General features: G+C 36.4%; 4 protein-coding genes across 4 annotated transcripts; 1 reads left to right on the top strand and 3 right to left on the bottom strand.

The window, feature by feature from the left end:
* Positions 1-21,892: 21,892 nt before the first annotated feature.
* On the top strand, positions 21,893-24,939 carry LOC127087004 (uncharacterized). The gene is made up of 5 exons (XM_051027838.1): positions 21,893-22,160; positions 22,264-22,515; positions 23,522-23,665; positions 23,749-24,438; positions 24,573-24,939. Exons 1-5 carry the CDS (start codon positions 22,059-22,061, stop codon positions 24,816-24,818), a joined length of 1,434 nt encoding a protein of 477 aa, XP_050883795.1. The 5' UTR covers positions 21,893-22,058; the 3' UTR covers positions 24,819-24,939.
* On the bottom strand, positions 24,919-29,893 carry LOC127087003 (protein NRT1/ PTR FAMILY 2.6). Its single transcript, XM_051027837.1, has 4 exons — positions 29,677-29,893; positions 29,330-29,547; positions 28,207-28,757; positions 24,919-25,781 (listed from the first exon to the last, which is right to left on the bottom strand). The coding sequence occupies exons 1-4, from the start codon at positions 29,765-29,767 to the stop codon at positions 24,995-24,997; spliced, it is 1,647 nt and encodes a 548-aa protein (XP_050883794.1). The 5' UTR covers positions 29,768-29,893; the 3' UTR covers positions 24,919-24,994.
* A 4,082-nt stretch (positions 29,894-33,975) lies between these two features.
* Positions 33,976-35,915, bottom strand: LOC127087002 (sucrose synthase 2-like). Its single transcript, XM_051027836.1, has 5 exons — positions 35,661-35,915; positions 34,740-35,061; positions 34,425-34,669; positions 34,215-34,353; positions 33,976-34,053 (listed from the first exon to the last, which is right to left on the bottom strand). Exons 1-5 carry the CDS (start codon positions 35,897-35,899, stop codon positions 34,015-34,017), a joined length of 984 nt encoding a protein of 327 aa, XP_050883793.1. The 5' UTR covers positions 35,900-35,915; the 3' UTR covers positions 33,976-34,014.
* Positions 35,916-35,925: 10 nt separating this feature from the next.
* Positions 35,926-37,272, bottom strand: LOC127082393 (probable fructokinase-6, chloroplastic). The gene is made up of 4 exons (XM_051022628.1): positions 37,035-37,272; positions 36,718-36,915; positions 36,465-36,602; positions 35,926-35,970 (listed from the first exon to the last, which is right to left on the bottom strand). Exons 1-4 carry the CDS (start codon positions 37,221-37,223, stop codon positions 35,926-35,928), a joined length of 570 nt encoding a protein of 189 aa, XP_050878585.1. The 5' UTR covers positions 37,224-37,272.
* Between the last annotated feature and the right edge of the window lie 34,817 nt (positions 37,273-72,089).

Raw genomic sequence — 72,089 nt, 5'->3', positions numbered from 1 at the left:
CACAGGGGACCAAGGTCATAATAGGGAGTAGACAGAAAGGAACACCAGGGATACCGAGGTCTATAATAGGTGACCGACAGAAACGTGAATTGGTACATATGCCAAGACACTCATCATCCGAAAGGAGGGCTTGAAAAAGCAAAATCGACTTACAGGATGGACATTCGAATCCACAACGGGAAAACGAATCTTACTCGACTGGGGACACAAACCCAAAGAGTGCATGAGATACCATATCCATTACCGGCAGACCGTGGATAGAATATTCGCATGAGACATATTATCTATTACCGTCAGAACGTAGATAATAAACTCGCATGGTAAGAAACACCAGAGATACCGAAGTATATAATAGGTGATCTACCGAAAACGTGAATTGGTATATATGCCAAAACACACATCCGAAACACAAACAGGTTAAAGGATGGATATTCGATTCTACAAAGAATACGAATCTTGCTCAGCTGGGGAAAATCAACAAAGGATTCCAACTAAAGAGCGCATGAGAAATATTATTCATTACCGGCAGACCGTGAATAATATACTCGAAAGGAAAAGACACCAGAGATACCGAAGTATATAATAGGTGACTAACCAAAAGGAGAGAGACAATCGATACCAAGCATCCGGGTAAACGAAAGACAACTCAAAGGGATAAATTGCAAGCATCCGGCAATCATCCAACAACAAAGAGTATTCGACTCCGCAAAGGGAAATAACGAATCTTACTCGACCAAGGAAACACAAAGGCTTCGACTGAAGAGTGCATGAGATATATTACCCATTACCGTCAGAACGTGGATAGTATACTCGCATGGAAGATTATCCACAACCGGTATAAGGGTTAATGAAGGATAAATCGTCCGAAAAGAGAGGCATCTGGATACCAGACAGGCATATAATGATGACCAATCAAAGGGAGTAACAACATTACCGACCAAAGGGTAAATGAAAGACTCACTGGGGATTAATTGCAAGCATCCGGCAATTATCCACAAAAGCTGGGAATGCATTGATATACAATCAATGATCCGGGGAACAAATCACTAACAACCGGTGAAAAGACCCACTGGCGACTTCAAAAGGATAACATTGCAAGCATCCGGCAATGATCCAGAAGACTGCTGGGAATACAAGTGCTTACTCAAGAGCAACTACCCAAAGCAGGGAGGAATATCAACATCGAATATTGAATGAAGATAACCATAAAGGAGAGATTAGGGTTTACATCTACCGAATACGGGGCAGAAGACCAAAAATCTGGCTGAGAAAACAAGGGGTTAACAATACCGACTACTGGGCAAGAAACCAAAAGACTCAGCTGAGGATAAAATTGCTAGCAACCGACAATTATCCATATGTATCATAAGATACCACTCCGCTGGAGAGAAAAATCACAGCGACATAGGATTTACAACTACCGAATACGGGGTAGAAAACCACAAACTCCACTGGGGATATAGATCACCACCGGGAACCAAACTCTGTTAGGGATAACACCACAACAACAGAAAATCCACCGTCAACCAGATCGAACCACAAAGGTTACCACTGCTAGGGGAAAAGAGATAGGACTTACGACTACCGGTATGAGGGCAGTAGCCATACTCTGGTGAGGATAACCACAAATTAGGGTTTACATCTACCGAATACGGGGTAGAAAACCAAAACTCTGCGTGGGGATAGAATAAATCACGAATCCGCACGAGAAACCAAAAATGAGGTTTATAACAGACCACAAACTCTGTTGGAGAGTAGGGGATTAGGATTTACGACTACCGACTATCAGGTAGAAAACCAACAACTCTGGCTGGGGATTAAAAGGTATATAACCACAAGTTCTGCCAAGAAAGCCAGGAAAGATAGGACTTATAACTACCGGTATAAGGGTAGAGGCCAGAAATCGACTCTTGCGGAGGAATAAAAGGTATATAACCGCAAATTCCGCCAAGAGGACAAGGAACAATAGGACTTACAACTACCGGTATAAGGGTAGAGGCCCGAAACTCCGCTGGGGATAAAAATCACCACAGGGAAGCACAAGAAACAGACGACAAACGACGATCCGGGAAAGATCCGAAAAGACAGACTGAATCAAGACACGTCCTAATGAGGATATAACTCAAATATGAACATCCACCCCAATATATGTGTTGGGAGGGAACGAAAAAACCGTCATCCACGAGGGAATATCTCAGTGGGGAACTGCAGAAGGAAAGACAGACACTTTCTGCTTATGGGCTGACTCTATATGGAGAGATTTAACACCCGACATCTGCTTAGGGAGATCTATAAAGATCTATATTACCATAGCAGGGAACAACAAACAAAGGATATATGGCAAAAATGCAACATGAATATCTGAATGTTTCATGAATATGCATGAATATGCGCGATTTATGTTTGATGAATGCTGACAAAACAGACATTTCTAACACAACAGGTCCAGGAATCAAACGTCCGGTATTATGCTTCCAGGGGAAAAACCAACTGGAAAGCCAATTCTGCTGGAGATCTACATGCCGTAAAGCAAAGATCTGCGGGTACTGCTGGGAAGCAGAAGCAAGAGAATCAGAGATATCTGGAGAACACCAAATCTCTGAGCAACGGATCAGCGATCACCCCAACTAGGGCACAGAAAGTCACAACAGGCAAAGAGCCACAAAGACAAATCCGTCGGGGAATGAGAGAATCTCAAAGTCCTGCAGGGGATCCTAGCAAACACTGCTATGGGAACGGATCCAACATAACTCCATTGGGGAACAACCCACTGAGGGAGCAAAGGTCACCCGGATAGAGTTTGGCTGCACAAGCAACTCTACTGGGGATATCATCAACTACTCTCTTGGGGAACAACCCACTGAGGAAGGAAAGCACCAAACAAGTAGATTCTACACCAAACCACTCTACTCGGGGCGAACACACATCTGATGGATCACATCAGCAGATTCTGCAACAAAATCCGCTCTACTGAGGATCGAAAAGTGATCAAGAAATCAATACGATCTCTGGATGACGGAGCTATCGACCGACCATACGGGGGATTGAAAGAGGTTCAACAGGCAATATTGCCACAACAACCGCTCTGCAGACAAATGCTGGAGAAAGATGGATGAAAATACTGGGATATCAACCCAATCAATCATGGAGTAGGAAAATAAATCCTGCTCTGCTGAGAATAACAACCATTCTGACGGAGAGAAAGCAACAAATCCACTGACGACTTCGCCGGGGAAAAGGTAAAGTACCGGGTATCAAACCACTGACTTACCGAGTCTTCCAAAAGGAAAGCGACCATGCTGAGAAAACAGACAAATCCGCTGGCAACTGCGCTGGGGAGAGTGACAACAACTCTGCTCGCGACTGCAATGGGGATATCAATAACTGTTCTACTGTGCCAAGGAGACCAATAAAGTCTGGGGATAGCAGTCCACTGGAGAAAGTGGCGAGGCACCAAGGTGGCAAACCATCAACCGCCGAATCTTCCACAAGGAAATCACCCATGCCGGGGAAAACTGCTGCTGGAGAAAACTGAGTCTTCAACAACACTCCGCTTGGGGAACAACCCCACCAACAACTCGACTTGTAATTATGCTGGCAACTCACTTGGGGAGAAATACGGGATACGGGGATATCAACCCACTAACCGCAAATTCTGAATACCTGAGCAATCAAGCCGGGGAGAGACTACTGCTGGAGAACAGACTGAGTCTTCAATACACAATTCTGCTTCGGAGAATCAAAATCCACAGAAGCTCCGCTTAGGGAACCACCCCAACAACAAATCTCTGCTTGGGGAACAACCCCAACAATCAAATCTGGAGAAGAAGGATACAAACCAAACCAGGAATATGAACAAATGTCTTACCTGTTGGAAACCATGCCACCCTTGGGAGAGCACTGAGAAATTCTTTGAGTATCCTTTTATCATTGTGAATGTTCACTTTGTTTAAAACAATACTTTTGAAAAATTTTGTTTTTAAAACAATGATATTTTTATCAATTAAAACATGCAAAACATTTGTTGAATTGAAACAAATAAGAGTGCGAATAATTGGATAAAAGCTCAAATTTATTTGATGGAATGGCAATCTGCAAATGGCAAGACTCCATGGATCTGTACAAATTTGAAATCAGTGATATATATTGGAAGGGGGCTACATTGAACATAATGATCCTTTCTCTACCAATTTGAATCTCGATGTATTCGAAGCTTCAGTTGACGACGAATCGAGAATCCTCTGACGAACAGACAGCTGGTGACCAGAAAGTCCCGTCAGGATGCAGTTACTGCCTGATCCCTAATTTTTGCCTAGATTGCCCCAGGGTGAGGTACTCAATCTAGCGGGATGCAAATATGCTTTTTTATCAAGTCTCTAATTTTTGCCTGGATTACCCTTGCGGGTTCTCCACCGAGACGCTCATTTTTGCCTAAGCCGCCCTTTCGGGTTTTCAACTTAGCAAGCTATTCTGTTTTTCATTTGCATATACTTTTTTTTTAGGCAAAGTATCTCTTAACTGCGTCTGAATTCACAGGACGAGTGAAATCCTCCCCATCCATTGTTGTAAGCATCAAAGCTCCGCCTGAAAAGGCTCTCTTAACAACATATGGACCCTCGTAGTTTGGAGTCCACTTGCCCCTGGAATCGGGCGCGAAAGACAAAACTTTTTTGAGCACGAGGTCACCTTCTCTGAACACGCGAGGCTTGACCTTCTCATCGAATGCTTTCTTCATTCTCTGCTGATATAACTGACCATGACACATGGCAGTTAATCGCTTCTCTTCAATCAAATTCAGTTGGTCATAACGACTCTGAGTTCATTCAGCATTAGTCAACTAGGGACTTTGAGGGTATCAGGCTTCTTTTATTCTTTTTTCTATTTGAAAAATTTTTCCTGATTTTTGCTTTTACTTTGATTTCTCACCCTCTTCTCTTTTTTTTTGTTTTTTTTTTTTTTTTTTTTTTTTTTTACATTGCATTTGTAATGCCCCAGTTTGACTGTTGCTGGGTTCTTGAGACGCAGCTGAATGATCTGCTTTTCATTGCTCAAGTGTTCGGGTAATCTCATCAGGAATCCCCTTTAACATCATCTTCCTCTGCTTCAAATACAAGGAATTCAAGATTGGGAGATGGCGTTGGATCATTATGTTCAATGGGTTTAGAAATCCCTGCATAATGATTCTGGATAATGAAAAGCTTTTAGCATTTAAACAAGCAAATCATTTATGCAGATGAAAAAGCTGTTTTCTTGTTTTTCAGGTTTTTTGTGATCACTGATTTCATGCAAAGCAAAAAGTGAAAACAAATGGAAAAAACAAATGTTTAACAATGCATTAATTGAATGAAAACATCATTGTATATATGAGCCAAACATGTCATCACTTCTCCTTTTGGCATGGGAGAAGGGTTTCAAATAAAGTGAGCATATTTACTCTGATCTATGGATAACTGTCGGAACATCCACAGCGACCCAATTGTGGCAGACACCACCAGGCATAACAAAATTGCTCATATCCTCTGCATCTTCTTCAATGATAACAGTGGCTTCCTCAGATTGATCATCAAACGCCCCAGAACAGTAGCCAATGCCAGCCCGGGATTTAATCCATCAAAAGCACTCGGTCGGGAATATTCCTCCTCTGAGTTCACAATTCTCTTGTTCAAACTGATCCATCAATCTCGAAGAATCGGCTCTGGTGTAGTACCGGCGATGTGCGTCTTCAAAATAAATGAAGATCGCAGGGTCAGACCACAGGATGGGAGACCGGAACAAAACACCCGCTTATGCACATGATGCATGAAGTGTTTATGCATATGCTTGTTTTTTATTTCAAAGGAACTCGAGGGTTTTATTTGCAGACTTTGAAATATTTAAGCATTTTGATCGTATATGAAAATATCTCATCAGATATATCAGGTGAAAAAATTTTCCGGTTTTTTCATGTTTGAAATTTTTTGCAAATAAACTCCTTTGAGTTCCTTGAAAATTTTCTTTTTATCTGATGATATGGATGCGGATGAATGTATGAATGCATGAATGCAACAATCAAACTCAAGGATCAAGCAAGGCACACCAAACAAAGGTCGTGGGAAAGCTCATTGTATCCTTAATATCAATCATCCATTTTGGTGGATTTAGGTTTTTCACCTTATCGACACCCAAGTTCCATTGATATTAACGGTACATGAACCGGCTCAAACATCCTTAATATCAACCAGCCGCTTTGGTGGATTTTAGGTTTTACACCTGATCCGGGATCCATTGATATTAACGATGTTTGAACGACTCAACCACGAATCACGGGTTTGCTGAGAGTCACGAGCATGGGGTCTCGGTTAAGAACCACCCAAAGGGAGTGTACTAGGGTTTAAACCTGCCAGACATGTTCTATCAGAGGTTCCCATAATCATCGTTCCATCTTTCGAATATTATCGGAGGAACGAATACTCGTATTCCAAGAATATTCTCAAGAGAAACTCTTATGAGTGTAGTATCGCGTGACAATCGCATCAGAACTTACATCTGAACGACCTCCGCACTACGTCCTAAAAATAGGCCAAGATGGGTTTGGTGAACTAAGGTCCTTGGCTTCTAAGGCACATGATTGAAAGAATAATGCCTAACCACAAATAACTTGTGTGACATTATTAATTCAACATGACCTCCACCAAGTGAATGGACTCGCAAGTCAACTGGCTAAGGACTACTCCACGCCAGTCAACAAGACTATGCCATTCTCCTATCCTAAGGTGCACTCGAGTTCGGGTATAGAACTCATCTCACAGAGATCACCAAAGCAAATAGCAATTGTATATCAAGCAATTCAAACATTACAATCAATACAGTTATCCCAAATTGTACAAAAATATGTCAAATAACAAATGATAATATATCACACAACAAAGGTGAAAAGTTGGCAATACCACCAAGGATTATTTGATCCCCAGCAGAGTCGCCACTTTTCTGTAGCGGTGTATTCGTTACTATATGATCTATTGGTTAAATCATAAGCAAAGCATACAATAACATAGAGTCGCCACCGCACTTTTATTTATCCTAAGGACTGGTTAAAAAGCGAACAAAAACCTAAGAAGTTTTACACGTAGAAAACTAATGAAAAAGATCAGAGATCGGGGTAAGGGGTAAATTACGCAAAGGGAAGGTGTTAGGCACCCAATGCGTCCTAGGTACTCCTAGGGAGCCCTTTTCACACTTTGTTGTTTGAAAATTATTATTTGTCATGACATAAGTGATGTGCAAACACGATTGGGATGATGAGGAAAGAATGTACAAATTAATTATTGGGTTTGAACGGATGAACCCGCTGCCTACGTACCTTCCATCAAAGGTAAGGATCAAAACGCCGTAGTTCGGCTAAAATTTTTCCAAAAGTTAGTGGATTCAATTTTAAAACACAAGCTTAAAGGTCTTACGTTACCCACGGGAGAAAACTCAACCTTGTATAACAACTAGTCCACCATGTGAGAAAAGCTTCAACTTGCCAGAGAGGGGTTAACCCTATAATAGGCAAGGAAGGCTTACAATTCATCTACTAAGGACAAATAGGTGAGATTAACATCAACCAACTAGGGTAAATCAAACCTATAGCTAATGTATGAAGACTTAACAAACATGGACAAAGCCACAAAATCACTTGAATGGGTGAAGTTATTTGGATTATTTACAAAAGGTCAAAGTATGATTAAAGTCAATTCAAAATGAAGTATTTACAAAAATGAAGTTTGGAAAATCGTGGACTTAAGGTCCAAGTTTCTAATTTGGAAAGAGTGAGAATGTTTGCACAACACTTATCTCAGGTTTTAAAACATGTGTGAAAAGGTAGGACATAATGGGATGAATGGATAATGGTGGAATGTAAAACTTCTTAGAAGGGTCCGCCTCTTGAAGTCATATAGAAGATGACTCAAGTGCGTCCTTAGGAATAGGCTACAAATGAGCAATAAACATGGTAACAGATGAAGGTAAATAAAAGCGGATACTGGATGCCACTCAATGGTCTTATACCTGTCTCCTAAAACAAGCAAGGATATCAGAAGCCACTCTATGGACTTACACTAATCTCCATCAGAATAAAACAGAAACAAAACAGGGAAATCAACTGCCAATCCATCTGGACTTATGTTAACCTCCACAGTATGATCCTAGGAAAACAAATGCCACATCACAGGGACTTACAATGAATCCTCACATACACAAGTAAATGCACTAGGCAATGGGTATGAGTGACCAATGAGGTCTTACACTCTACCCCTTCCATGTCATGGGAACAGATGCCAACTCACAGGGACTTATAACTGGTTCCTCAATGGGAAAACATCAATGTCACAAGGACAAGAGAAGTGATCATGCACTAATGGCAAACAAAGATGATAAATGCCCAATGGCAATCAATGATAGTAAATGCACAATGGCAATCAAGTAATCATGTATAAATGAATCAAGTAATCAATCACATAAATTCAAGTAGCACACTCTATAACCATTCAATGAGGCTCAAGCAAAAGGGTTTGACTATGAAAGTCCACTGTAAGAGGTAAGTGTCGCTCTTAACCTGGCCATTGAGGGGCTCAGGTGAAGCAGATGAAAGGATATGAGGGGTGTGCCTCATTGCTTCTATCTCATGTCCGAGAGAGCATGTAAATATAAGAATGTGGGGGAGTTCAGAAAGATGGAACTCTTTCCCCAATATATAGACTCGATAGATCTTGGGTTGGGATCTCGATGCTACAACCATGTAATGGGAGCAATGAGAAGACTCACTGAATAGTGGGAGATAGGCTACTTATCTCTACCTTCCACCAATTGCCTCGAATGAGGACTTTTCCTGCTTGGGACAAATATAAACATACACAATCAATGCCTCTTAAGGAGGACTTCAGACAATTTGCCCGGCCAAATAACGGACCGGGTCTCCAGACTACATGAAGAAGAAGGTTATATACCTCAATGCAATTTGCTATTTAAGCAAAGCAAAGCAAGTTCTTAAGAGAACTGAGCGACTAAAGGGTACCTGGAAACAATCCAATAAAATCAGCATCCCATTCATAAGCAGATAACAACATAAGAATCAATTAACAATGTTCAATCATACAATAATATGCATAGCACAAGGCTCACATGAACCAAACATCCTACAAAACAAATAGGTTAGTCATATGTGTCAAGTAACACAATCCCAAATATGAAATAATTTCTTTGATCCTTAACTTCTTAACCTGAAAAGGCACAATCAACTTCAAATGTAAGTAACATGACCACTAGGACTAGCCTAGGGTCAAAAAGATGGAAAAATCTTAAAACAGCAGCCAATTCATGATCAAATTCAAGTAATATCAATAACAAAGGGATCCCAATTGGTCCCATATTCAAACTATGCTCCTATTTCTATTTTATGCAACATGGAAGGCAAAAGGTGCAATGTGGAGCCTCATACAAGCAACCAGCAAGATCACATTCAAATAAATGCCAAAATGGCACCAAAAAATCCACAAAAATTCTATCCTAACCAGAAGGCATTCAGCAAGTCACATATTAAATTTCAAGTCATTTGGACTAATAGATCAATAGGAATTAATTAAACATGGTACAGCATGCAAAAACTACATCAAATGAAGTCAAAAATTATACACCAACTTCCATCTAATGGCAAACAGCAATTGTTACATTCAAAATTCATGGGACCAAAGCCAAAAGCTACCTTAACATGTTAAGAACTATCCTACAAAGTTTCATGTCCATTGGATTAATTATGAGGATATGGCAATATAGATGCTAAAGGTTACACCAATGGAATTCTAACATGCTAGGCAGCAAGAAAAAATATGAATCAAATCGAAAATGGATTGCAAAAATCCACAAAAATTAACAGTGGTAGTAAACATGTCAAATAAACTTCCTGCAAAAAATTAGGGCCATTGGCCAATGGGAAGCATAGGAAAATATTTGGGGAATTCAGCATACCAAACTATGTCACATACATACATGTCCAACTTCAATAATTCATATATAATAGACCATAGGCTAAAAAATTCCCAAACCTATGTCAAAAAATCCAGCAGGATGTCAAGAATCAATGTCTCAATTTTCAATTAATTTGAGTATAGTATGTGGTTTCTAGAATTAAAATGGCAAAGTATATGGAAATAATACACATTAATAACATCTCTAGGTCCATTAATATTTTTCCCAAGCACTATTTCCTTTTTGATTTTTATAAAATAATAGGGAAAAAATTATGATTAACAAAAAAATGAATGGTATTTTTGGATCATTTTTGAATATTATATGAATTTTCTAAGATTCTAAATATTTATTTAATAATTATTTTGAATTAAATTGGATTTATTTGGATTTATTAAATTATTATGGTGACAGTGGCACGTTTGTAATTCTTAAAGTCCAGCTTAAAACGCCACCGTTTCAATTAGATGAGGTGAACGGCTGGGATTGCATCTGGCAATGAAAAACACGGAAATGCAAAGGCAATGCGGACGGAACGGATCTATCGCTGGAAATTTTCCAGAAAATGATGAACTTCATCATGTTCATCGCCTGCGTTCATCAGTTCTTCGCCTGGGAATCTAGGTCACGCGCAAACGGCGACGGAAATTGACGAATCGCATACCGGTCGAACCGGTTTCTTATCAGGAACACAAATATGTAACCAATTTCACCTATAGATTGCTGTACAAGACGAATCGAAGGAAAAAAGAAAACGCTTCGAAAACCTAAAATTGGCAATAATTCAACCGATTTCCAACAATTTCTAATGCTACAATTTGATATACACTCTACACAGCATAATCTGACACATCCCTAACTCAATTTAAGCTATCTTGAAATTCGATTCCCAACCTTTTCTTGAAACCGTGACGGCAATGATGGATTCGCGCGAATTCGAGCTCGAAGGTATGAAACAGATGGTGCAAAGTGTCGTGGGAGATGCGTGATGATGCGATTTCAGCTCGACGATGCTTCGATCAACACGAATCACCGGCTGTCATGGAAGCGAAGGATTTCGCAGCAGTTCAATCTTGATGATTCTTGCCACAAGTAGCTGGAACAGAAACGCAAATTCACCTGCAAATCATGATTCCAACCAAAAAATTCCAGAAAGAGAGAAAGGTTATTGATGAATTATCAAAAAATGTGAAGAAGAAAAATTGTGAGGTTTTTTGAGAGAATTGGGATTTTTGCTCTTGGATCTTGTGAAATCGTGATTTGGAAAATGTGATTAGCTCCAATTCTGTTAGAGATTAACGTTATATATGGATTACTAATACCAAGCATAATCATAATTAGTGAAAAATGGATTAGTGCAAAAATGGTTTTTGTGAAATTTGGAGTTAAGCTCTTTTGAATGGTTAGAAGCACATTCAGCAGAATTTTTCACTTGACACAAGTCAAAAATATCCATTGGGAGCTAGTTGCATTGACCTTGTTTCCAAATTCTCAATATTTCCAAAAATGGACCATTTTGCCCCTCTCCTTAAATTGATTCACTTCAAAAATGGCATTTTGCACGGAGCCTTTTCCAAAAAATCCAATTATGCAACTTTGAAGTATACATTAAATGGAGTTTGTGCATATAAAGAACTTGCATTTTGGATAAACCATGCGGTAGTTATGCCCTCCCGATTACGGGTCTTTTTTGAAATTCATCTGACCATATCTTGCAAACCACACATTGGATTTTTGAGTTCTTGGACTTTTTGGAAAGGTGAGATCAAGATCCTCAATTTTCATGTTGGACAAATTTTGATTTGAAGCTTGTATCATGAAGTTATTTTGAGGGGGAAAAACCTTCCATTTTGGGCAGCTGAAATTACAGGTCCACTTGCCATTTTGGGAAACTGTCTGTCTGACTTCAATTCCTTCAACCTTGACCTTTGAAATGCCAAATGAAGTTTATATAGACATGAATGAGACCTTTCCAACCAATTCCAATCATCAAATCACTGATTAAATGCACAGTTGACCACAGTCGACTTTTGTTGACTGGGCCATGTTCTGATGAATTTCAAGCCTCTTTCACGTGAGATCTTGATCCCAAATAATGTCACAAGTTATATGAACTCTTAATGACTGATCATGGTGTCCAAATTCTTCAAGAATGGTCACCATCAATTGCTCAAGGCCTGATTTGACTGATTAACTGATGATTGCTTCAGCTGCAAGAAACATGGTTAAATGACAATATTTTTGTACTTTTGGCTAGTAAACATATGAAAAGCAAAGACATACAAATGCAATACATGCTTGGTGATCAAGAACCACACTCACAAGGTATCCCACCCACTAGGAGGGCAACTAGGGTATGCAATGATCCTTAAGGCCATGATATGATATGATATGGGCCATGAGGGATCTTAGGGCCAAAATTGGGGTCTTACAGATGTCAATACATGTCAATACATATCAATACATACTCCTCCTAAAAAAATGAATAAAAAGAGAAAGGAGAAGAGAAAACAATTGCTATAGAGTTGTTCAAGTGAATGAAATATTTTGTAAATTCAACTCCAGCAGTTTCTTTCAAGTGTCTTTTATCTCTTTGAATTTTAGCATAGTCCCTTAGGATTTATCTCACGGACCTTGGCCACGTTACAACCAAATAAAAGTCCTTTTGATCTTTGTGTGCATGTATTTCAATTGTGGATGCTAGAGTTTTTTCAAGCTTATGGTAGTACGAAATTTCATGTTGTGCTTTGAGTGTAAACAGTTAACCTAACACTTGAGAGTTGAGTGAATTTTATCCTGTGAGGATCTTACTGCTTTTGATGTACTCTTTGGCAATCTATTTTCCTATCCGCTTTGAATGTCACAAAAGTTTTCTCACTAACACCACATTCTTGAAGCTTAGATTTAGAATTCTGCCTGTACCTTGTATTTGGAAAACTTTTGAAAGTACATGCTCTATTTTTTCCTTTTATTTTAAAAATATAATTTTGCTCGGAGTGCAAAAGTTCAAGTGTGAGGGAATTTGATCAGTGCATTTTGATGCACATTCTTCTACTATTGTACTTAGACAAATCTATAGTTTATTATATTATTTTTACTATTTTAGTGTGTTTTTACATTTAAGGTTATTTTTGCATTTATTTTATTTTTCGTACTTTATTTTCATCATAAACAATTATTTGATACCTTATCACTATGCCGATCATAACTTGAGCTATAGAAGTCGGATTAACACATTCTGATATGCGTTGGAAAGCTAAGAAGAAAAGCTAAAAGTTTCATGTTGAAGTCAAAAGCATATTCGGAGTGAAGAATGGACAAATAATTCGTTGAAATTTCAGACTTAATTAAAATAGTTAGTTTGAGCCGATTTTTGTAATTTTCGGGTTGGATCCCATAAGGGCCCGAATTTTCCTTTTATTATATTAGGTCTTTCACTGCTACATGAATCCTATTTATAAATTTTGACGAGACAATATTGCTTAGAAGATTTCATGGAGAGCTAATTCCCAAAGAGCTGATATGTTGTATTCGAATTCCACTTTGAGGTTTTTATTAATTTCAATTTCTTTTCAATTCTTCCTATAAACTCGTTTGCTTAATTCGATTACTTTTATTTGCTTAATTCGATTGTTTCTTATAGGATATATTTGATTAAATTGGATTGTTTGTATGATCCTTAACTATAATCACGTTAGCGTAGCTTTTTCGTTATCGTGTTTGATTAAGTCGCGTTTGCTTAATTCGCGTCTGCTTAAATCCGTTTGCTTAATTCGGAAATTAGGAACATACATCATATAATACCAATTTGCGCTTGTCAGTGAGTATTGTAATTGAATGGGATTGAATCCGCTAGGGAGTTGAAATTATAAGAATCGATGATAAGTCGAAAATCGATACAATAGATTAGCTTATTTATCAATTTTGCTTTTACCTTTAATCATCTTCGATTTAAGTTTTGAACCTTGAAAAACCCTTTTCTTTTCATTTTTTTGGTTATAACATTCAAGAGTCCTTGTGATACGATATTCGAGTGTCGCTTCCGTTTTACTACACTTTTAAACTCGTTTTTGACCCGTGTGCGACAGCGAATCAACAAGTTAAATGTCCTGAAAATAAAGGTGGAAGCAGAAGTACATTTTTGCAAGAAGTTAACTTTTTTCTCTCAAACACTTGATACTTCAAGTGTATTCCTATTGCAATGTTAAAATGCCACATTTTGAAATAAAAATTACATCTACTTAAATAGTAATAAGAAATAACTGCTAGGAGGTTATGACCCATTCACAATGTGCCACGTGTCGGAGCCTGTCACCCACGTTGCTGGTAACTTCTCACTTTCGGATTCCCATGATCAGTTCCCATCATGGTAAGCTGACCTTCGACTTCTACGGACTCACCTTATTCGTTGACCCAACTCTCTTGGTTTCCCCCTTCGTCGATCCTACTTCCGACCTCCTATTGGTCGACATGGCTTCATGCTATTCAGGTCGAAACTTGCCAACTAACAAAACTCTATGTTGTTCAACGTCTCTTCATAACACTACCTAATGACTTTCTATTTAGAGTCTCCTTCTAAATTTGAGAACCTAGTCACTTTCTTCTCTGCCACATTCCTAGTGACAGGGGAAAACAACCATTAAACCATAGTGATAAACTTTAATCTTCACAAGATAACGAATATTGAAAGTTACAACTCAACTAGATAAACCTTCTATGCCAAGATACTTAAACATAGAGGTGTACAAAAACTATGTCGATTACAACCCAACTAGACAAGCTTTCTATGACAATCACCAATCCACAATAAAACTGAGAAAATAAATCTCCTATTTAGATCTTGACTTGTATACAACACACTTGCCAAACTCTTCCACATAATATTTACACGAATGATGTTTCTTGAATATTCCAATATCACTAATTCTGCTCAAAGCTTTCGTGTGTACCTATCAACCTCTTGATCCTACCGATTCCTTGAGCGGTGAAATTGTCCGAAGATCTTAGAAGAACTATGCCTTATCTGTAGCCTTCCACATAATTACTACTAAGACAATTCTGGAGAGAAGAACCTACTTCTTTTCAATAGAATTTTTCACCATCATTGATAATCATATCAATCTTGCTAACAACCTGAAAAACTCAACAAGATCTCCAAGAACGATTAGTTTCAAGGACATGCCTCCTTCAATAAATTACAGAGCTCTCGTTATCAAGATCTGAACATAATTGAAGTTGAAGATGCAAGAATTTCGTTGCAAGACTTTGAACACTCAAAATAGAGGAAATTGGTTTTTCACTAAAAATCACACTGAAAATTATGATCAGAATGATAGATTTTTTTATGAGAAATGATGACAAAAAGCTTTTATATGTGCTTGAGATTAAGCAGCCAAAATGGTTGAAAAAATAAGTTAGATTCGAAGAAATCTATGATTTGAATCAAATGAACAAATGAAGTGGAATAAAAGAATAACTAAAAATTGAAAAATATGTCAGTTGATTCTTATCAGGGAAAAGATTTTTTGAATCAAGAGCCACATGCTTCAAATCATGTGCAAAAATTAATTCGAATCAAACGCCACAACCTTGACAGAGAATTTATTGAAAAAGTGAATGATATAAATCATGTACAAAGTTTGATTTAAAATCAAATCAAACAGAATTGGCCACCGTGAAAATGATTCAGATCAAATACAAAAATTGATTCGAATCAAATGACTAGGTTTAGCTTCTGTCCAATTTAATCAGAATCCAAAATTGTGTGTAAACTCATTGATTCAAATCAAACATGTAAAATCTCAATTTTTTAAAATTTTAAAGGCACTTTGAGATTTTACTTTTAATAAAACTTAAACCAAAAACATAAAATGTTTTCATTCCACTTACACATGTAATTGATTAAAGAACATCATGATCAAGATCAAATCTAACCAAAGTTTTATGCATGCTAAAAAAGAATTTTTTCAAACTTGATTCCGAGAAGAGCAATCATGAAGGAGACTCAACAGTCAAAAATTGTCTCAAATTATTCCGATTATTTTTCTATTAACTAGGAAAAAATCAAGGATCAAAAGCCTCTATTTAGGGACTAAATTGTGGAAGCCGTTCTAAAAATCTAAAATTCCTTATTTTTCTATTTTTTATGATTTATTTTCTGTTTTGATAGTTTCAGGAAATTCCAAAAAAAATCTCAAAATTTTTACTTGACTTTATTAGATTAGTTTTTATGTTTTTGTATTTTTTTTCCTTTTATTTTAATAGTTTTCTTTTCGTATTTCAATTGTTTTTTCTTAATAGGGATATTGTCGGTATTTTCCTATTTGTTGTTGCATTGCTGAATTAATTGTGTTTTCTCATTGTTTTTTTTTCTTTTCTATTGAGTTTAACATGGCTGACCAAAGAACTCTAAGAGAACTTATTGCCCCTGATGTTGATTATAATGCTTTGTGTATTGAATATCATGTTGCTGCCAAATCCTTGATTGGGAATATGTCACTTAACTCCCAACAGTTCACAACAATGGATAATTTTATGGTCCAAGTAAAAGGTATGATGAGATTCAGGTTTCTTCTTCCAACAAGGCTCTAGAAACCAGAATTGATGAACTTACCTCTTTAGTGAAATAATTGATGTTACCCATTCCACCACCACCACCACCACCATATAACCCTCCACAAGTAACCACCTCTTCACCTTCTGAACCTTCACTTGAGGATCTTGTCAAGCAAATGGCTGTAAATAATCTTCAGTTTCAACAATGAACAAATTCTAGTATTCAGACTTTACAAACACAAATTGGACAGCTTGCCACTTCAATGAATGTCATGCAGCAAGCTCGAGGATCGAACCAACTACCTGCCCAAACAGTAGTGAATCCAAAATGTCTCAATGTGAGTGCAATTTTCTTGAGATCCGGAAAAGTTGCAGAACCATCCCCAAAAAAAATGAAAAAATTGTTAGCGTAACACCTGAAAATAAACCTGAACCTTCTATTGTTGTTGAGGTTGAAAAAAAATATGTATCACCAATCTCTTTCCCATAAAGAGTACTGAAAAATAAGAAGATTGACGAGGAAGATCATTCTGTTTTTCAAATAGAGTTGCTTTCTGAAGTTGTTGATGAAACTTACTCTGATTTGTTTTCAGCCGATTTTCCAACTTTATCTAGTTTTGATGATATTTACTCATGTGATGATTGTACTAACACTAACCTTTGTGCTGTTTGTGCTGAGATTGACGCTGCCTTGTAGGGTAATAGTGTAAACGAAGTTGTTTATGTAGTTGACGCTTTTGACATCCCAGCTGCCCCAAATATATCATCCATTGAACAACCATATTCTGTAGAGCCTAAACTACTTCCTAATGATTCATATTATTCATCAAAGCTTCAACTTAAGCAGAAACATAAGAAGAGAATTAAATGGACCTTGGCTGACACTCGTGATATTAGCCCATCCATATGTATGCATAGGATCTCACTTAAAGATGAAATAAAAGTAGTGACTCAGCCCCGTAATTCTTTGATTCTTGATATTGTGAAAAATGAGATCACTTTCACGTTCCCATTCAACACTTTTACTTATCGAAGATTCTTCTTTGATCCTGGAATACAAGACAAATGCACTAATCAAAATTTCAAGGTCAATGGACACTACCCAAAGCTACTCCATGAGAACCCGACTTTGGAAGAAGAATCTGTAGAAGAGCTCTCTTTGGGAAAGGCTGCTTATGCAATCATTTATCCGCCTTGACTCCTCGGGTGTGTTCTTTCCTTTCTCTCACTCTTATTTTATATTTATGCTCTTTCATTGAGGACAATGTATGTGTTAAGTGTGGGGGAGGGAACTATTTATTTATTTTGTTTTCAGTTTTTCTCTGTTTTGGCTTTTGTTTGCTTTCTTAAAAAAATTTGCATGTTTTTTCCTTTGTTTTTTGAGTTACAATTATGAGTATTTTTCTTAGTTCTCTGAACTAAAGTCTTGTGGTGTGATGTGAAAAATTTGCTGTGCATTTTTAGTATGATAGGTAGAACTAAACTCTAAATTGTACATCATTTGTGGTAGATCAATTAACCTTGTGAGATTTTGAGCCTTATATGGATAACATACAAAAATTCATCTCTTTCTTTCTTGTGTGATTCACTCATGTCTGTTAGTCTCTAGAACTTGAATTGACTCTTGTTGATGTTGTTGTTTACTTGTGCACACTGATATGATAAATGCATATTTTTTTGTTTTTTTAGCCAGTTAGCCAAAAAGTCAACCCTGAAATAATTTCATCCCTTCTTTGAAACTCCCTTGAGCCTATTATCCTTTTTTTTTGTTTAAAACTCATTACAAGCCGAGAAGTGAAAAACAATGTTATCACCCTATTCAAAGGGTTGAAAGAGTCCTGTTTGGAGTTGTGTGGGGTTGAATAATTATGTTTGTAATATTTCTGAAGTTGGCATAAAAGGAAAAGAAAAATAGCAAAAGAAAATAGAAAAGAAAAAAATGAATGAAAAAAATAGAAGGATGTCAATACATGTCAATACATATCAATACATACTCCTCCTAAAAAAAAATTGCATGTTTTTTTCTTTGATTTTTGAGTTACAATTATGAGTATTTTTCTTAGTTCTCTGGACTAAAGTCTTGTGGTGTGATGTGAAAAATTTTCTGTGCATTTTTAGTATGATAGGTAGAACTAAACTCTAAATTGTACATCATTTGTGGTAGATCAATTAACCTTGTGAGATTTTGAGCTTTATATGGATAACATACAAAAATTCAGCTCTTTCTTTCTTGTGTGATTCACTCATGTCTATTAGTCTCTAGAACTTGAATTGACTCTTGTTGATGCTGTTGTTTACTTGTGCACACTGATATGATAAATGCAGTTTTTTGTTTTTTTTGCCAGTTAGCCAAAAAGTCAACCCTGAAATAATTTCATCCCTTCTTTGAAACTTCCTTGAGCCTATTATCCTTTTTTTTTGTTTAAAACTCATTACAAGCCGAGAAGTGAAAAACAATGTTATCACCCTATTCAAAGGGTTGAAAGAGTCCTGTTTGGAGTTGTGTGGGGTTGAATAATTATGTTTGTAATATTTCTGAAGTTTGCATAAAAGGAAAAGAAAAATAGCAAAAGAACATAGAAAAGAAAAAAATGAATGAAAAAAATAGAAGGATGTCAATACATATCAATACATACTCCTCCTAAAAAAAAATTGCATGTTTTTTTCTTTGATTTTTGAGTTACAATTATGAGTATTTTTCTTAGTTCTATGGACTAAAGTCTTGTAGTGTGATGTGAAAAATTTGCTGTGCATTTTTAGTATGATAGGTAGGACTAAACTCTAAATTGTACATCATTTGTGGTAGATCAATTAACCTTGTGAGATTTTGAGCCTTATATGGATAACATACAAAAATTCATCTCTTTCTTTCTTGTGTGATTCACTCATGTCTGTTAGTCTCTAGAACTTGAATTGACTCTTGTTGATGCTGTTGTTTACTTGTGCACACTGATATGATAAATGCAGTTTTTTGTTTTTTTTTGCCAGTTAGCCAAAAAGTCAACCCTGAAATAATTTCATCCGTTCTTTGAAACTCCCTTGAGCCTATTATCCTTTTTTTTGTTTAAAACTCATTAAAAGCCGAGAAGTGAAAAACAATGTTATCACCCTATTCAAAGGGTTGAAAGAGTCCTGTTTGGAGTTGTGTGGGGTTGAATAATTATGTTTGTAATATTTCTGAAGTTGGCATAAAAGGAAAAGAAAAATAGCAAAAGAAAATAGAAAAGAAAAAAATGAATGAAAAAAATAGAAAGATGTCAATACATGTCAATACATATCAATACATACTCCTTCTAAAAAAAAATTGCATGTTTTTTTCTTTGATTTTTGAGTTACAATTATGAGTATTTTTCTTAGTTCTCTGGACTAAAGTCTTGTGGTGTGATGTGAAAAATTTGCTGTGCATTTTTAGTATGATAGGTAGAACTAAACTCTAAATTGTACATCATTTGTGGTAGATCAATTAACCTTGTGAGATTTTGAGCCTTATATGGATAACATACAAAAATTCATCTCTTTCTTTCTTGTGTGATTCACTCATGTCTGTTAGTCTCTAGAACTTGAATTGACTCTTGTTGATGCTGTTGTTTACTTGTGCACACTGATATGATAAATGCAGTTTTTTGTTTTTTTTGCCAGTTAGCCAAAAAGTCAACCCTGAAATAATTTCATCCCTTCTTTGAAACTCCATTGAGCCTATTATCCTTTTTTTTGTTTAAAACTCATTACAAGCCGAGAAGTGAAAAACAATGTTATCACCCTATTCAAAGGGTTGAAAGAGTCCTGTTTGGAGTTGTGTGGGGTTGAATAATTATGTTTGTAATATTTCTGAAGTTGGCATAAAAGGAAAAGAAAAATAGCAAAAGAAAATAGAAAAGAAAAAAATGAATGAAAAAAATAGAAGGATGTCAATACATGTCAATACATATCAATACATACTCCTCCTAAAAAAAAATTGCATGTTTTTTTCTTTGATTTTTGAGTTACAATTATGAGTATTTTTCTTAGTTCTCTGGACTAAAGTCTTGTGGTGTGATGTGAAAAATTTGCTGTACATTTTTAGTATGATAGGTAGGACTAAACTCTAAATTGTACATCATTTGTGGTAGATCAATTAACCTTGTGAGATTTTGAGCCTTATATGGATAACATACAAAAATTCATCTCTTTCTTTCTTGTGTGATTCACTCATGTCTGTTAGTCTCTAGAACTTGAATTGACTCTTGTTGATGCTGTTGTTTACTTGTGCACACTGATATGATAAATGCAGTTTTTTGTTTTTTTTGCCAGTTAGCCAAAAAGTCAACCCTGAAATAATTTCATCCCTTCTTTGAAACTCCCTTGAGCCTATTATCCTTTTTTTTGTTTAAAACTCATTACAAACCGAGAAGTGAAAAACAATGTTATCACCCTATTCAAAGGGTTGAAAGAGTCCTGTTTGGAGTTGTGTGGGGTTGAATAATTATGTTTGTAATATTTCTGAAGTTGGCATAAAAGGAAAAGAAAAATAGCAAAAGAAAATAGAAAAGAAAAAAATGAATGAAAAAAATAGAAGGATGTCAATACATGTCAATACATATCAATACATACTCCTCCTAAAAAAATGAATAAAAAGAGAAAGGAGAAGAGAAAACAATTGCTATAGAGTTGTTTAAGTGAATGAAATATTTTGTAAATTCAACTCCCGCAGTTTCTTTCAAGTGTCTTTTATCTCTTTGAATTTTAGCATAGTCCCTTAGGATTTATCTCACGGACCTTGGCCACGTTACAACCAAATAAAAGTCCTTTTGATCTTTGTGTGCATAATCAGTGACATAGTTGTGTGTGACATACTCACACAGTCATATATTAATTTAGGAATAGTATTATTGTTTCTAATTTATTTTGATTGTATCATGTATTTAAGATTGATTTATTTATATATGGCTTTTTCATTTTATTTGATAAATATATGATTTAATTTATAATTTTTTTACTATGATAGTATAGTTATACTATATAGAATATTATATTGATGTGTTTCTAATAAAATATAAAAAATTATTGTCAAAGATGAATGCTTAAGTGTATATCCATCCATATTCTGTTACGGATGAAGAATCTCCAAATTAATTTATATCAAAATAAAAGTGTTTCAATTAAAATTAAAATATATGTGTTTCATATAACGTAAATACAAAAATGCATCTCAATTTTTTCATATAAAAAGAGAGGTATAACTCATTTACACATATATTATATTTTATTTGATGTGAAATAAGTACTTCAAAAATGCACTTTCAAATTTATATGAGATTTTTAAATTTCTTTAGGTGATTCTCTCACACTAACAAAAATGAGAAATTAAAAGGATTCTATTTGCTATTGCTATATAAAGGTAATTCCGAACAAAAATACCAAAGACAAAGGTAGCGTAGCATCTTTCACTCTTCAGTTATAACTCGTTTATTCCAGAACCAAGCTTCCACCACCTCTACAACTGCAACTAAAACACAGACTCTGAAAATTCATCTAACAAAATGCATAATCTCCATAAACATTGCTTTTCAAACAACATTATCAACCGAGAGTTGGGTTTCTCTCATCCATCCTCTTTCACCCATCGCTTTTACGCCTCTCAGGTTTTCCCAATCCTCTCTCTTAATATGTTTTTCTTTTGGAAGAGTTATTATTATGAATATGTAGAAGAACTGATTAGGTTTATTTATTTATTTATAATTGCAGGTTCTTGTAAAGAACTTGAATTTATATGCAAAATTAGAGGGTCATGAAGGATGTGTTAATGCAGTGGAGTTTAACTCCACTGGTGATGTTATTGTATCAGGTTCTGATGATAGACAAGTTATGTTTTGGAATTGGGAATCAAAAAGTAAGCTTTTTGATTATCATTCTGGTCATCAAGATAACATTTTTCAGACTAAAATCATGCCGTTTACCGATGATAGTCGGATTGTAACTTCGGCTGGTGATGGTCAGGTGAATTGTCTTTTCATGTGTTCGTTGAATGTTACGGTATCGTAACGCCTTAGTCATATACTTAATCACATGCATTGTTATTCTAAAGATCTTTTACATTGTATCATTGGATCATTAAAAATGTTTGATTTTGGTTAAGATTATTTGAAAGGCGCGTAGACGATGGATTGTGTTTGCTTGAGGAGTAAAAAGTCTTACATTGACAATGTATCCATATTAAACATGTTCGGTTGAGAATTAGAAATAGAAGACGAGGTGGTGGAGTTGTATTTCACTACTTTGACCAGCAAGGTTAACACTTCAATGTTCAAGTCTGTGAAAGAATGAGAAGTAATGTGAGAGTGAGGATGGATTTGAATATCTGAAATGACGTGCTTTCCCTTTATATATCAAGAGCGGTTGAAACCGTTCGCTTGTGATGCGGCGTGCTCAGCCGTTTGATTGAATTGGAAAGGGATTGATGCATTGGAGGGCAGGATTGTCTGCTTCTAGTCAGCGTGAAGGCCTACCTGCTCCTTTCTTCTTGGAGTTTACTCTTGGGCCTTTTGCCATGGGTCATGCAGACGGCTCAGAACAAAACTCTTAAAATTAAGTCATTGATCCGGTTGATTTTAATTGTCGGATATGATGCTCTTTTACTTGACGTGTTTCCAATCTTTAGAACTAGAACGAAAATTGGATTACTGGTTTATTTTATTTTTTTGGTTTAAATATATTTGGTGGAAGAAGAATTTGTTATCAAGCTTCACCTTGTATCTGTTGTTGTGAACACAGCTTCATTTCTTTCAAAGTAGCCAATAATGCTAGAAGTTACAAAATGCTGTCAAATAATGTGCATAGAATACTGTTGTTTTGTAATTAAGCATAACCAGTTAAAGTTGTTTGTACGAGTTACGTCTTTCTCTTGATTAATTTTATCAAGATATGGTGCATCTGACTCATCATCCAAATAATGTAAGAAAGAAGACATGTTAGTCAAGTATTGAAACTAATCTTTCCTTTGCAGGTAAGGCTTGGCCTTCTCCAGGAGGATGGTAGAGTTATCACCACAATGTTGGGGAAGCACGATGGTTCTGTATACAAGCTTGCTGTGGAGCCAGGAAGTCCCCACATACTTTATAGTTGTGGTGAAGATGGATTTATTCAACATGTTAGTCAAGTATTACCGCAAGTTGCATGTTGAAGCTCCCCTTTATGCGCCCCCCAAAGTTATATGTTTTGTTTCTTTTGCAGTTTGATTTGCGAAGTAGTTCAGCTACAAAACTTTTCTGTTGTTCCTCGTCCATAGGGAACAAAAAACAGCCTCCAAGAAAAATAGGGTTGAACTCCATCGTGATTGACTCTAGAATTCCGTATTACTTTGCAGTAGGTGGATCAGATGAATACGCACGTGTTTATGACATAAGAAAATGCCAGTGGGATGCTGCAAAAGATTCAGATCAACCTGTTAACACGTTTTGCCCCCGTCACCTAATCGGATCAAGTAATGTCCATATCACAGGATTGGCCTACTCAAAGTCAAGTGAACTCCTTGTCTCTTATAACGACGAGCTCATCTATCTGTTTGAGAAGAATGCAGGCTTTGATTCTTTGCCTTCATGTGCTGCATCTGAAGATCCGAAGAATCTTCAAGAGACACGAGTTTACTCTGGCCATAGAAATGCACAGACGGTTAAAGGAGTTAATTTTTTCGGCCCTAATGATGAGTATGTGTTGAGTGGCTCAGATTGTGGCCATATATTCATCTGGAAGAAGAAAGATGCTAAGCTGGTGAGGTTAATGGCCGGTGATCAACATGTTGTAAACCAACTTGAGCCACATCCTCACATACCCTTTTTAGCTACTTGTGGCATAGAAAAAAATGTGAAAATTTGGGCTCCTCTAGGGAGTGATGCTCCTCCACTTCCTTCAAACGCGAAAGAGGTACCATCTGCTTTGTCTACTCTCGAAGGATATGGTTAAATCCATATGTTAAGTGCTTAGTATGCTATTTATATTTGTAAAACCTGGTTTGCTTTATTGATCTCAACTTTCTGGTTGTTAATTCGCGCGAACAGATAATTGAGGCAAACAGACAGGGAAGGGAAGATCGGTCACGGGTCACTCTTACTCCTGATGTTATAATGCACGTTCTTCGTCTGCAGAGGCGGCAGACATTGGCGTACATTGAAAGAAGTCATAATAGCACGGATATTGTGAGTGACGACGAAGATGAAGAAAAGTATCTTTTAGGATTGCTAGACGGTGATCTATCTTCCGAAGAGGATTCTTCTGCAAATTCCAGGGATTGCAACATTAGCTAAAGCTTAAAGAAACAGTTCTTGTTTTTGTTGGCTGATCAATTCCTCGTAACGCTCTGTATATTATTGTCGATATAAACTTAACATTGTCATATTATATGTATGAGAGAAGAACTTATGATCACCATTACTTATTCCAACCATAACAGTGATAACATTTATCATAACATCACATTCTCCTAAACATTTTCATATTCATACTTGTAAGAAATAGAGCATATTAAGTAATACACAAAGTTGATACCTCCAAACAGAACACACATCCAGTACACATTATCTACCTTCCCATGATTTATGTCATCAGGTAACCATTCGGTACAGCGACGAACTTGGTCGATTAAAGCAGTGCTCAGGTAAAAAGCAATCCCTATAAGCGTCGAAATCATCGCCGTTGACGTGCTTCTAAGTGATTGTGGAAATTGTTGGTAATAGAATGTAACTTGTCCAGGAAAATGAAAAGCTTCTCCAACACCAACCAGCACTAACTGCGGAAACAACCATAACACAGACATGGAAACATGCTCATGTCCTAATTTGAGTCTCTTTGATTCAACAAGAGCAGAGACAACCATGCCAAGAACATTCAACACATGCCCGACTCCTATTCGTTGCAGCGGCGTAGGCGATTTTCCAGTAACCTTATGCCAACCTGGCAGTATTACTCTGTCGAGAAAAGTGAGGAAAATGGCTGTTGATATCAAGATTATAACAGAAACAGAACCAGCCGGGATTTTGAAATGCGATCCTAAAGAACGATCCATGACTAAAGCTTGAAGTACTGTCAAGCTGCTTTGGATTGCTATTGGAGTTGCTAGGAATATGCTTGAAGTCCATAGCGGTAAGATTCCAATTATTTTCTTGAAATCTTCCACTTGTTGAACTGTGCATAGCCTCCATGATGATTTCTTAATTGTGTTATCTGAGTTTAAGTCTGCATCAGTTATCAGAGCAGCACGGTTGAAGAACCTGCATTTGCTTATACATCAGAACAATGCAATCCAATTTCTTAATTGAGTGTTTATAGCTTAACACTTATAAGCATTTTTGAGATTAAAATAAAGTCAAATTGTTTTCAGATTAACTATTTTGTATGCTTTCAATTAGCCTTTTTGAGAATTTATAGAAATTAGTTGAAAATATCTTATCGACATGTTATAAGCTATTTTTATAAGCACTTATAAACAGTCTTACAAGTGATTATGTTTATAGATAAACTCAAAAAAGTCAATTCATCCAAACCTTTGTTGTCGGTAAATTTAGTCAAACATTAGATTAATAGCTTAGAAAGATTCTGCTATGCAATCTTTAACTATCTTTACTTTAGTTTATCATGCACTCAACTGTCATAAATCAAGGGTTTGAACAAGTGCTCATGCAGTTGGATATCTCTCCACAACTAACAATTGAATTGATTTAATTAGATAATTATAATATTTTTAATGGTAAATAATTCTAAATAAATCAAATAAAGAAAAAACTAGGGGTGGCAATTGGATCTATTTAGAGAAAATCCACCCAATCCATCAACTATATAAAAAATTAAGTTAATGGATCGACCCAATCCATCCATTTATAAGCATGGATTGATCCAATCCATCCAACACATTTTAATGATCCAATGGATTTTTTTATCTAATTTTAAAAAAATATTTTTTTTTGAAAAATAAAAAATAACTTCTTTTTTCGAAAAAAAATATTTTTTTTTGAAAATACAAAAAGTCGTTTTTTTTCCAAAAATTTAAAAATAATTTTGAAAAATACCAAATTTTGATTTTATTTTCGAAAAATTTATTTTTTTACAAATATAAAAAAAATATTTTTTTTCGAAAAAAAACAATTTTTAAATTATGTTTTTCAAAAATACAAAAATATATTTTTTTTGAAAAAAAATGATTTTTCTCGAAAAAAGTTGATATTGTTTTATTAAAAAAAATAAAAAATAAAAAATTCAAAAAAATAAGTGATTTTTTTCAAAAAAGAAATGGATGGATGGATATCCATCCACTAAAAATATGATATTGGATGGATTGGATTAATTTTTATTCTTAATGGATGGATTGGATTGAATATTTTTAAAAAACTTTTAGTGGATTGTTAATGGATAATGGATTGTTTTGATCCATCCATTAACGATCCAATTCATATCCATCCAATCTATCCATTTTGCCACTCCTAAAAAAAACTCATTTACTTTTACATAAGTTGGGTCCAAGGGTTAATCTTAGGTAATTTCTTTTCCCACCTTTATACATTCTTTTAAATCTTTAGCGAAAAGTAAAAAATCTCCCAAATTTTTAGAGATGTATCTCCAGACATATTAGTATGGGGTGTATCCGAAAATACAGACCTAATAGTCATGCATCAGTGATGCAACAAATATATAAATACCATCAATGTTTCTATTGAAAAAAACTATTAAAATAAAATTATAAAAATCTTAAAATACAATTAAAAATTAAATAAAATCAAAATTACGGTCTTTGTAATTTTTTTTTGGATATTTTCAAAAGTATGAAAACAAAAAATAAATAAAATAAAATAGAAAAATAAGGAATTTAGAGTCGATTTTTCAGAAAACCAATTTTTTACGTTAGATCGCGTAAAGTTCAGAAACGCAGGAACGTAAGGGACATAACGCGAGGATACAATTCCTATGACTCTAATATTGGTTAAAATCAACAGAGAGTTCTCGAAAACGACGTCAATTTCAATAAAAACTCTTGTGTAAGTGACTTAAGGGGTATTCTCGGAGATGCATCTCTGAATTCATCCTAAAAAATTTCAGAGATGCATTTCCAAATCAATTTTTAATAAAAATGAAGTAACCGCTTGATTTACACAGATGAGGAAATTTAAGGTGCGTCTAAAGATGCACTCCGAAAATAAGATATTCAAATTTTCAAAGATAAAAAGCACACCATGATGTGGGAAAAGAAATTGCCCTAATCTTAACTACTACATCTATGGACAATTGTGGCCATTACTAAAAGTTGCCCACTCCACTATTCTATATTAACATCTACAACCATGACAAAATTTTGACCACTATTATTTACATGATTACCCACCACCACTACCCTATGACATGTGTTATAGTCATGGTGCTCAAATTTCAATCCATCATTGCAATAATTTTCCACTACAAGACTATTTCAAATAGTTATATGCAAGTTCATGTGCCTATCTAATACAGGATATTCCATAATAAAGCAGCACTCCACTATCTGTGACAAAAATTCACAACATTGATGCTTTCTGTTTCCTATTGAAACAGAAATATTAAAAGAAAATCATCACGACATTGATTAACATTTGACTTGCAACAGTGAAACACACTAATGATTCAGACTCAAATGTGTAAAATTATAATATCTTAAACTATTCATAGTACCTTAATCTTTTTCCTGGTTTTGTCGGAGGCAGAATTTGAACGATATCATCATAACCAGTAGCACCAGTATAGTAATCTTCCATTATCGACGAGTTCTTCCACTTCCTTTTTCTTAAACTAGCAACAAAAACGCGTCCCAAATCCAAAACAGCGCTTCCATTAGGCTTATCATTTCGATAAAATCCATAACCAGACAAGAAAACAACCACGCCGAGAAAAGTAGCAACAGCGCAAACTCCAAATCCTAACGCCCAACCGAAATTATCCTCAATGTAAATAACACCGGTTAATGCAACACAAGAAGCAACATAGAATGCGAAAAAGAACCAGTTGAAAAATATTCCTTGATGTTCTGGTTTATCGAACTGGTTTGCACCTAGCGACGCTGACGTGAAACGCGAGCCTCCGAAACCTATTGATATTAGGACTATGCTTATGTATAGAACTGTGTATTGGATTTTTGTTGGTGGTTTGCATGTGGAAGAAGAATCGTTGCATGGATGAGGCTTTAGTGAATTGATTGTTGCTGTCAAAAATAAAGTAACTGTTCCCTGCATTATCAAAGATGAGAATTTTAAGAATCTCAATAGATTCCATTGAGTAAAATAACTTTTTTACTAGTAACATGTTTTGAAATCTCATCGGAAATAATTAATAATGGAAATGGTTGAAAGATTATTATTTTTATAATGTATCCTTACCAGATACAAAAGACTTTTGGTTAATCATTGATGTTTAGGTTTATGATTAAGTTAGTATTACAATTATTTCATCATGATTGAACTTATATATAAATTAATAATAGTTGGTGGATTAAAAATTAATTTCATATTTTTAAATTTATAAAATTCTATTCTTAATTTAATCTTGAGATAAGCTATTTTAACACACATTTTGTAGGCATCTAAACAACACCATAATACAACTATCCCTTCTAGTTTTTATTCTAAACAAATTTATTTTTCAAATTCATTGAAAATAATTAAATATGTGATCTATAAATTAGATATATTAATTATTTAATAAATTTTTAGGCATGAATATTTTTCTTTCATAGTTCATATTCATATACTTCAAAAATATAATTCTTAGGCATTTAGATATAGATGTAGTAGTAGTTTACCAGCAAAGAAACACATGAAGAAGCAAAGGCAACAGAGAAAGAGCCAAAGAAAGAATCAGCAACAACTGCAGTAACTAATGGAACTAGATTCGAGCTTCCGACGACGACGTTTACAATCTGCGCAGCGTCGATGCTCTTTATGTTGAATTCTTTTATAAGATAAACAATCAAATTTCCAACTATTCCTGCACTTGCAAGCGATAGCCCCGCAACCGTACCTATATCAAAAGGAATAACAGTTTTATATAATTAACATGATGATACTTTGTTCGCGAAAAAGTCTTGATTTGTAAAAGAGAGTGAATGATGATGATGTTGTGTTAAGTGATTATAGAAGAAAGAGAGACCAATGAAGAAGGGGAAAGTTCTCCAACCACCATGCTTTTTTCCATTACTCAAACTTTGTGGTTCTTTTGGAGATGTTAGCTTATCATCCATTGTTGCACCTAACTTCTTGTGATGATTTAGAAACAGTGTGCGTGGTGTTGTTGTTTTTATTTGCACTTTCTAGGATTTTTATAGTTTTTTGCCTTGATATTGTTATGCTTATAAATTGTCGAAACGTGGAGAATTAATTAACTTTTGTTGAAAAGAATGTATAATTTGTCTAAACAAAAATGAACAAAGTGTGATCTAGTGGATGAGATTTTTTTGAGAATAATTGTTTTTTTTAATTTAAAGCTGGAAATTCATTTTTGGAAATGCAATATAGCCGTTCATATTGTTCTACCTAATTTGATGAATGGTTTTGTAATATCTTCAAAATTATTTTGGCAAATAATATCTTTAAAGTTTAAAATTCGAGACTTTGAGACTACACTTACTCTAGTGTAAAAGTTAGATAGTTAGTCTTAGTAACTAAAGCATCTTAAAACAATTATGTAATTGATAGACTCCAAATCAAAAGCATTATTAAAATAATAAAGAAAACTATGTTGAAATTTGGAATAATGATAGAGAAAATTAGAGTGTGGAGAGGGAAAGAGGAAATTGAGAGAAAGATAATTGAGGGTGAGAAGATTAATTACATTCATGTTAATCAACTAAGACGAGGATGACTCCAAAACATTTATACAAATGTTATAACGTGATTGAGACTCAAAATATGCAATTACATAATTGAAAAATACAAAAACTTGGATCTGTAACCGATTACACTAAATCGGCAATTGATTACACTTGACATGAAAATAAATCTCCTTTCGGTGGTAACCGGTTACATGTATATGTTCACTGGTTACAACTTCGATATTTTTCCTGTATCTTCAGTTCAGAAGTGAAATTGCTCTTACTGTAATCGGTTACACCCTCGTGTTAACCAGTTACAACACTTGAATAACTAAAAATGATTTTAACACACCACCTTAATTCAAGTGCTCCAAGTCTTCCATGTCCATGTTCATATTCAACTTCTTGAACACATCATTTGTGACTCCCTTAGTCAACAAATCAGCCACGTTGTCTTCACTTTTACAATATCATAATCTTAACTTTCATTCACTAACAAGTTCCCTCAAGTAATGAAACCTCGTCTCGATATGCTTGCTTCTCCCATGTACAATTGGGTTCTTAGCAAGATTAATCGCGGAAACATTGTCAACCAGGAGTGTAATAGCCTCACCCTCATTGCTGCCCAACTCCTCCAATAGATTCATAAGCCACACGACTTGGAACACACATAACAAAGTGACAATGTACTCGGCCTCATAACATAAAAGTATAACTACCGATTCCTTCTTCGAACACCATGAAATTGGTATTCCATCGAACATAAATATGTATCCAGTTGTAGACTTTCGATCATTTTTATCTCCACAATTTTGACCCTAAGATCTCTCGTGCTATCTCATCATATGCATTGGCTTTGGGATCACATCTTGGCATCCTCCTTACCCCCCCATTCATTGGATTGGCATTGAGAGAGGTCACCAAGCATATTTGATTGTATCATACTTTTTTTTCATTATTTACTAAGCAAAATACCAAAAATATATCAATGTATAGTTTACTTCTTTTGTAGGTAGTGTGTGCATCCACCTATGCTTCATCAAGCTCATATCTAGGGTTTGAGATCCTCAATGCAAGGATACTAATTAAGAGATAGTTCACATTTACTCTAGACATCATATATGGATCCCCTTGATCTTCACTTATCATTTTGATTAAAAAAATCATCAAGAATTTGAAGTTTGTTTGCCTTGGAAGCTCTAATTCATTTGGGTATCTTGTGTGACTTCCTCAGCAAGTTTCTTCATTATTTGATCAAATATTTCAAGGGATGCTTTATATTACATCATATTATACATATATTATCCTCCATGTGTCCAATAGATCAAGATGATTTCAAGTTTGCAAGTTGGTTCATGATGGTTGACCAGAGAAAGTCAACTGGTAAAAACTAGGGTTCCCTAGACCCTATCTCCTACAATTTTTATCATATGAAAATGATTCCAAGCGAAAAGTTACTCCTTATTACATTCCAAACAACTTTGATGTTGAGGTCAAGAGCTAGTTTTGCTTGGAAAGTTATTTTTTATGGTGAAAGATTATAGGTCATTTTGTCTGAACCCTAGTTAGGAGGTCAACTTCCAAGGACCATAACTTGCTCAATTCATATGATATCAAAGTCATTCAAGTTTCTTGAACAAATTTAAGATTTACTATCCAACTTTTATTCTTGGAAGAAATTCAAATTCGAATTGAAAATGCATGTGCCAAGAGAAAACATTATAGGTCATTTTGGGCCATTACCATTGAACAAGTGATTTTCCTCAACTTCTAAAATGCATAACTCCTTCATTCCAAATCCAAATGAGGTCAAATTTGGTGACTAAATTGAAGATATTTGAAATATATAGAACTTTGATGAAGAGACTTTTTCCATTTGAAACCCATAGCAAAAGTTATTCAAGGTGGAAGAAGTGAACGTTTGACTTGGTACTTAGAAAATTTTCAAATATGTTTGATTTCCCAAACTTCCACCTCAAATTTCATAATGATCCAAGCTTCAAATGGAAAAGTGTTCAACATGAAAGTTGTTCCATTTGATCTCACCTTTCCAAAAGTCCCAAATCATATCATTTGGTCAAGAATTGAAGGACTTGTGCATGGTTTCTCTTCAAGGGTTCATTTGGATGAAATTCATGATCATCTTCCAATTACCATTGCATGATCACATGACATGCTTTCAGCAATGTGTCGCATTACGCGAAAAACCGGCGGGAAACAAGAACAGCAGAGCCGCCACCGTGCGTTATTTATCCCAAAAGAGGGAAAGGAAACGCTCAGAGTAAACCTGGGAAAAAGCATGGTCTCGCGACCAAAGAGAGTGGGATCGGGAGTCGGTTATGCGAAGGGAAGGTATTAGCACCCCTACGCATCCGTCGTACTCGACGGGATCCACGCACAATAGGAAGGAAAAAAGGTTGCTAAGAATACTGCTCACACACACACACTGGCTGAAAGAGACACAAGAAAACAAACGAGACTGAAACTGACTCGGCATGATATCGCATCCTGGGCCTACTTAGTCTATCAGGCATAAACATCAGAGTCGAAGTAGTTCGGACCGGGGAAACGACACATGCTCGCTAGGATGTCGCATCCTATGCATACGTATCTCCTTGGACGAAGGAGAATCAGAGCATTCGTAGCTCGGCTGACACGCACACAAACAAACACAGGCAAAGGCAAACGTGGAGCCCGAAAGCCAATCACTGGACTTACATCAGCATCCGAACCAACAAACACACACGGGAAACCAACTGCCAATCGCTGGACTTACGTCGGACTCCAACCAGAAAAGGATAAACAACTCACACAAACAAAACAAAAGGGCGCCCGGAGAGATCAGCTCATCTCCTGCCTACGTACCTCATTTGGTATGAGGATCAGGGCGACGTAGTTCCCCTACGGAGGGACAAAGGACTAGCCTAACCAGATAACAGAGGGAGACACAACTAGGGAGACTACGACTCGAGCCTAGATGTTATCATGCAAAATCATCCCTAAGTCAAGGTTTCTAGCTAACTTGCACAGGAAGCACTACAACAAACAAGACCTTAGACAGCGCTTTTTTTAGCCTTAGACAGCGCTTTAAAGCGCTGTCTAAACCTCCGCTGCTAAAGGTTTAGACAGCGCTTTTTTAAATCTTAAAAGCGCTGTCTAAGCCCCCCCTTAGACAGCGCTTTGGCCAAAAGCGCTTTATAAGACCCTCTTATTTTAAATTTTTTAGGTATACCTTAGACAGCGCTTTTGAAAAGCGTTGTCTAAGCCCCACCCCCTTAGACAGCGCTTTGGCCAAAAGCGCTTTCTAAGACCCTCCTATTTTAATTTTTTTAGGTATACCTTAGACAGCGCTTTTCAAAAAGCGCTGTCTAAGCCCCCCCCTTAGACAGCGCTTTTGCCTAAAGCGCTTTCTAATCCCCCCCTTAGACAGCGTTTTTTACAAAAGCGCTGTCTAAGGTATACGAAATATATATACCAATTTTTGACAACTGCTATCAGCATTTCTGATATAATAAAAGCTAACATAGGCATGCTTCCATGAACTCCTAAGTCTTCAGAAACATATTAATTTACAACACAAGAAGCAGACTTTTATATACATACAAGACTCTTATTTCTTATTGTCTGCTATCAAACTTTGATAAAAACATAAAGCAGCCATGCCCCAGCAGGACAGGTTAATTTGCATCATCCTTTGCTATTGGAACAGAATTTGCCTGGAAAAAAAAGTTGAAAACCACAAATTTGAGATCAATGCTAGTACAACTATCATTTGTTTCTACTACACTTGATAATCTGAAATATCGGTACTGCATATAGATATGATAAAATTTAGCATCCCAACAGGGGAGTAGATGTAAATTGTAATATCACTTACCAAATCACGGAACTTAAGAATGTAGAACATCTCAAGATATCGCCGAGTTTCGCGTCTCTCTAGTTTGGAAACATATTTCCAGAAACTATAAACTCCAGCCAAGGTCATAAGCCTTTCAGAATAAATCTTCCATGTGTACCTGATTATTATTTTCTTAGCATTTTAGTATCAATATCAAAAGCAATCAACTTTTATAAAAAAGTAACTGACCTTTCGTATATTCTTTGAAGGCCACCATCGGATACTTTATTCCAGTGATTTGGGTCCTCCTTACATCGTTGGAAAAAATCAACCAATAGCTCTGATGCTTGGTCGGGATGATAAGGATCAATATGGAATCCCGATACACCATGCTCGATGATCTCAGCAGGACCACCATGGTTAGTAGCAAACGTAGGGAGTCCACAAGTCATGGCCTCCACAACTGTAAGTCCAAAAGCTTCATAGAAAGCAGGCTGCAGCAAGAGATGAGAGTTACAAATGATGCTTGAATGATGGATCAAACAGTAATCGTTCGCATAATACCTGAACGAAAGCGCCTTTTGTATCTGCTATGTAGCGATACAGCTCCCCGTTACGTGCTCTATTTGTTTGGGCAGTAATCCATCGAAACTCGCCATTCAAATTGTATTGCTTCATGAGATCATGCATCTTCTCAATCTCTTCAATTTCTTCTCTGTCACTGGACTTTTTGACATCAATATAACCAGCTACTACCACAAGGTTGACAAGTTCCCTCAATTTGCTGTTCTTAGCATAGCTTTCTACCAAACCAGTTATGTTTTTAACTCTGTCTAGCCTTGCCATGGAGAAAATTATAGGCTTTGACCGGTCTGTCAGTGAACCGCTGCCACATAGAGACAAAGATAAACTCATTAACTGTTATAATCACATTTTGCGTAGTTAGCCATTTTAGTCCTTAATGTGTCAGACATTGTCACTATAGTCTCTTAATGTATCAAAATTACAAAACATTTCCAAGTGTCTTTTGTTAGTAATATTATGGATCAAATTGACTATCACAAGATGCATTGGATGACCAAACTATCAAACAAAAGACACATAGGAGGACCATATTGACTAACGAAAGATGCATTTGGGTATGTTTTTGCAATTTTGATACATTACAGGACTACAGTGACAACGCCGCACATATTTAAGAACCAAAATGATTGCTTACTGTCACAATGATATCTGAAAAATGTGGCATGCTTCTCAACAGTTCTTACCAACAACTTTAGATATTATATCCCTTGTGATAAATAAACACGTGAAGATCATGGTGTGATTTTAAACATGGCATTGGTACTGAATAATGAGCAAGGACTGTAAAGTGGAAGCTAATAGACCATACATTTTTAGCATGATGCATAACAGATAACATAATGGATTGTTATAGGCATAAATAACCTAAATTAAATATTTCTGCAACTGCAATTGACTCACATGTACTCATCGGTCTGCTCGGTACCGTATAATAGCTTTTCAATTGAACTGTGTAGGGCCGTGAGTCTTTTCTCCTTATCAGAGTATGGAAAATATATTGTCATATCTGCTCCAGGAGAGACAATGTTGAACTTGGGATCAAAAACATCAATGCCGTGGACAACTCTATACAGTCCCGGAAGAGTAAAAGCAGTGTGACTCTCATACTGGCCAATAGTATTCTTCCTGGAACACAACATACGTTAAGAAAATGAAATGAGAAACATTATTCTAATAGAAAGCGAAAAAACATATATGAAGACTTGTAGAACTAGAAAAAAAAAACTTAAATGTTAATTAGCATAAGGGATAAGAAATCTATAGACAGATTAGAAGCAAAATGGATAGGCGTCTTTAGTGTCATAACTTGGTGGACTTTAATTATGTCATTACTACCCAACAAATTGTGCTACCCCAACAAAGAAGGCCAAGTTTCTCAGCAGAATCACCAGATGTCTACACACACAATGCCAAATGGGATGCAAGGTTCCATAAAAACAAGCAAATCATATTTGAAATACAACATGGAATCTTCTATTTAGGAGCATATAGTTGCAAAACAACATGCAATCATTTGTATTGCAGCTTTATCTCCAAAGTATAAATAGCTCACGAGCTTATAAAAGAGATGGAAAAAATGTTGCATAATAGATTATATTAACAAGCCGAACAATTTATAAAAGGGAGAGCAGTATAAAACAGACTAACAAGAAGTGATTTATCAAATGCAATGGCCGGAAGGAGTAGGGTTTTTGGAAGGCATACCTTGGTGTAATATCTGCAGCCTTCTGAACCTTCAGTAACAAGCAGTAGCTTGAGGTTTGGATGGAAAAGTTTTCGTACAACGGCGTCATCGTATGGATTTTCACCATTTGTAAGAAATGAAATCTCTTCTTCACTTATCTGAAAATACAATTATCAGATTGGTTTTGTTAGAGAAGGTATTGACATAACCCTGTAATTCGTATTCTAAACAATGGAACGGAACAAGAAAATGGAAACTAAAGAATAAAAGAACCTTGATGATATCTGCAGTCTCCCATATACTCAGAATCCCTTCTCTAGCACTATCTGCAGAAGGCCATAAAGGAAGCCGCAGGTTAGGGTCATAAGACAGAAATACGCCGGCATCTTTTGCTGCCTTTGCAGCAGCTATATGTGCCGATTTGCATGATTCTGTTATAAGACTGATCGACCCGTAATGAAAGATCTTGGCCTGCCAGAAATAAATAACAGAAGAATTTTACAACAATAATATATGAATTAGGTAGAGTTAAAGTGGAAAACGTTGGAAGAACATAGACTCGACCAATGTTTTGAAGTTTTAATTTTCACCTTTCTGATTAAGTCCAAGTCTAGTTCATCTTCTTGGAGCAGCATATCAGCACTGGGATTACGATAAAACATGAACTCTCGCTCTCCGTCACTCCTCAGTGTAACAAATGCTAAGGCAGTACGTGCACCAGGGTCAAAACGCATCCCTTGGTTGTTTACATTATTTTCCTTGAGTATATCAGCAAGCATATATCCAAATTCATCCTCACCAACCTATTTATGTTGAAAATGAGTTTGGAAGAGAACTTTAAGATTTCTGATTCATGAAACTAAAATACAGTAATGCCAAACAACGAAAATTACTTACTTAGGGGCACCGTCGAAGATTGGTTGTAACCAAAACCAAATATTTACTTACGATTAAATAACACAAAATATCATTGGTGCCAATTTAATTGATTATAAAATAATCAGAAAAAAAAGAGAATGAAGTTGATTGAGAAAGTACCGGCGAAACTCAAAGTAGCTAGGGTTTTCTTGTAGGAGAGAGGACAGTATAAACAGCCATAGACCATAGGACCAAGAACGGGACCTCTTCCGGCTTCGTCGATTCCCATTATGCAAGGCTCCGATGCCCATTCTGGAACCATAGCTTCGGATCCCATTTTCGAACATATAATGGGGTTTAGGGGAAGAATCTTTCACACAGGATAAACAAGCTCTGATTGAGGGTTGGAAGAAGGGGGAGTGGATTTGGGAGAAAGAGAAGCAAGCTCTGATTGAGGGTTTGGGAGAAGAATGTAGGATTTTTAGGATTTGGGAGGGAATAACTTTTTTTTCGTGACATGGAGGGAATAAAGACTTTAGACAGCGCTTTTGGTTTTAATTTGTTTTTTAATTTAAAGACTTTAGACAGCGCTTTATCAAAAGCGCTGACTAAGGTCTATATTTAAAAGCGCTTTCATTATTTTTTTGGAACATTTTCCGTGTTTTATTTTAATTTTAACCTTAGACAGTGCTTTCTTTTAAAAGCGCTGTCTAAGATGCGCTGTTAAAAGTCATTTTTGGCGTAGTGAAGCAAGCCTATCCTAAACATGACTTGCACAGGAAGCAAGCCACACCTAACCTAACTTGCACAGGAAGCAAGCTAAGGCAAACCTATCTTGCACAGGAAGCAAGTCAAACAAACACACAAACACAAGTAGCACACACTATATGCAAGCAATGGGCTCAAACAAGGTTAGGTTTTAGTCGAGGGGTCATATCAACCTCAACAAACAAACCACTGTAATTGGGTAGTGTTAGCTCTTAACCTTGCCATTGAGGGGCTAAGGTGAAGCAGATGAAGGGTAAGTGAAGATAAGACTTCACAGCTCTTATCCCTGGCCTGGGAGAGCTTAAGACAAGAATGTGTGGGTTCAGAAAGTAGGAACCCTTCTACACATTTGATACTGACTCAACTGTACAATTATACAAGATCTTGGGTTTGTATCTGCAATGCATCAACACAGTGGTGTGAGCAAAGCAGATGACACACAGAATAGCAGGGGATAGATTGCATATCCCTTGGGTTCTGCCAATTGCCTCTTCACTTAGGAGGTCTTTGACTCTATACAAGGACAAATGTAAACAGTCACAAACATTGCCTCTTAAGGAGGACTTCAGACAGTTGCCTGGCCAAGTAACAGGCCAGGTCTTCCAGACTACATGATGATAAGAAGTTATACCTCAATGCAAATGGCTATTAAGCAAAGCAAAGCAAAGTTCTTAAATAACTATAAGCAACTAAAGGTACCTGAAACCAGTCAGACAACATCAGTATACAATTCAAAGTTAAATCAAAATGAGATAGAGATCAACAGTCAACACAGTCAATTAAATGTGAAATACACAAGGCTCAAAGCATGTGAGCCAAGCAACCTACAAAACAAACAAGTTAGTCATGACAATCAAGCAAGCTCAATCAATTTGTATTGATCTCTTTGGGTATTTGTTGCTTAACCTGAAACAACAAACTTAAACATGAGCAACATGACCACTAGGACAAGCCTAGGGTCAAAAAGAGATAAAAAGTCAAAACAGCAAATGACAAGTGTCCAAAATCAAGTTCAAACAATCAAGAAACAAACTCAATTGGTTTCATGTTCATATCAATCATCATCATCATTTCATAAGCAAATTAGGTCAAAGCATGGCATATGGAAGCTCATAGAAGTCAACAGCAAGACTCAACTCAAAACCAATCATAAACAATTCAATAAATTCTCAAATAATTCATGATCAAACATCATCCATTACATGATAAGCACACCAAATTTCAGCTCAATTGGATCATGGGAAGTAGGGAAATGAAAATCAGAAAGGCAGGGCAAGTTCAAACATGCTCAAAGAAGTCAACCAAACATGCACCAACTTCAATAAATCATAAATCAGTGACAACATATGAGAAATGAATGGGATTAAAACCATGATAAACCTTAAGATGTCTACTAATTACATGTCAAATTTCATGTCCATCCAATAATGTATGAGAATTTCACAAAACAAATGGCATCAAGTGTCACAAAAGTCAACATTTTGGTCAAACAGGGAAAAAAATTCCAAACAATTAGGAAATGCATTTCAAAATTCCAGAAAAATTCATACATATTCTCAACATCTAGAATCATGTTCATGCAAAAAGCCATACCAAATTGAGTTCATTAGGAAAGGTAAATAAAATCATGAAGTTGGACATCAATGGTGTGACACAAATTGTCACACCCTAATTCAAAAAATCATAACTCACAAACCAGCAATGATAAATTCAGAAACTCTACACCAAAATCACCATGAGTCTGTCTAGTTTAAGCACAAAAAATTTGGGAGCCATTGGATAAAGCATCATCATTTCACAATTGATTTGGCAAAGTGTACAAAAAATGGACACATGAACAAAACTCTAGCACAATTAAAAATCCATCCATGCCAAAAATCTGGAAAATATATGATAAAAAACTAGAGATTATGATGAACATTTGGCAAAAAATCCCATAAATTTTGGATCAAAATTGGTTGCTCTATGATTTTTCAAAGATTGGTCACAAAATGAAATAAATATTGAGAATTAAAATGATTAAAATGAAATTAATAGGAACCGGTGGCAATTTGGTAATATTGGTGGTCACTAAGTGAAACTCTGCGTTTCACTTAGTGACGTGTTAGCCTGGGATTCGTTTCATGGCTATGTAACAGTGTTAGCATGCAAAACAGAAGAAACAAAAGGGCCAAACACGATTTTCTGGAAATGGCATTAGGGTTCTTGCAGCTACAGTTCAAATGCTCATCTTCTTCAACCATCGTGAAAATTATTTTTCCAGAAAATGAAATCAAATACACCATTCGACTCAGCAAGCAACATACATTCATAATCCAACAATCATTTTCAATAATTCGAGCTAAGCATCATGAATCAAACAAAAACATATTAGAACACCAAGTTTCATTTCAGCATAACTTCCTAATTACTCAACCATTTTCAGTGTTTCAAAGCTTAAAATGATCATGGCAAAGAGATCTATAAGAAGCATATCATGGTTTTGCAAATGGTCATGGTCGAAAACTCACCAAATCTGAAGAACAGTTGTGATGTAGTGGTTCTTTGGCTTCAATCAGCTGAAACAGATGCTCCTAGCTGCTTTAGATGATGAATGGATGAAGGGTTTTGGCTCAGCAATGTTTGGAAAAGCTTAAATCGAAAGTTGCCATGGAAATGCTTGAATGGTACAGAGCTGTATTCTTTGCTTACAGTTGGAAAACCAGGCTTGCAATGACTTCCAAAAAGATACTGGATGATGGCACAAGGCACAGTAGTACGAGTTCTATGAAGGTTTTCAGAAAAAAATTTAAGTGAAGGAAATGAGTGTTCTTGAGAAAAATGGAATTTGGTCTGTTTTAGAAAGTTGTGGCTAGGGTTTTCCAACAGAAAATGGAGAATATATATGCTGTTTAAGGTTTGCATTAGCTGGTTAATGGAAAAATAATCACAATTTGCACAAAAGAGGTGTTTTGCCTAATTGGTGGATTTCACTCAAATGGCAAGGTGTGTGTGCACAGCTGCGAAAATGGGCCTTGCACACACTCCAAACATGTTTTCTGATCATTTTCAATTGGTAGGAGGTGTTGGAATTGGTTATTTTGCAAAGTCAATTTTTTACCTCACTTGAAATAATTCAAGTCACTTCAAAAAGTGCCATTTTGATTGGTGAGTTTTTGGTAAATTGTGATGGAAGATTTGGAAAGAGGGCATCAAATATGACTTGTAGCAAAAAACCCCACCCAATTTGGTCAAATGGTTTGGAAGATATGCCACTTTGAAGTTCACAAATTTCTGAAAATGATTTGATCATAACTTGCCAACCATAAATGGGAATTGAGTGTTCTTGGACTTTTTGGAAAGGCAAGAACAAGATCTTCAACTTTCATGTTGGGTAAAAATTCATTTGAAGCTTGTATCATGATGTAATTTTGAGGATCAAGACTTTCCATTTTTGGCAAATTCCAATTACAGGTCAACTTTCTATTTTTGGAAATTTCTTGTTTGACTTCAAATTCTTCAATGTGGATGCTTGACATGATATATGAGGCTTATATGGATATGAATGAGGCCTCTCAAACCAATTCCCACCATCCAATCACTGATTAAATGCACAGTTGACCAACAGTTGACTTTCTAGGGTTTCTGGTGGACTGCACACTGACTGATGACTTCTGAGCAATCAAACTTTGACCAAATCACTTCCAAAAGACCCCTAGGTCATGTGAACATGTTGAACCAACCCTAGGGCCTTGTCTCAATGGAAATTGCACTGGCTTGCTTGACTGACTGATCTCCTGACCAGTTTGGCCTAATTCTTCTGAATGGCTTGCACTTGGGCAAAGGGACAATGCAATGTTATGCAGTGGACCATGTTAATGCTATGACCTAATATGAGAATGTATGTACAAAAGGTAGGTGCAAATTTGAGGTGCTACACAATGCACATGAGGAATTTTGGACCTGATTGCATCATTTCATGGGCCTATCTCACGCCCATGTAAGCATGCAAGGTGAATTGCTATTTTTGGCCAATTTTGGAAATGTGTAGAAAGCAATTTCCTTGCCTATAAATAAGACCTTCATTGCTCAGAATTAAGGACACCTGGCCTAAGCTTTGAATCTACGATCCAAACCCTCACCATTAGAGGGTAATCTTGAAGATTTTCATTTGAAAATCGAGTTTCAAATCTCCTTCTGTTTTGAGATTGAAACTCCAAGAATCCAAGCCTTTCCTTGATCCAATTCAACTTCTGCAAGCTTCTGAAGTCAAGCCAAGGCCAATTGGAATCAAGATCAAGCAAGTTTCAAGCTCTCTCGAAGGTGATTTTCCAGAATTTTCATCTCTTCGATTCTCTCTCAATTCTTCGCCATTATTTGTGATTTTTGGTTGGCTGAAGTCCTACCAATGTAGGCAACAAGATTTAGTTGCTTTGAGGTTAAATCGAAGCAACTCAGTTCATGATCCTCAAAATTCAAATCCCTGTATCTTTTTATATACTTGGAATTCAAAGTTGAGGCCAGATTATGATCCTGAGCATTTTCTCTTTGAAATAGTGTCCTTGTTTTTCATTTTTCATTAAGATGAAGTTGTGTTAGAACAAGATTCTAAGTTCCCAATTCATCTCTAAGTTTTGATGATAACAAAGGATGAAACATATTGGTACCCTAACAAATTTATCTAAGTATGCAGGACTCTAACAGAAAAAAGATATGATAAACAATATCTGACATCACATAATTTTAAGAAGAAATAACATAGAATCAAATGAAGCAGTCGCTCTGACTCTGGGGAAAAGGAAGCTCACAGAGTCTGAAGGTTAACGACTCAAACACTCTGAAGTTGAAGAATTATGCACAACTACTCTGATGATTTGCACTCTAAAGAAGGCTCTACAGAAAACACATCAAGAACTTCTAAAGAAAAATATATTCTAAGCACTATTTGAAGAATATATGTTGGACAAGAAGATCTGGATTCCGCGCACTTTGACTCAAGATCAACCACAAGACTTAGCTACGAAGTATTCCACTTTTGGTATGAATCTTTATTTGGAAAAGAATAAACACTCTTCAAAATTGCTATGGAAAGGACAACAAACTTAATACCAATTAAAGTCCATCATTGCAAAGATATTCATAAATGGCTCAGCTAACAGTCTCATGTTCAAAACACTGTATAAAGGCAGGATCATCATCATACCAATGACGAAGCATTTTTTACACAAGAATACTGCAAACTCAATCATACATTCTCATTTATTCTTGTTAAAATTTGTTCATACGAGTTGTTGCTCTAAGTGTGAGGCCTTACAGTTTTTATTATGTTCATATTGCTTACCTAGAAGCACCAAATACTTCATTGTAATTCTAAAACAGTTGTTGAATATTTCCTCAAGTGACTGGTGAAGTCTGTAAACTTGAGAGGGCTAAGAGATCTTTACTCTCTTATACGCTTTTGTTGTAATCTTTCTAGATTATTGGATTAAGTCCTTGTTGAAGGCGAAATCACCTTGGTCGGGTGGACTGGAGTAGCTTTGAATGTCAATCGAACCAGGATAAACTTTTGTGTTGATTGATTTATCTTTCGTGTGTGTTTTATTTGCAAACGTTTTTATTACCTGTGAAAATAATTCAAACCCCCCTTTCTTGTTTTTCTCTACCTTCAAGTTGGACCAGTCCGGTGGAGGTCACCGGAGAAGATGACCGGAGCCCTAGCTCCGATGGTGTGTGTAAGACCCCAATTTTGACCCTAAGATCCCTCATGCTACCTCATCATATGCATTAGCATTGGGATCATACCTTGGCATCCTCCTTGCCCCTCATTCATTGGGCTTGTATTGGGAGAGATCACCAAGCACCATGTGATTGTATCATACTTTATATTTTATCCTTTACTAACCAAAATACCAAAAATATGTCTTTTCATTTGTCTAACTTTTTTGTAGGAAGGGCACATGATCACCTTTGATCTATCAAGTTCATATCTAGGGTTTAAAACCCTCATTGCTAAGAGCACAATCAAGATTGGTATACAATGGCTTTAGATATCATATATGAGTCCCCATGAGCCTCACATGTTATTCAGGTCAAGAATTCATCAAGAGTTTGGAATTGGTTTGCAGTGGAAACCCTAGTTCATCTGAGTATCTTATGTAACTTCTTCACCAAGCTTCTTCAATAACTGATCAAATATTTCAAGGGATACTTCATATTTCATCATCTTATGCATATATGATCCTCCATGAGTCCAAAAAGTCAAGATAATTGCAAGCTAGAAAGTTGGTTGATGGTGATTGACAAGAGGAATTCATCTAATCAAAACTGGGGTCCCGTAGACCCTATCTCCTATAATTTTTATCATATGAAAATGATTATAAGAGAAAACTTACTCTGAATGACATTACAAACAACTTTCATGTTTAGGTATAAAGCTAGTTTTTCTTGGAAAGTCATTTTTTATGGTGAACGATTATAGGTCATTTTGTCTAAACCCTAATTTGGAGGTCAACTTCCCAAGGCCATAAGTTGCTCAATTTTTATGAGATGAAAGCTTTCCAAGTTTCACAATAAAATTCAAGGTATCTACTTTAACTTTTATGTTTGGAGGAAGATCTAATTCAACTTTTATGAGCATGTGATATGAGGATACATTATAGGTCATTTTGGACCAATACCATTGAACAAGTGATTTTCCTCAACTTCAAAAATGCATAACTCCTTCATATCAAATCCAAATGAGGTCAAATTTGTGAGCATTTTGAAGGCCTTTGAAAGAGATACAACTTTTATAAAGACACATTTCTCATTTGAAGCTCACACAAAAAGTGAGCCAAGGTGTAATAAGTGAACATATGGCTTGACACTTAGAAATTGTTTTGATATGTTAAAATTTCCAAACTTCCACTTCAAAATTCATCATGATACAAGATTCAAATGGAAAAGTGTTCAACATGAAAGTTGTTTCTCTTGATCTAATATTTCCAAAAAGTCTAATTTCATCCATTTTGGACAAGATTTTAATGGTTTGCGTATGGCTTGAACATGGCATCATCATTTGGCAAAGATCAAACTTCAAGTTTCCATACACATTTGCCTTGCACTACAAGTTGATTTCAGACATGTTCACACTTGATTGTGTACCTAAAGGAATGACTTCATGGGCCTATACACGCCCATGTAAGCATGCATCACTCATTGCCAATTTTGGAAACATACTTAGAAGGTGCAAATAACACTTGCTACAGCTATAAATAGAAGCCTCTAGGTTCAGAATTGAGGACCCCTTCGCGCCAGCTTTGATCCAAAACCCCAAACCCTTCCATTTGAGAGGATAATCCTGAGAATTTTCTTTGAAAATTGAGTTGGAATCTCACTGTTTTGAGATTCAAAACTCCAGGGATCCAAGGTCTTTGGTTGATTCTAATCAACTTCTGCAAGCTTCCTGAGTGAGATTAAGCACGAACCAAGTAAGAGCAAGTGAATTCTGACCTGCATTGAAGGTATTTTCCAGAAATTTTAATCTCTTTGATTCTCACTCGATTCTCCATAATTCTCTTGGATCCTTGGTTGTCTGAAGTCCTACCAATGTAGGCAACAAGATTGAGTTGCTTTGAGGTCAAATCGAAGCAACTCAGATCATGCACCTCAAATTTCAACTCCTTGTATCTCTCAATATACTTAGGGTTAGGATAAATTGAGGTCAGATTCATGCTTAGTGCCATTTTTACTTTAAAATCATGTCCTTTTTTATTTTAGTGATGGTTATGATTGGACCAGTTCGACGAGGCTCGCCTGAGAAGGTGACCGGAGATTTGCTCCGGTGGTGAGTTGGCAAGGTCTAGAGCCACATGGTCTATTCAAAATGTTTTAATCACGAGCATTGGTTTTGATTACCTGGTTTGTGGCGCGCTGACTCAAGTCCACCATGGAACGTGCGCTTGTGGCCACTTGATCTGCCACCTCAATTAATGAGGGAGATCAAGTGGTCCATGTTTTTTCTGATTATTTGATTTTCATTTAATTTGTGTTATTTTCATTAATTCATATTAATTTTAATATTGATCCAAAAAATATGAGGGTTTCACAAAAAAAAAATTAAATAAATTCCTCTTTCATTTTCTGAATTAAAATTATCTTTTGGATCATTATTAATATTTTTCATGATTTAATTGATTTTGTGAATATTTTTAATTATTTTAAAATAGTTTTAAGTTTCCAAAAATTATGAATTTTTTTCTCCAAGGTCCTTTCACCTTGTTTGATCTAGGATAAATCTCATGACCATTTCTTTGGTGTTTTGATGAGGTTTTAGGAAATTGACCAACCATAATTTAATTTAATGCATATTTTAATTGATTAAATGCCAAATAAATTGTGTTGAGCCATTTTAATTGACTTGTTGAGTTTGACTTGTGTTGTTGGGCCTTGGTCAAGGTTGATTTGACTTTGTTGAGTTAAGATCATTGGATTTAGGGGATTGATAAAATGTACATTTCATCTCCCAAAATGAATGAATGATCTTAATTTGGTAAAAGTCCTCCTTTGACCAATTTGTGTTGATTCCATTCCCCCTCCCCCTTCATCTCATTCTCCTTCTTTATTCATTCATGTCATGGACCCATGATATCTCTATATCCTAAGGCTAGTTGATTATAAAATCAACATGAGTGTGGATGAGATTAGGTCCGCCATTTTGCATATTCTTTTTGTGTGTGGTATGTTTTATGAGCATAGTCCATTATACTATGTCTCTAACATGCATTAACTCCAAAATTCTATTGCCCGACCTCAAATAGTTGCGACTTCTACATAAGTCCAATTACGATTGCTTAACATAGAGATAAATTTGTGACACAAAAGGCATAGCATTCTAGTAAGTGAGATTGTAAGTATCCCTTCTTTCATGGTATTGTGTGGAAACTTGACCTTTTTTCCTCCATTGGAAGATGTCTTGGTTCAAGGATCCATGCTTGTGATAAGTGGGTTGAGTGTTCTCCAAAGAATGACTTAAACAAAACAAAGCAAAAGCAATACTAACTTCTAATCAACTAACAACTAACATTTACTTTCAAGTCATTTACTTTTATGCACTTTAATTTTTAAGCTTTATTCATTTGCCATTATTCATACAATTCAATTTGTTTACTTTAATGTCATTTTCACTTTGTCCACTTGGGCCATATTTTATGATATAATTGTGTTTGTATATACTTGTTTGTGTTTGTGGTCTTTTGACCTTAATATACATAATAAGAACAAAAACCCTAAAAAACATTTTGTGTGGACTGTTGGTTTGATCTGAGACTATTGGACTTAAAATTTAGGCAACACTCCCTATGCAAAGGACTTAGCCAATGCCAACTTTCATGAAACCGAGTGCTTGTGAAATGAACACTCATTTGATACAATATTGAAGATCCATTTGAGTTCATCTGCAACATGATCCTGGTGAAGCTATTATTTTGAACCTGTGTCTAATGTTATCTTTTAAGTCATCTGATGCATGGGAAATTTTGAAGAAGATCATGGAGTTTCTAAGCTTGGATGTGGCTATCTTTATTTGATGCCTTGCTCTTCATCTTGCTATTTGTGTATTGATATTGCTTGATTCTAAAGTCCAAGGGAAATTTGGGTTTTTATATGACATTCTTGTCTATTGGATTTCCGCGTATTGGTCAAATCTTTTTAACTCTTAACTTTTAAATTTGTGCTTAGGATTAGTCTCTTCATCTCCTCCCCACTTCTTTAATTTCAAAATCTCTCCCTCCTTTAAAAAATCTTCTTTGCTTGTATTTGTTTTTTAAACTTAGACCATTTTGCAAATTAGAAACTTTGGCCTTATGCCATTGCATTTTAAATCCCTTTCTTAATCAAATTTGTAAATGAACTTAACTATACTTGACTTAAAATTTCAAAAGACAAAAAGAACTAATACTCATTCAAACTTTTTTAGGCCTTTTGTGCCTTTGTTAAACACAATTTTTTGTTAAAAGCAACTCATTCACTTTGAAATTGATACCACAAACTACGAGGTTTTGATCCCTCATTTTATGTTAGTACGTAGGCACAAGTCCGAAGGTCTTGTCAAACACAAAAATATAATTAATTAATTCTTTTCTCATCCCTCCACTCTATTTATTGCAAACATCATTTGTACAAAAACACATATGCACACAAGAAAGGGCTCCCTAGGAGTACCTAGGATACTTTGGATGCTAACACCTTCCCTCTGTGTAACCAACCCCCTTACTTGTAATCTCTGGCATTTTATTAGTTTTGATTTGAAAACTTCTTATCTTTTGGGTTTTGTTCGTACTTTTCCCTTTTCCCTTGGAAATAATAAAAGCGTGGTGGCGACTCTGGTTTTATTGACGTTAAGTTTATCCATAGCTTAATGGTCATGAATTTACCGCTACAGAAATTAAGTGGCGAGTCTGCTGGGGAGTAGTCTCCAGTGGGTTTAGCCTACTTTTGTGTGTGTATATAATTGTATATTTGATGTATGTATATTTGTTTGTATGATATAATCTGCTTGTTGTGCTTGGTGATCTCTGAGTGGTGAGATAAGTTCTAACCCGAACTTGAGTGCAATTAAGATATGAAGATGGTATAGTCATGTTCGAATTGTGTGGAGTAGTCCTTAACAAGTTGGCTTGAGACCCATCTACTCAATCGAAACCTGTTTGGAGTTATGAATGTCACACAAGTTATTTGTGGTTAGGCATTACTATCTCTGACTTGGGGTCCGAGAAGCTGAGGACCGTAGAACATTTAACCCCTCTTGGACTATTTAGGACGTAGTGCAGAGACTGTTCAAGTGTAAACTTGATAATAGTTGTTACACAATACTACACGCAGACGAGTTTCTCTTGAGAATATTATGGGTTGATGAGTCAGTCATCCTAACCTGTAATATCCGATAGATGGAATTAAGACTCTGGGAACTTTTTAGAACATGATCTACAGGTTTTTATCCTTAGTTCACTCCTTTGGGATGGTTCTTACCCAGACTCCATGCTCGTGACTTGCAACAAACCCTTTATTCTTGGTTAATCCAATCAAGTCTTGTCAATATCAATCGAACTTGGGTGTTGATAAGGTGTAAACCATAATCCACCAAAATGGATGATTGATCTTGACAATGACTTGATTCATCCCTTAACCTTTATTTGTTTGACTTCTGTGTGATCCCTTATTTGTGATTGTTGCATTCATGCATTCATGCACATCATAACATTCATCACACGAAAATGTCAAGGAACTGAGGTATTATTTAAAAATATTTTCAGACCATGGATTGTGGACGAAGGAACACTAAGAAGTACAATTTCAGATGTCCCGACTTGAAAGAGTTAAGGAAGCTATCATCTTTTGTATTAGATCCCTTGGACTTCAAGCAACGTCATGGGAAGCTTCTGTCTATTTTGTCTACTGATGTGGTTGAAGTGTTAGACTATGGCACAGATCTAGAAGGGGGGGTTGAATAGATCCCAATTAAAAACTTGAGTCGGCGCTACCAATTTAAAATTGGTTTTAAAAATTTGTTTTAAGTGCGGAAGCGGCCGAGGAAAATTTTAGTCTAAAACGAACCGTTATTGGAAAACCGGATATGCGTTAAGCTAATGGAATAGAGATAAAGTGAAATACGAATCACTACACTATTTGCACAATCAATGATATGTTTCACTTACTAGCAAGCCTAGTTCCAATGATCCAAAATACCAAATTAAACTAGATGCAAACTTAAGACAACTTTGGCTTATACAAATTAACAAACACTTGGTGTGCATAAACACTCCAAGTGATATTTGAGTTGAGTAAGTAATTCAAATTGACCTAGTACAATATACTATTGTACTTTGTATTCAAACAGCAGTTTTAATCTCTTACTCAACTTATATCAATGTTTGGTAAAATTGCTTAAACTAAAATCACTTAATTTTTAAGCTGAAAAACACTTATGCAGAAAATTAAAGAAGACAGAGATTTGATGAGGCAGTTCCCCCGCCGTCCTCGCTTCGGGGTACGTCTTCCCTCAATTCTAAACTTAGAATTGAGATGATTTAATTAGATATCACCTGTGAAATTTAACCGTTTATACAAGGATTGCAAAGCAAGTAAACAACAGAACTCCCAATGTGTTGAATGATGCTTCCTATCCTTGCTCCTTGATTCAAGATGAATCAAGACCTTCGATCGTTGTTGCTAGACCTCCGATTCCAGCCCCTTTGCTGAAGAATCTTCCATTCTTCAAACTCTCGGCCCGGCTGATCTCAAACACAACGAATCGAACCCGAATCCTTCACTTCAATATCACCAAATCCGCTACTAGACTGAAGAAGACTTCCTCTTCTCAATCACCTTCGCTCAGCTGAATATTGATGAAGCAATTCGTCCAAAAACCCCCAAACACAAACCGATATTGGAGGACAAAACCCTAACGGTTTTATTCAAGAAAGAACCTGCCACAAGCTTCAACCCGAACCGGATTCTCCGATCACAGCTTCGAACCTTATCACCTTTAATCGATCACGAACCACATCAAAAATGATTGTGTGTAGTTGATGTGTTGTGAAATGTTGAAGATGAAGATGATGAATCTTGGACACCTTTTTCAGTCTTTCTTGTTTCCTTGAACACTTGAATTCAAATTTACAAATGTTAGTTGATAAAAGTGATTTTACTTCTATTTATAGTAACAACTTACCAACCAAAAATAACAGCTTTTCAAACAGTGGAAAATACTCAGAAAACTGAGTTTACGCCCGAGCGGTCGACCATAGGTCGGCGTGCGCTGACCCGTGGAAAAATGAAAGTTTCATGCGCCGACCCTATGGTCGACTCAAGTCTTCCATGCGCTGACCCGTGGCCAACTGCACTATGCCATGCGCCGACCTGTGGTCGACTCAAAGCCATCATGCGCTGACCAGTCACCAACTGGTCTGTGTTATGCGCTGACCCATGGCTCATGCGCTGACCCTTGCAGTCGACTCGAAGCTTCCATGCGCTGACCTGTGGTCGACTCAAAGCATCATGCGCTGACCCGTGGTTCATGTGCTGACCCGTATGGTCGACTCAAAACCTGCACATCTGCACAATTTCATATTTTTGTGATTTTCATGCATTTTGTCATGATCACATCTTGTCCACATATGTTTTTAAGAATTATAACAGATTTAGATAATCATAGGAAAGGATACGATAGGTGATGTGTTGCATTTGTTTGTAGACGTGGAATCGACAATGCCGATTCATCTATGATGGTCATTTGTCATCATCGAAACTTGTGATTGTATGTTGTCTGACAATTTGTCCTTACATACTCCCCCTTTTTGATGATGACAACCTGTGCAAAGCCAACGAGACAAACAATATGCAGTATTTACACATTGTGCACACTCCCCCTTTCTTTTGTAATCTAAGGCTATCTATCTGCAAAACCGACTGTTAATTGTGGTGAACATTTTGGCTTTGGCAGCTTGTACTCTTCTCCCCCTTTGACAACATAAAAAAGAGACAAGGTATGATTATTCAACGTAACACAAAATTCAACAGGAAATAACACTATCAGATAATAATATCACACCAAATATCATTACTGAACGATAATCATTAATTAAGAGAAGATAAACATTAAAATTAATGTTGCACAAACAAGCATTACAGAGAATTCAGTCAAACAACAAACAAATTCAGATGCATATGCAGTTTTATGTTCTAATGACTTCGTCCTCGACGGAAACAACCATCCGTTATTTTGTCAGCAATACACAATGAGAATTTTAATATAAATGCATGAGAAATTTGCAGTTTTTCACTGTTCTGCACATATGCTCACATGTTTGATGCATAATTAGAATGCCATACAACAATAAACATCCAAAGAGATACATCATGCATATATATACAATATTATTATGTAGTATAGCTATTTAACCATGAAACTTTCCAGAGAGAGAGAGAGAGAAAAAGGGAACAGTATTACCTTGATGCCGAAGTAACTTGATGAACAATAAACTTGTGCTTGCAACAACATCAACTTGTTAGAAGTACAAGATTGTAGTCTTAAATGGAATAAGGTAAAACAGCAGATTATAGTGCCCGTTCCGAAATATCGAGAATACCAAGTTCTCGGCGGATATGAAAGAAAGGTTCAGTGGCTAGCGGCTTTGTGAAGATGTCCGCTAATTGATTTTCAGTATTAACATGTTCAAATACAATGTCACCTTTCTCTACATGATCCCGAAGAAAGTGGTGTCGAATTTCGATATGTTTGGTGCGAGAATGTAGCACAGGATTCTTGGTCAGGTTAATGGCACTTGTATTGTCACAAAAAATGGGAATACGTTCAAGTTTGAGGTTAAAGTCCAATAGTTGTTGCTTAATCCATAGGATTTGAGCACAACAGCTACCGACGGCAACGTATTCCGCTTCGGCGGTTGACAAAGCAACTGAAACCTGTTTCTTGCTGTGCCAACTGACCAAAGAGTTTGAAAATAAGTGACAAGTGCCACTGGTGCTTTTCCTATCCGATTTGCAACCGGCAAAGTCGGAATCGGAGAAGCCTACCAATGAACAATCATTACCTTTGGAATACCATAGTCCATACTTCGGAGTACCAGATAGGTATCGAAGTATTCGTTTGACATCTTTTAAATGGGATTCCTTGGGACATGATTGATATCTTGCGCACATGCATACGCTAAACATAATATCGGGACGAGAAGCAGTAAGATAAAGGAGTGATCCAATCATACCTCTATACCGTTTTACATCTACTTCCTTACCGTCTTCATCTTTGTCCAAGTTTGTACAAGTAGGCATGGGGGTGTCTATGGCCTTAGCTTTTGCCATGTCAAATCTCTTGATAAGGTCCAAACAATACTTTGTCTGGCTCACGAAAGTTCCTTCTTTGAGCTGTTTAATTTGCAAACCGAGAAAGTATGTGAGCTCCCCCATCATACTCATCTCGAATTCGCCCTGCATAAGGTCTGAAAACTCTCTCACAAGATTCATGTTAGTAGACCCAAATATGATATCATCTACATAAATTTGCACTAATATCAAATGCTTTCCTTGACGTTTAATGAAGAGGGTTGTGTCAACCTTTCCTCTTGAGTAACCTTGATCGAGTAAGAATTTGCTTAGTCTCTCATACCAAGCTCTAGGAGCTTGTTTGAGGCCATACAAAGCCCTTTTCAGTTTATAAACATGATCAGGATACTCATGGGATTCGAAACCCGGAGGTTGTGCGACATAAACCTCTTCATTTATGTGACCGTTAAGGAACGCACTTTTAACATCCATTTGGAATAGCTTAAAGTCTTTCACACAAGCGAAAGCAAGGAGAAGGCGTATAGCCTCGAGTCGGGCAACCGGCGCATAAGTTTCCTCATAGTCGATGCCTTCCTCTTGGTTATACCCTTGCGCGACTAAACGCGCCTTATTACGGGTTATTACTCCGTTTTCGTCCAGCTTGTTCCTAAACACCCATCGGATGCCGATTACTCGATGATCTCGCGGAGGAGGGACAAGGTCCCAAACCTCATTTATGGTGAACTGATTAAGTTCCTCCTGCATTGACAAAAACCAGTGTTCATCGAGTAGGGCTTCTTTAGGGTTTTTAGGTTCCATCTGCGAAACGAAAGCGAAGTGATAACAGAAATTACTTAGCTTAGATCGAGTTGTTACTCCCTTTGAGATATCTCCGAGAATGTTGTCGATTGGATGGTCTTTGGAAGACTTCCAAGCTTGAGGGAGATCATCGTTTGAAGGAGGATGAGCTACCTCGGTTTCCTTATGGTGTACATCTTTGTCCTCCTCAATTTTGACTATGTCGGGTTGATCAATCCCCGGCTCGCAACCTTTGAGTATGTCTTCAGTAGATGTACCTGCACCATGAAAAACACTACCCTTTCCAACGTTTCTCGGATTGGATTCATCAAAAGTAACATGTACAGACTCTTCTACAGCAAGTAATCGTTTGTTGTAAATTCTATATGCTTTCCTAGATTGAGAGTATCCGAGGAAGATACCTTCGTCGGCCTTGGAATCGAATTTTCCCAAGTTTTCCTTTCCATTGTTCAATACAAAACATTTGCAACCAAAGACATGTAAGTGAGAAACATTTGGCTTTCGCCCTTTTAAAAGTTCATACGGTGTTTTGTTTAGAATGGGGCGAATGAGCACCCTATTCAGAACATAACAAGCCGTACTAATGGCGTCGGCCCAAAAATATTTCGGTAAGCCACTTTCGTTGATCATTGTTCTTCCCAATTCTTCCAAAATTCGATTTTTACGCTCCACAACCCCATTTTGTTGAGGAGTACATGGAGCGGAGAAGTTATGATCAATACCATGGTTACCGCAATATTCTTCAAATAAGTGATTTTCGAACTCACCCCCATGATCGCTTCTAATTGCAACAATGTTTGTATTTAGTTTATTTTGGGAAAGCTTAGCAAATATTTCAAAGGCGGCGAACGTATCGCTCTTGCTTACTAAGAAAATAGTCCAACAAAATCGAGAAAAGTCGTCCACTATTACGAAACCGTAATAGTTTCCTCCTAGACTTTTAATCCTAGATGGCCCAAATAAATCCATATGAAGAAGCTCGAGAGGTCTCGTTGTTGAAACGATATTTTTGGATTTAAATGGGATCCTCGTTTGCTTCCCTTTTTGACAAGCATCACAAAGATGATCCTTGGTGAATTTTATTTTGGGGAGACCTAGGACTAGATCTTTTGAGACTACTTTATTTAGTAAATCGAAATTAACATGTGCTAAACGCCTATGCCATAACCATGAATCTTCACTCATTGTTACAAGGCATTTGTCACTTGTTAACGATACTTCATTTAAGTCAAGCATATAGACATTGTTCACACGCAGGCCATTAAACATATTCTTCTTATCATCATTATGTACAATTTTGCAACAATCTTTTGAAAACGATACATTGTATCCTTTGTCACATAATTGACTGATGCTAAGTAGATTGTGTTTAAGACCTTCGACAAGCAATACATCAGAAATAGTAGTGGAAGAGGGGTTACCTACACTACCTTTACCAAGTATTGCTCCACGGTTGTTGTCACCATAAGTTACATATCCCTTCTTCTTAGCCACGAAGTCAATGAAGAGTGATATGTCTCCTGACATGTGCCTTGAGCATCCACTGTTGAGAACCCATCTTCTCTCGGTAGTCTCGAGGCATTGTACCTATGGCAATATAATTAACAAGAGAAGGTACCCAATGGCTTATTGGGTCCTGAATGGTGAGGAACGAAATGGTTGCATTTGGGCATCCATTGATAAATGCCTTTAGGAACTAAAAATCTCCTAAATCTACATTAAGCAATGGAGTGGCCTTTCTTGCAACAATAGAGACAAGAGAAATTTACATTTAGATTGCTTTTGCTATCTTCATCCTTTATAACATATTTATATTTTTGATATGGATTAACCATACTTTTTCGAAAGTTTGATTTGTCGATAGCAAAAGTAATCTTGGGCTCAAGAGCCTTGTCAAGTTTGGCCTTTAGGTTTCTTACTTCACCTTGCCAAATGTAACAAGTATCACACCCAAAGTTCATCATTCTACTTCTAAGGTCCTCATAACTTGTTTTTGTGCTTTCCACTATAGAAGCTTTAAGTGCCTCAAGTTTCCTTTCGGATTGTTGAATTTTATGTTCCAAATGTGAAAAAAATTTCTTATTTGAGGCAAGCCTTTTAAAGGCCTCTTTCGCTTCATAGTGTAAGGTATCAAAAGCAGTTTGCAATTCATGATGAGACATACTAGAGGATTTTTCATATTTAGCATGTCGTACCTGTTTCTTTTTGTTCTTTTGATGAGCAGAGAGACATAGATTTGCATTTTCATCTTCATCACTAGAACTTTCATCATCGGAGGAGTCGCTATCGCTTTCCCAAGCTATGTATGCCCTCCTTGGCTTTGATGGTTTCTTGTGTGATTTGTATGATTCTTTTTCTCTTGTCTTCTTGTTCATCGGACAGTCCAGTTTGTAGTGACCCGGCTTTCCACACTTATAGCACGACCCTCTAGTTATTTTTCCTTTTGAGTCATCATTTTTAGAGTACCTAGATTGCTTCCGGAAGTTTACCAAGTTCTTCTCTGAATGTTGGATGTCGTTCTTTCTCACGTAACGGTTGTAGCGTTTAACGAACAGCTCCATATCTTCACTCTTGTCCTCTTCTTCTTCGTCGCTCGATGAATAATCACTTTGCTCTTTTGCTTGAGACTTTGAGGAGGAAGTCTTTAGAGCTATTGATTTCTTTTCACTCACCTTTGTTTTGTCCTTCTTATCTTTCTTTTCGTGTTGTTCCAAGCATAAGAGAACTTGTTCGTGCTCTTGTAGTTTACCAAACAATGTTGTCAAGTCCAATGTGGTAAGATCATTTGCCTCTTTGATGGCGGTCACTTTCGGCTGCCATTCCCTGTTAAGACATCTCAAGATCTTATTAGTAGCAATATCATTGGAAACAGGCCTACCAAGTGAATGTAATCGATTGATGAGATGAGTGAATCTCTTTTGCATGTCAGCAATGGTTTCCCCTTGCTCCATGAAAAAGAGATCAAACTCTTGTGTTAGTGTATTGATTCTAGCCAATTTAACATCATTCGTCCCCTCATGGGCAATTTGTAGTGAATCCCACATAGCCTTAGCAGTAGGACAATGGGATACACGAGAGTATTCATCTACACCTAATGAGGAGATTAGGATATTTTTGGCTTTCCAATCATAATTGTATTTCTTTTCATCATCATCGGTCCATTGTGCTTCGGGCTTAGGCACCAATTCGTTGTTCTCATTGGTCATGGTTATTTGAATTGGACCATTGAGAATAACATTCCATATTTTTCTATCTATGGAATTTATGTGCACCCGCATACAGTCTTTCCAATAACTATAATTTTCACCATTGAAAACGGGAGCTCTATTATAAGCCCCTTTAGGTTCGTTAGCCATTTTCTATCAAAGTTATATTTTGAAGCACGGAGTGAACCGGAGCTCCTGATACCACTTGTTAGACTATGACACGGATCTAGAAGGGGGGGGGGGTTGAATAGATCCCAATTAAAAACTTGAGTCGGCGCTACCAATTTAAAATTGGTTTTAAAAATTTGTTTTAAGTGCGGAAGCGGCCGAGGAAAATTTTAGTCTAAAACGAACCGTTATTGGAAAACCGGATATGCGTTAAGCTAATGGAATAGAGATAAAGTGAAATACGAATCACTACACTATTTGCACAATCAATGATATGTTTCACTTACTAGCAAGCCTAGTTCCAATGATCCAAAATACCAAATTAAACTAGATGCAAACTTAAGACAACTTTGGCTTATGCAAATTAACAAACACTTGATGTGCATAAACACTCCAAGTGATATTTGAGTTGAGTAAGTAATTCAAATTGACCTAGTACAATATACTATTGTACTTTGTATTCAAACAGCAGTTTTAATCTCTTACTCAACTTATATCAATGTTTGGTAAAATTGCTTAAACTAAAATCACTTAATTTTTAAGCTGAAAAACACTTATGCAGAAAATTAAAGAAGACAGAGATTTGATGAGGCAGTTCCCCCGCCGTCCTCGCTTCGGGGTACGTCTGCCCTCAATTCTAAACTTAGAATTGAGATGATTTAATTAGATATCACCTGTGAAATTTAACCGTTTATACAAGGATTGCAAAGCAAGTAAACAACAGAACTCCCAATGTGTTGAATGATGCTTCCTATCCTTGCTCCTTGATTCAAGATGAATCAAGACCTTCGATCGTTGTTGCTAGACCTCCGATTCCAGCCCCTTTGCTGAAGAATCTTCCGTTCTTCAAACTCTCGGCCCGGCTGATCTCAAACACAACGAATCGAACCCGAATCCTTCACTTCAATATCACCAAATCCGCTACTAGACTGAAGAAGACTTCCTCTTCTCAATCACCTTCGCTCAGCTGAATATTGATGAAGCAATTCGTCCAAAAACCCCCAAACACAAACCGGTATTGGAGGACAAAACCCTAACGGTTTTATTCAAGAAAGAACCTGCCACAAGCTTCAACCCGAACCGGATTCTCCGATCACAGCTTCGAACCTTATCACCTTTAATCAATCACGAACCACATCAAAAATGATTGTGTGTAGTTGATGTGTTGTGAAATGTTGAAGATGAAGATGATGAATCTTGGACACCTTTTTCACTCTTTCTTGTTTCCTTGAACACTTGAATTCAAATTTGCAAATGTTAGTTGATAAAAGTGATTTTACTTCTATTTATAGTAACATCTTACCAACCAAAAATAACAGCTTTTCAAACAATGGAAAATACTCAGAAAACTGAGTTTACGCCCGAGCGGTCGACCATAGGTCGGCGTGCGCTGACCCGTGGGAAAATGAAAGTTTCATGCGCCGACCCTATGGTCGACTCAAGTCTTCCATGCGCTGACCCGTGGCCAACTGCACTATGCCATGCGCCGACCTGTGGTCGACTCAAAGCCATCATGCGCTGACCAGTCACCAACTGGTCTGTGTTATGCGCTAACCCATGGCTCATGCGCTGACCCTTGCGGTCGACTCAAAGCTTCCATGCGCTGACCTGTGGTCGACTCAAAGCATCATGCGCTGACCCGTGGTTCATGTGCTGACCCGTATGGTCGACTCAAAACCTGCACATCTGCACAATTTCATATTTTTGTGATTTTCATGCATTTTGTCATGATCACATCTTGTCCACATATGTTTTTAAGAATTATAACAGATTTAGATAATCATAGGAAAGGATACGATAGGTGATGTGTTGCATTTGTTTGTAGACGTGGAATCGACAATGCCGATTCATCTATGATGGTCATTTGTCATCATCGAAACTTGTGATTGTATGTTGTCTGACAATTTGTCCTTACATGAAGGACTCTTGAGTGTGTTGGTTCAGTTCTATGATGCTCTCTACCGTTGCTTCACTTTCCCTGATTATCAGCTTGTGCCTATGTTGGAAGAGTATGCTCATCTTTTGGGAATACCTGTTTCTAACAAGTTGCCTTTTAGTGGATTGGAAGAGATTCCCAGATCTCATCTTATAGCTGAAGCTCTTCACTTGAAGAAGTCTGAGATAGAGGCTGATTGGGTGAAGAAAGGAGGATTGTTTGGGTTGACTTCTGAGTTCCTCATCAAGGAAGGTATTACCTTTTCTCAAGCCGGTAGTGTGGATGCTTTTGAAGCTATCTTTGTGTTACTCATCTATGGATTAACTTTATTCCCTAACATTGATGGTTTTGTTGATGTTAACGCCATTAGAATCTTCTTGATTGAGAATCCTGTGCCTACTTTGTTAGGAGATATGTATTTCTCTTTGTATCTAAGAAATTCTAAGGGTGGTGGAACTATCATCTGTTGCATTCCTCTTCTGTACAAGTGGTTTATTTCGCACTTGCCTCAGACGCCTACTTTTATGGAAAACAAACAATGTCTACGGTGGTCTCAGAGACTTATGTGTCTTAGTAATGATGATATAGTTTGGTATGATCCTTCATTAAGCAGTTTGGAGATTATTGATTATTATGGTGAGTTCTCTAATGTGCCCCTCATTGGTACACAAGGAGGAATCAACTACAACCCTGCTTTGGCTCGTCGTCAACTTGGGTTCCCCTTGAGATACAAGCCTAATAACACTCGGTTAGAAGTTCTTTTCTATCAAGAGGGTAAAGATCCCCAACATTTGAAGCAGAAGATGGTACATGTTTGGCATAACGTGCATAGGAAAGGAAGATCCGAGCTTGGTCCGCACAATTGTGTAGCTTTGGAAGCTTACACTCTTTGGGTGAAGAAGAGAGATTTGGAATTGAAGATGCCTTATGCTTGTGAGAGACCTATGTCTATGGTTGTGACTGAGCCATTAACTCTCCCTAACCAAGATGTAGAGGAGTTGGAAGACGCACTCTCCAAGATGAAGCAAGAGAATGACACGTCGGAAGAGCGTTTCCATGCTTTGAGCCAAAAGCATGAGGAGTTGCAGCTGGAGTCTAAGGACAAAGATGCACTTATTGAACTTCTTGAAGACCGAGTGACGAAGAGACCGAGTGATCATCAAGCTATTGACAAGCTAGAGATCAATTAACAAGAGTCGCCACCGCGATTTTATTGTTTCCAAGGGAAAAGGGAAAAAATGCGAACAAACCCCAAATAGTAAGAAGTTTTCAAATAAAAACTAATAAAAGTCAGAGATCATAGGTAAGGGGGTTGGTTACACAGAGGGAAGGTGTTAGCACCCAAAGTGTCCTAGGTACTCCTAGGGAGCCCTTTTTGTGTGCATATGTAATTGGTACAAAGTGATGTTTACAAACAAATAGAATGGGGGGATGAGAAAAGAATTGATTAATTATATTTTTTTTGTTTGACAAGACCTTCGGTCTCATGCCTACGTACCAACATATAAATGAGGGATCAAAACCTCGTAGTTCGTGCTATAAATTTCAAAGTGAGTTTGTTGGTTTTAGCAAAAGTTTAAGTTTGAAAGGCACAAGGGCCTAAAATGGTTTGAATGAGTTAGTTCTTTTTGGATTTTTGAAAGTTTAAGTCAAGTATAGTTAAGTTCATTTACAAATTTGATTTAAGAAAAAAATGAGTTTGAAAAATGTAATGGCATAGGGCCAAAGTTTCTATCTTTTGCAAAAGTGGTCAAAGTTTAGAACAAAAATAGTCCACACAAAGAAGATTTTGAAAATGGAGGGAGAGATTTTGAAATTAAAGAAATGGGGAAAAGATGAAGAGACTACCCTATATACAAGAAATTTAAAAGTTTAAAGTTGAAAAGATCTGACCAAATGGGAGCAATCCAATAGACAAGTATGTCAATAGAAACCCAGAATTCCCTTGGACTTTTTAGAATCAAGCAATACACAAATGCACAATTATATCAATATTGAAAGAGCAAAGGCATCAAATAAAGATGGCTTCATCAAAGCTTATCCACTTCAATGATCTTATTTAGAATAGCTTATGTAGCAGATGAGTTCCACAAGTCACAGGTTCAACATAACAGCTTAACAATGATCAATGTTCCAGATGAATATGGAGAGATCTTGAATGATGTATCATATGAATTCAAACTTGCAAGTTCTTGGTCTATCAACAAATTGGCATTGGCCAAGTCCATTAGCAAAGGAATGTTGCCTAAATTCTAAGTCCAATTGGGGAGATCAAAACAACAGTCCACTCAAATTGTCTTTTAGGGTTTTTGTTATTATTATGTGCATTAATGGTCAAAGACCAATCAAACAAACAAAGCAATAAAGTATATCACACAATATGGTCCAAGTGGACAAAGTGAAAATTGCATAAACATAAACAATTAGAATGATATGTACAATGATAAATAATAATAGAGCAATGAAAATAAATTGCGTTTAAAGTAAAAGCTTGAAAGTAAAAGTTAATGGTTAGTAAGTTAATAGTTAATTTTGTTTTGCTTTTTGATTTCAATACATTCTTTGGAAACCACTCAACCCACTTGCCACAAGCATGGATCCTTGAACCAAAACATCTTCCAAAGGAAGGAAAGAAGGCCAAGTTTCCACACAATACCATGGAAGAGGGGAGACTTACAATCTCACTAACTAGAATGCTTATGTCTTTTGTGTCACAAATTTAGCGCTATGTTAAGCAATCGTAATTGGACTTATGTAGAAGTCACAACTATTTGAGGTCGGGCAATAAACTTTTGGTGTTAATGCATGTTGGAGAAATAGTATTAAGAACTATGCTCATTAAACATACCACACACAAAAATATGGAAAGGTGTGGCCTAATCTCATCCATACTCATGTTAATCTTTCAATCAACTAGCATTTGGACTTTGAGATGTCATTGGCCAATTGAAAATGAATGGATGAAGAAGGGGAATTAGATGAAGAGGGAAAGGGATGAATGAGATCACCAATTGGTCAAAGGATGACTTTTACCAAATTAATATTATTCATTCATTTTGGGAGATGGAATGTACATTCCATCAATCCCCTAAATCTAATAATATTAATGTGACAAAGTCAAATCAACCTTGACCAAGGCCAACAACAAATGAGAAACTCAAATAAGTCAATCCAAATGGTCAACACAATTAAAATGATATTTATTCAATTAAAGATATTAAAATAATGCATTAAATTCAAATATGTTTTGTCCAAATCCTAATTTCATATCAAAATACCAAATAAATGGCCATGTGATTTATCATAGGTCAAACAAGGTCAAAGGACCTTGGATAAAAAAATTCATAATTTTTGGACACATGAAAATATTTTTAAACAATTAAAAACAAATTAAAAATCCATTAATTCATGAAAAAATATAATAATGATCCAAAAAATAATTTTAATTCAGAATATGAAAGAGAAAAATGTTTGAATTTTTTTGGTGAAAGACCCATATTTTTTGGATCAATATTGAATTTAATATGAATTATTGAAGAAAATGAAATAAAAAGGAAAATAAGAAATTGCAAAAATACGTGGACCATCAGATCTCCCTCGTTAATTGAGGTGGCAGATCTGATGATCCATAGCGCGCGTTCCACCAATGCACAGTCCACTACGCTGTAAACTTGGTAATCAAAATGCACGGCTAAGATTAGAACACAGGAGTTGGATCACACGGTCTAGACCTCAAACACATCATCACCGGAGCCAGAGCTCCGGTTGTCTTCTCCGGCGAGCTTCGTCGGACTGGTCATCATCAATTGCATTCAAAGTAAAAGCTTGAAAGTAAAAGTTAATGGTTAGTAAGTTAATAGTTAATTTTGTTTTGCTTTTTGATTTCAAGACATTCTTTGGAAAACACTCAACCCACTTGCCACAAGCATGGATCCTTGAACCAAAATATCTTCCAAAGGGAGGAAAGAAGGCCAAGTTTCCACACAATACCATGGAAGAGGGGAGACTTACAATCTCACTAACTAGAATGCTTATGCCTTTTGTGTCACAAATTTAGCGCTATGTTAAGCAATCGTAATTGGACTTATGTAGAAGTCACAACTATTTGAGGCCGGATAATAAACTTTTGGTGTTAATGCATGTTGGAGACATAGTATTAAGAACTATGCTCATTAAACATACCACACACAAAAATATGGAAAGGTGTGGCCTAATCTCATCCATACTCATGTTAATCTTTCAATCAACTAGCATTTGGACTTTGAGATGTCATTGGCCAATTAAAAATGAATGGATGAAGCAGGGAAATTAGATGAAGAGGGAAAGGGATGAATGAGATCACCAATTGGTCAAAGGAGGACTTTTATCAAATTATTATTATTCATTCATTTTGGGAGATGAAATGTACATTCCATCAATCCCCTAAATCCAATAATATTAATTTGACAAAGTCAAATCAACCTTGACCAAGGCCCAACAATGAATGAGAAACTCAAATAAGTCAATCCAAATGGTCAACACAATTAAAATGACATTTATTCAATTAAAGATATTAAAATAATGCATTAAATTCAAATATGTTTTGTCCAAATCCTAAAATCATATCAAAACACCAAATAAATGGCCATGTGATTTATCATAGGTCAAACAAGGTCAAAGGACCTTGGATAAAAAATTTCATAATTTTTGGACACTTGAAAATATTTTTAAACAATTAAAAACAAATTAAAAATCCATTAATTCATGAAAAAATAAAATAATTTTAATTCAGAATATGAAAGAGAAAAATGTTTAAAATTTTTTGGTGAGAGACCCATATTTTTTGGATCAATATTGAATTTAATATGAATTATTGAAGAAAATGAAATAAAAAGGAAATCAAAAATTGCAAAAATACGTGGACCATCAGATCTCCCTCATTAATTGAGGTGGCAGATCTGATGATCCACATCGCGCGTTCCACCAATGCACGAGTCCACTGCGCTGTAAACTTGGTAATCAAAATGCACGGCTAAGATTAGAACACAGGAGTTGGATCACACGGTCTAGACCTCAAACACATCATTACCGGAGCCAGAGCTCCGGTTGTCTTCTCCGGCGAGCTTCGCCGGACTGGTCATCATCAATTGCATTCAAAGTAAAAGCTTGAAAGTAAAAGTTAATGGTTAGTAAGTTAATAGTTAATTTTGTTTTGCTTTTTGATTTCAAGACATTCTTTGGACAACACTCAACCCATTTACCACAAGCATGGATCCTTGAACCAAAACATCTTCCAAAGGAAGGAAAGAAGACCAAGTTTCCACACAATACTATAGAAGAGGGGAGACTTACAATCTCACTAACTAGAAGGCTTATGCCTTTTGTGTCACAAATTTAGCGCTATGTTAAGCAATCGTAATTGGACTTATGCAGAAGTCACAACTATTTGAGGTCGGGCAATACACTTTTGATGTTAATGCATGTTGGAGAAATAGTATTAAGAACTATGCTCATTAAACATACCTTACACAAAAATATGCAAAGGTGTGGCCTAATCTCATCCATACTCATGTTAATCTTTCAATCAACTAGCATTTGGACTTTGAGATGTCATTGGCCAATTAAAAATGAATGGATGAAGCAGGGAAATTAGATGAAGAGGGAAAGGGATGAATGAGATCACCAATTGGTCAAAGGAGGACTTTTATCAAATTATTATTATTCATTCATTTTGGGAGATGAAATGTACATTCCATCAATCCCCTAAATCCAATAATATTAATTTGACAAAGTCAAATCAACCTTGACCAAGGCCCAACAATGAATGAGAAACTCAAATAAGTCAATCCAAATGGTCAACACAATTAAAATGACATTTATTCAATTAAAGATATTAAAATAATGCATTAAATTCAAATATGTTTTGTCCAAATCCTAAAATCATATCAAAACACCAAATAAATGGCCATGTGATTTATCATAGGTCAAACAAGGTCAAAGGACCTTGGATAAAAAATTTCATAATTTTTGGACACTTGAAAATATTTTTAAACAATTAAAAACAAATTAAAAATCCATTAATTCATGAAAAAATAAAATAATTTTAATTCAGAATATGAAAGAGAAAAATGTTTAAAATTTTTTGGTGAGAGACCCATATTTTTTGGATCAATATTGAATTTAATATGAATTATTGAAGAAAATGAAATAAAAAGGAAATCAAAAATTGCAAAAATACGTGGACCATCAGATCTCCCTCATTAATTGAGGTGGCAGATCTGATGATCCACATCGCGCGTTCCACCAATGCACGAGTCCACTGCGCTGTAAACTTGGTAATCAAAATGCACGGCTAAGATTAGAACACAGGAGTTGGATCACACGGTCTAGACCTCAAACACATCATTACCGGAGCCAGAGCTCCGGTTGTCTTCTCCGGCGAGCTTCGCCGGACTGGTCATCATCAATTGCATTCAAAGTAAAAGCTTGAAAGTAAAAGTTAATGGTTAGTAAGTTAATAGTTAATTTTGTTTTGCTTTTTGATTTCAAGACATTCTTTGGACAACACTCAACCCATTTACCACAAGCATGGATCCTTGAACCAAAACATCTTCCAAAGGAAGGAAAGAAGACCAAGTTTCCACACAATACTATAGAAGAGGGGAGACTTACAATCTCACTAACTAGAAGGCTTATGCCTTTTGTGTCACAAATTTAGCGCTATGTTAAGCAATCGTAATTGGACTTATGCAGAAGTCACAACTATTTGAGGTCGGGCAATACACTTTTGATGTTAATGCATGTTGGAGAAATAGTATTAAGAACTATGCTCATTAAACATACCTTACACAAAAATATGCAAAGGTGTGGCCTAATCTCATCCATACTCATGTTAATCTTTCAATCTACTAGCATTTGGACTTTGAGATGTCATTGGCCAATTGAAAATGAATGGATGAAGAAGGGGAATTAGATGAAGAGGGAAATGGATGAATGAGATCACCAATTGGTCAAAGGATGACTTTTACCAAATTAATATTATTCATTCATTTTAGGAGATGGAATGTACATTCCATCAATCCCCTAAATCCAATAATATTAATTTGACAAAGTCAAATCAACCTTGACCAAGGCCCAACAACAATGAGAGACTCAAATAAGTCAATCCAAATGGTCAACACAATTAAAATGACATTTATTCAATTAAAGATATTAAAATAATGCATTAAATTCAAATATGTTTTGTCCAAATCCTAAAATCATATCAAAACACCAAATAAATGGCCATGTGATTTATCAAAGGTCAAACAAGGTCAAAGGACCTTGGATAAAAAAATTCATAATTTTTGGACACTTGAAAATATTTTTAAACAATTAAAAACAAATTAAAAATCCATTAATTCATGAAAAATTATAATAATGATACAAAAAATAATTTTAATTTAGAATATGAAAGAGAAAAATGTATGAAATTTTTTGGTGAAAGACCCATATTTTTTGGATCAATATTGAATTTAATATGAATTATTGAAGAAAATGAAATACAAATGAAATTCAGAAATTGCAAAAATACGTGGACCATCAGATCTCCCTCATTAATTGACGTGGCAAATTTGATGATCCACAGCGCGCGTTCCACCAATGCACGAGTCCACTGCGCTGTAAACTTGGTAATCAAAATGCACGACTAAGATTAGAACACAGGAGTTGGATCACACGGTCTAGACCTCAAACACATCATCACCGGAGCCAGAGCTCCGATTGTCTTCTCCGGCGAGCTTCGCCGGACTGGTCATCATCAATTGCATTCAAAGTAAAAGCTTAAAAGTAAGAGTTAATGGTTAGTAAATTAATAGTTAATTTTGTTTTGCTTTTTGATTTCAAGACATTCTTTGGAAATCACTCAACCCACTTGCCACAAGCATGGATCCTTGAACCAAAACATCTTCCAAAGGAAGGAAAGAAGGCCAAGTTTCCACACAATACCATGGAAGAGGGGAGACTTACAATCTCACTAACTAGAATGCTTATGCCTTTTGTGTCACAAATTTAGCGCTATGTTAAGCAATCGTAATTGGACTTATGTAGAAGTCACAACTATTTGAGGCCGGGCAATAAACTTTTGGTGTTAATGCATGTTGGAGACATAGTATTAAGAACTATGCTCATTAAACATACCACACACAAAAATATGCAAAGGTGTGGCCTAATCTCATCCATACTCATGTTAATCTTTCAATCAACTAGCATTTGGACTTTGAGATGTCATTGGCCAATTGAAAATGAATGGATGAAGAAGGGGAATTAGATAAAGAGGGAAAGGGATGAATGAGATCACCAATTGGTCAAATGAGGACTTTTACCAAATTAATATTATTCATTCATTTTGGGAGATGGAATGTACATTCCATCAATCCCCTAAATCCAATAATATTAATTTGACAAAGTCAAATCAACCTTGACCAAGGCCCAACAACAAATGAGAAACTCAAATAAGTCAATCCAAATGGTCAACACAATTAAAATGGCATTTATTCAATTAAAGATATTAAAATAATGCATTAAATTCAAATATGTTTTGTCCAAATCCTAAAATCACATCAAAACACCATATAAATGGCCATGTGATTTATCATAGGTCAAACAAGGTCAAAGGACCTTGGATAAAAAATTTCATAATTTTTGGACACTTGAAAATATTTTTAAACAATTAAAAACAAATTAAAAATCCATTAATTCATGAAAAATATTAATAATGATTCAAAAAATGATTTTAATTTAGAATATGAAAGAGAAAAATGTTTGAAATTTTTTGGTGAAAGACCCATATTTTTTGGATCAATATTGAATTTAATATGAATTATTGAAGAAAATGAAATAAAAAGGAAAATCAGAAATTGCAAAAATACGTGGACCATCAGATCTCCCTCATTAATTGAGGTGGCAGATATGATGATCCACAACGCGCGTTCCACCAATGCACGAGTCCACTGCGCTGTAAACTTGGTAATCAAAATGCACGGCTAAGATTAGAACACAGGAGTTGGATCACACGGTCTAGACCTCAAACACATCATCACCGGAGCCAGAGCTCCGGTTGTCTTCTCCGGCGAGCTTCGCCGGACTGGTCATCATCAACCATCACCAAAATTTCAAACAGGGACATGATTTTAAAGAGAAAACATCACTGAGCACGAATATCACCTCCATTTCTTCCAATTCCAACTATATTGAGAGATACGTGGAATTGAAAAATGAGGTTCATGATCTGAGTTGCTTCGATTCAGCGTCAAAATAACTTAAACACCTTGCCTACATTGGTAGGACTTCAGCCAACACAATAATCAAGAGAATTAAGCAAGAAATAAGGAGAATCGAAGAGATCAAATTTTCTGCAAAATACCTTCAATGGGGTCTGAGCTTGCTAGATCTTGATCTGAATCATGCTTTGCTTCACTCCAATTGCTTGCAGAAGAGGAATGGAATGGCTTAGAATCAAAGGACTCCTGGAGAATTGAATTCCAAAACAGTGGAGATTCAAGCTCAAATACAACATAATTTATCAGGTTTATCCTCTTGGTTTGAAGGGTTTTCTGTGAGGAATCAAAGCTTGCGCGGCGTGTGTGTTGATTCTAAGTAATTGAGCTTCAATTTATAGAGAGTTCAAGTGATAATTCACACTCCTTCAAGTTTCCAAAATTGGCAAAATGATGTAAGCCAGCTGCATGGGCGCGCATAGGCCCATCAAATGATTGTTCAAAAGTCCATAATGAAGTTCAGATGCATTGGAGGTGGATTAGATTGCAAGGCAATGGCACATTGTTGTTTGAAGTTTGATCCATGACACATGATACCAGCCTATTTAAGCCATGCGCAGCCTATGCATTTCTTATCCAAAATGCATGCATTTTAGCTCTTTGAAAAGGTGAGGTCAAGAGGAACAAGTTTGATGTTGAACACTTTTTCATTTGGAACTTGGAGATATTTGAGGTGGAAGTTTGGAAAATTTTGACATTATTGAAAATTTTCTAAGTGTCAAGCCATATGTCTCAATATTCCACCTTGCTTAACTTTTTATGGGAGCTTTAAATGAGAAAAGTGTATTCATAAAAGTTGTATCTCTCTCAAATACCTTCAAAGTGGTCACCAATTTCATGTCATTTGGATTTGAAATGATAAAGTTATGCATTTTTTAAGTTTGGCAAAACCACTTGATAAATGGTATAGGTCAAAAGTGACCTATAATGTAGCCTCATATCACATGTGCAAAGAAGTTGAATTAGCTCACACTCCAAACATCAAAGTTTAAGTAGACACATTTAATTTCATTTTTCAACTTGTAAGTCTTCCATCTCATAAAAATTGAGCAAGTTATGTCCTTGGGAAGTTGACTTTCAAATTAGGGTTTAGACAAAATGACCTATAATGTTTCAACATAGAAAATGATTTTCCATGCAAAAATAGATCTAGGTATCAACATGAAAGTTGTTTGTAATTTCATTTAGAGTAAGTTTTCTCTTGGAATCATTTTCATATGGTGAAAATTGTAGGAGATAGGGTCTAGGGAGACCCAGTTTTGATCAGATGAACTCATCTGGTCAACCACCATCAACCAACTTGCTAATTTTCAATTCTCTTGACTTTCTTAGCTCATGGTATATCATATATTCATAAGATTATAAAATTTGAAGTGTCCCTTGAGAAATTTGATCAATTGGTGAGATAGCTTGTTGGAGAAGTTACTCAAGATACTTAGTCAAACTAGGGTTTCCAAGGCAAATCACCCTCAAACTCTTGAAGCAAACTTGATCAATATAATATGTAGAAGCAATTGAGACTCATACATGATGCTCATAACCATTCTTGAATCAATTCTTGATGGTGCTCTTTGTTCATGAGGGTCTCAAACCCTAGATGTGATCAATGAATGAAGGATATCATGTCCCTACCTACAAAAAGAGTTAGATAGATACAAAGACATATTTTTGGTATTTTGGTTAGTGAAATGATAAAATACAAGTATGGTATAGTCACAAAGTGCTTGGTGATCTCTCCCAAAACAAACCCAATGAAAGAGGGGTAAGGAGAGTGCCAAGATATGATCCCAATGCTAATGCTTATGATGAAATGCATGAGGGATCTTAGGGTCAAAATTGGGGTCTTACAATTTGCATAGCAGGTTTCTCTTTCGCCAAATGTCTTATTTGTATTTCTTCTGTGCTTCAGCCAAGCTGACTCATCGATACAATACTCGCGTCAATCACTCAAGAATCATGGAACATCTAGAGCAAGAGAACAGAGAGTTGAAGGACGAGATCGCCCGCCTGACTGCCATGATGGAGTCAGTATTAGCTGCTCAAAGCTAATATTCTCCAACGCCTGTAATTCCTCCTCCTCAGAGGACTGTTATTTCCGAGGTTGCTACCTCTACCATTCCTGCTACTGCTGCTCACTTTGCGCCTGCCGTGCCTGCCGGATTCCTGTGGGGAATGCCACCCAACTTTATGCCTGAGGGTTTTGCACCCATATTTGCTTCCATGCCGGTATCTAGCCCGGTCATGTTTGTGCCACCGCCAGTTATGCATACGCTACCCCGTGTGGAAGACACCATCTATCATTCTGAGCTGTCTGAAGGCCCTGATGTGTATGAGAAGATGGACGAAATGAAAGACCAATTCCTTGAGCTACGAAAGGAGTTGAAAACTTTGAGGGGTAAATATTTGTTTGGTAAGAGTGATGCGGAGCTTTGTTTGGTTCCAAATGTTAAAATCCCGGTGAAGTTCAAAGTTCCTGACTTTGAAAAGTACAAGGGGAACACTTGTCCGCTCAGTCATCTCGTCATGTATGCTAGAAAGATGTCGATGCAAAATGATAGCGATCAGTTATTGATCCATTATTTTCAAGACAGTCTGACTGGTGCCGCTTTGAGGTGGTACATGGGTTTGGATAGTGCGAGCATCCACATATTCAATGATTTGGGCGAAGCATTCGTGAAGCAGTACAAGTATAATGTGGATATGGCGCCAGATAGGGACCAATTGAGGTCATTGTCTCAGAAGGATAAAGAGACGTTCAAAGAGTATGCTCAGAGATGGAAAGAGCTTGTCGCTCAGATTACCCCTCCTTTGGAAGAAAAGGAGATGACCAAGATTTTTCTCAAGACCCTGAGCTCATTTTATTATGAGCGGATGATTGCTAGTGCCCCTAGTGATTTTACCGAGATGGTAAACATGGGGATGAGGCTAGAAGAAGGTGTCCGAGAGGGACGGTTATCTAAGGAGGAAGCTTTGTCCAACAAGAGGTATGGTAATAGTTTTGCCAAGAAGAAAGAAAACAAAGCTAATGCAGTATCTGTTGGGAGGCAGAGGAGGCCTCATGTAAGGAGAAGTCAGCCACCCCGTCAACATCATCATCAAGTATCATCTGACATTCCGGTATTTTTAAAGAATTAGTCAGCACCAATTCAACAACAACGTCAACAACCGTCATAGCAATGAACAAACACCTACAACAACAACAATACCAACAATCATCATCAACAACAAAATTTTGAGAGGAAGAAGGTCTCTTTCGACCCGATTCTTATGACATATGCAAAATTGTATCCATCGTTGGTTCTCAAGAACCTATTGCAACCAAGGAACCCACCTCAGATCCCTGAACCACTTCCATGGTGGTACAAACCGGAACTCCACTGTGCCTTTCATCAAGGAGCTCCCGGTCATGATATTGAGAATTGCTACCCCTTGAAGTATGAAGTCCAGAAGCTGGTTAAGAGTGGAATGGTATCCTTTGAGGATCATGCACTGAACGTCAAAGCTAACCCACTGCCTGCCCATGGAAATTCATCTGTTAATATGGTGGACGGTTATCCCATGGAATTCAAGGTATTCGATGTCCGCTTCATTAGAAGGTCCTTGGTGACGATGCACAAGGATACCTATTTGGTAAGCGAGTATGAGCATGACCATGGTGGTTGTGCAATTTATAGTGTCAATCCTAGAGGTTGTGTTATTGTGAAGAGAGACATCCAAAGGTTGATGGATAAAGGTATGATTCAGATTCTCCAGTCCCGTCACGTAGAGGACGATGTGAATGTTATTGTTCCCGTTTTT

Source organism: Lathyrus oleraceus, chromosome 5 (assembly GCF_024323335.1).
Source record: "Lathyrus oleraceus cultivar Zhongwan6 chromosome 5, CAAS_Psat_ZW6_1.0, whole genome shotgun sequence".
NCBI lineage: Eukaryota > Viridiplantae > Streptophyta > Magnoliopsida > Fabales > Fabaceae > Lathyrus > Lathyrus oleraceus.
The sequence above is the reverse complement of the archived record's forward strand: the minus strand, read 5'-3'. Positions and strand labels throughout refer to the sequence as shown.

Coding starts and splice junctions, on each gene's coding strand:
- LOC127087004 (XM_051027838.1), top strand. CDS start 22,059: ATGCATAATCTCCATAAACATTGCTTTTCAAACAACATTATCAACCGA. Junction 22,161..22,263: donor ATCGCTTTTACGCCTCTCAG/GTTTTCCCAATC, acceptor TTATAATTGCAG/GTTCTTGTAAAGAACTTGAA. Junction 22,516..23,521: donor CTTCGGCTGGTGATGGTCAG/GTGAATTGTCTT, acceptor TTTCCTTTGCAG/GTAAGGCTTGGCCTTCTCCA.
- LOC127087003 (XM_051027837.1), bottom strand. CDS start 29,767: ATGGATGATAAGCTAACATCTCCAAAAGAACCACAAAGTTTGAGTAAT. Junction 28,758..29,329: donor CTTCATGTGTTTCTTTGCTG/GTAAACTACTAC, acceptor TTGATAATGCAG/GGAACAGTTACTTTATTTTT. Junction 25,782..28,206: donor AAACCAGGAAAAAGATTAAG/GTACTATGAATA, acceptor AAGCAAATGCAG/GTTCTTCAACCGTGCTGCTC.
- LOC127087002 (XM_051027836.1), bottom strand. CDS start 35,899: ATGTTGTGTTCCAGGAAGAATACTATTGGCCAGTATGAGAGTCACACT. Junction 35,062..35,660: donor GAGCAGACCGATGAGTACAT/GTGAGTCAATTG, acceptor TCTATGTGGCAG/CGGTTCACTGACAGACCGGT. Junction 34,354..34,424: donor CTTCAAAGAATATACGAAAG/GTCAGTTACTTT, acceptor AATAATAATCAG/GTACACATGGAAGATTTATT.
- LOC127082393 (XM_051022628.1), bottom strand. CDS start 37,223: ATGCTTGCTGATATACTCAAGGAAAATAATGTAAACAACCAAGGGATG. Junction 36,916..37,034: donor ACTTGGACTTAATCAGAAAG/GTGAAAATTAAA, acceptor TATTTCTGGCAG/GCCAAGATCTTTCATTACGG. Junction 35,971..36,464: donor GCTGCAGATATTACACCAAG/GTATGCCTTCCA, acceptor TTTTTTTTCTAG/TTCTACAAGTCTTCATATAT.